Source organism: Callorhinus ursinus, unplaced genomic scaffold (genome assembly GCF_003265705.2).
Source record: "Callorhinus ursinus isolate GAN/ISIS: 27379988/994484 unplaced genomic scaffold, GSC_fseal_2.0 scaffold32, whole genome shotgun sequence".
NCBI classification, from domain to species: domain Eukaryota; kingdom Metazoa; phylum Chordata; class Mammalia; order Carnivora; family Otariidae; genus Callorhinus; species Callorhinus ursinus.
The window spans coordinates 547,592-619,680 of record NW_027397094.1 but is presented as its reverse complement, the minus strand read 5'-3'; the positions used below and the strand labels follow the sequence as shown (position 1 = coordinate 619,680).

Below are 72,089 nucleotides of genomic sequence, written 5' to 3'. Positions count from 1 at the left end.
TACACTCACATCCTTCAGTCTTTCTACTTCACGGCTGCGTTCGAGGCCACTCATATATGAAGATTATCAAAAGTGCCATCTCTTCACGATGTTCCCTCTGCACTCCAGAGCTGAATTAATGATGCTCCTCTGTGCACCATTAGCATATATTTATCATAGCACCAACTATATTGATATTTCTTAATAGAAGTCTGTTTTTATCTTATCAAGATTTTATTCTAAGCAATCAAAGATATGTATGTATTTGATAATTGCTGCATGTTTATTACCTATAATTTAGAAAGAAAACTAGATTTTATGACAGTCCTCAGTGTTATTCTTGCAGTTATTTATTGGAAAGTCAGTGCACCCATTTAAAGTCATCCTTGCCTTCTGCAAGATAATCCACACTATGGAGGTTAAAAACACGGTCTCTGGACCAGGCTGCCTAATTTTGCATCCTGACTCCAGCAATGATTTGCTGCATGAGCTGTAGCAGATCCAACCATTTCTATGTCTTACCTGCTTGGTCTGTAAAATAAGAAAAGGATGGTACTTACTTCTTAGGTTGACTTTGAGAATTAAATGAATTTAGTGGATAGTTAGTACACTAACTAACTAGTGTTAGTTAGTTAGTGCACTAGTAGTACAATGTCTAGTACATTGTAGTAGTGCAATGTCTGGTTTAGTACAATGTCTGGATTATAATAAACAACCAATAATATGTTAGCTGAAATTATGAAAGGGTGTCAGTATCAGAAGAGTATGAATGATAAGCATTTAAATATAACCACTCAAGATACTACAAAAAGTATCAGGAAAAGTCTGGTTAAGTCAAAGCAAAATGAGATGCCATTTTTGAACAACCGTGCAGTAATTTTAAAATGTGAGATAATACCTAGTACTGGTGAAAACCAGAGAAGATAGTTACTTTAATAGTGCTGTTGGGAAGGTGCAATGACTCAGTGTTTTTGGATTATGCAAAGCTGCCTCGAAACCTAGAAGGCACGTTCCCTTCAACACGCCAACCCCACTAAGCAGGTAACACTAACGAAAGTTCTCTTTGCTGAAAGACAGACGCCATCTGCCACCACAAACACAGTCAGGTCACTGCAGTTTTATAAGGGTAAAATGCCCACTAGGAGGGAATGATTTAAATGAGTAGCAGTGCATGACTATGATGCAGGACTACACCGTCATCAAATGAATGACCTAGATCTGCTTGTGCTACTTGGAAAGACATATGAATATATAAAATAATATTTGTGGACATACAGGATTTCTTCACAATAGAATTGCACACTTACAAAAATTTATTAATGGTGTTAACTTCAGGGTAATTAAATGTTGGAATGATTGTTTTTGTTTTATTTTTTCACTATTCTAAAATACTATTCTTTTAAAATGTATAAATGGATTAAATTTGTCAATGGCACTGTTGCTTGAGCTGGCTTTAAATGGCCAAAAGTGGATGTGATATTTTGACTCGTAATGGAAAATTAATTTGGATTATAATGACACATAAACACACACACACAGTATAATCATATTAAAGCTAAATACATACAGTATTGTAGTAACTGGCACGTAGTAAGTGCTCTCTCTATATTATCTATTATGATTGTTATCTTTATTAATTTTGATCTACTTAGTTGAACAGTACCTTATTTCTGAAGAGGAACAGATAGACCTGTTATTAGATATGTTTAGAGAAAATAACCTCTTTAAATAAAAACAAAATAAATAAAAATAACCTCTTTTAAAAAATAAAAGTTTCCAGAATAAAGTATAGTTCAAAAAGTCTTTGAATAAAATTTCCTGATTACGTTGTTCTAGGAGGACCAGCATGTGTGAATCATGTTCCTCTAGTTTTGACTGTGACCATGAGATCATGCTTTGAATTCTGAAAATACTGCAACCTTAGGCCAGTTTGATGGAATTTAGAATATTCTGAAAAGGAATGGTTTTAATTTCTGCATCTTCCTATAAAGTCTACTGGGACATTTCATCATAAAATCTCTCCCACCCTGCAATATTCTATCATAATTACTACAAGAGGTATCAACAGGGACAGGCTAAGGCAAACAGTGGGATGGAGAGTCCCAAGGAGATGAACTGGAGCGGGAACTCTATTCCGGAAGTAAGTGATTTTAGGGAGGAGCGAGTCCTATGGGCAGTAGGTGTGTGTGTGCTAATAAAACACTCTGTTTTCTTTAAGCAGCTTTCCTTTACAGAGCAGTTACATATGTTGCTTACTCAACATTTTTTTTGTTGTTTATTAACACATCTCTGATCATTTTTCTTCCCATCTTACAGGTTAAAAGATTTCTTGTAACTTGCTTTCATTAGGAAACTTGTTCTCATTACAAAGTATATAGGAGGTACTAAGCTTATGGCAAATTTGCATTCCTTACAAAGCAAAACTCCTGCTTGAGTTGCTCGGTGTCGGCTCAGGGACCTCACAGATGCAGCAGCAACATGCGCTACCACACAGGAATCCAAGCACAGGAGGGAGAGTGCCTGTGCATGCAGTTCAGAGGCTGGGAACAGTCTCCTTTTCTGCCTGCCTGTGCCAACTGCATCAACATCTCCTTGAAAAGATATAGCAGTCACGTCTGGGAAGAAGTGCTCAGCAATGACATGCCCTCAGCGTTCTGTTGTCAAAAACAATACTGTGAAATTCCCAGCTAGATTCCTTTATGCTAAAGTTCTCAAAACAGATGCTCCTAAAGCACTGCATCTAAAGGCACATTTTAAAAGATTTATTTATTTATTTATTTGAGAGAGAGAGCACGAGTGGGAGGGGCATAGCGGACGAATCTGAAGCTGACTCTGCGCTGAGCATGGAGCCTGATGTGGGGCTTGATCTCACGACCTTGAGATCATGACCTGCGCTGAAACCAAGTGTCTGTTGCTCACCCAACTGAGCCACCCAGGCGCCCCCTATATGCACGTTAATCCAAATGTAGTGAATGTGCTGATGATGGCAATACACAAGGTACATGCTTTCACGTCTGCTCAAGGAATGAATTAAAATCCCACTTTGAAGGATAGTCTATTGGCAACATGGACAAGCCACGATGGATGTAGGTTTTATAAAAAAAATGATGTGTTTGAGGTTTTCCTCATGTAACTTCCTTGCATTGTATAGGCACATGAACTTTCTCTAAAATGAAATACAAAATTTTTCTCTACAATTTAAGTTATTTTCACTTATTGTAACAAAACCATAAAACAAAACTTTGTAAGGCATTTGACAAATGTCACCTTACTGTTGCATGAAATACATGACAGAATTAGATTTAAAAAAAAAAACTAGATTAATTTAGACTCTCATTTACCTGTCTAAGGTCTTCCTAATTTTCAAGGACATTGCACTACTATTCTTTTCTTAATCTAAAACTGATTTCTTTAATGGAACCTTAAAAATATTCAAAAATAAAGCCAAAGTTTAAGCAAAACAGTCTTTAAGGCTCCTCCCAAGGCTTGCTTTATAATTCTTTTCCTTCTAACAACCAATTTATCAGTCAACACACTTGGTCTTTTTTTGGTTTCTGATTGATCTCAGGATCGTAATGTTAAAGAGTTTAAGCTACATTAATGGTGTTTATTTAACTGTTGTGAACTTTGTGCTCAAAGTAAACAGACTGGCACAAAGTGCTGTGGTTTTGTCAGCCATCCCTATAGTATCTTTCTTCAAGGAACATGAGCAGAGCATTTGACTACCATGTAGTCATCTTTAGCGATATGATGACAGGTTTGAGGGCTAGACTCGTATGAGGACCGTAAATGTATCACTTCATCTCTTCTGCACAAGACATAGTTGGTGCTCCACAAAGGTTTAGGGGATTAATATGAAAACCTCAATTGAATCTTGAGCATCAGTAATTAAGTGAAGTATTACTAATAATGCAGGTTAAAATTTTGAAAGACATTCTCACTTACATTCCGATACTATGGAATGAAAAAAATATATACATATAAAAACACACATGGTTTTAAATCTTGTAGTGATGGCATTCGGGAATAAAGAAATAGCACTGGACTGCATTCTCACATGAAGAATTAATTGAGGATGGAATAATTATGTAGTAAGTCCTGGGGTAGTTAGTTCATCATGATAATTAAGGCAGACTTTATGCATAATGATTACCTTGATCTCGTATTTCCTCTTCCTATTTCTAGACTAGACACATTACAATATATCCCAAAACTGTACTTTGGCTTATCAATAATGAAATGTCAGACTTCAGTGTTTCCTGGCTTATAATGGACTTTTAATAATTGTAACAAACAACTAAAATAATAGCATTAAAATTATTTTCCTTTATTTTATTTTAAAGATTCATTTATTTATTTGAGAGAGAGAGAGAGAGAGAGAGAGAGCACATGAGCGAGGAGGGGGCACACTGTCCCCTGAGCACAGAGCTCAGTGTGGGCTCGATCCTAAGACCCTGACTGAGATCATGACCTGAGCCAAAATCAAGAGTCAGATGTTTAATCAACTGAGCCACCAAGGCGCCCTTAACTCATTTTAGATAACATTTTCAGTAATATTTTATTCATTTAATGCTTATATAATTTTCTAGGTTTCATTTTCATTTAATATAACAATGTATCTGCTGTACCATATTCTTATTAAATATCAGTACAACAGACACCCCAAGAAAGCCTCTCATCAGCTGGAAGGAAGTTGACTTTAACTGTGTTATGTTTTGCTCATATAATCTGCATGTACTTGACAATGACCATAATTTATATGCAGAGCACTCTCACACTGACTTGATAAATGCTCCCAGAGGAAAACCTTGCTGCCTTCTACATTATTTTCTGCTTCCAGGACCATCTCTATCATATAATAGACTAATAAAATAATTAAAGAGTTTGAATATTATTTTCTAAATAAATTGAGAAGCACAATGCAATATTATTCTGCTTAGGGTTGAAAAAGTTTAAATTAGCCAAGTATATCAGAAGTGAAAGTGGAAGGTGCAATGTATAATTGGTCACTTTATCTGGGCAAAACCAATATAACAAAGGTGAACTGAGATACAGTTTTACTTTAAATTTTTTAGCTACAGAAAAAGACTTTAGCACTTATGGATAGTAAGTATTTATAACAGAAATAATTATTAATGTATTTTCAGACAACACAAGTAATTTGAGACTAAGAAGTATAGAAATGTGTACAGCAATCCTTAATAAGTCTGAAAAGAATACAATAGGAAAGAGGTAAGCATTGAAGACCTGGTTAGCTTCCTGGTTAAGCCATGTAGGGTGTTGGGGCGCCTGGGTGGCTCAGTCGGTTAAGCCATGTAGGGTGTTGATAAATAGTCATATTAAGAAAAAAACTACCCATGTATATATATAAATATATATATATATATATATATATATATATATATATATATATATATAAATAACACTTTGTTCTGTTAGACCCTAACAGACATTGGGATATCTCCAGCCATTTTGCAGAGGAGTTAATACGTGATAGAGTGATTTGGAGCTAGTGATGATTATGACTCAGCCAATGACAGAGAAGAGCAGGACCCAGAAGAGCTGGTTGCTAAGAAAACAAGCAGTAAACATAGTAAAGTTGATGTTTGACCTGCACTCATCAACTGAAAGGTGGTGTAGGAAACATTCACTTCCCCTGTGTCTCTCCTTCACCCTCACATTATTACCACACTCATAATGCTTCTGAAACCAGGTATGTTTTTATTTATTTGTTTTCCCACACAAAGAAATTCTGAACACCAGCAGGTGCCCTTCAACTTAATACAATAACAACGCTAACTGGAGTTAACACAGACCCCACAGGGTAGGGGCTCAGTCCCAGAGCAGCAGGGGCTTATCACCAGCAGTGGGTCCCCAGGTTACTCACAACTTCTGTCCAATTTGGCTACTAATTAAAGTTTCCCATGACCCCTCCCTTGGATTCAATTATTTACTAGAACAGTTATCAGAACTCAAGAAAACACTTACTTACATTTGCCAGGTTATTACGTAGAAAAAGATACGATACAGGGTACAAATGAACAGTCAGATGAAGCAATAACATAGGGAAAGGCCTGTAAGGTCTAGCGCTTCTGTACCCATGGAGCTGGGGTAGGCCACCTTCCAGTGTGTGGACATGTTCACCAGCCCAAAAGTTCTCCAAATCCTGTATGTGTGAGGGTTTTATGGAGGCTTGATCACACAGGCATGATTGAAAATTGCCTCTATTTCCAGCCCCCCTCCCCTCTCAGACAATGGGCAGTGGGGCTAAAAATCCTAAGCTTCTAGTCATAGATGACCAGGCCCACCCAGGAGCCTGTCAAGAGCAACCTCATTAAAACAAAAAACATTGTTATCTCCTAAGAAATACCAAGAGATTTAAGAGCTCTGTGTCAGGAACCCCAGGGCTAAGGACAAATATGAGAACAAAAGATGCTCCCAGTACTCTTACGATTTCTTAGGAAATGATAAGAGTTTTGGGAGCTTTGCATCAGGAACTGATGGCTGAGTTCTAGAAGAAAAGATTCTCCTATCATCTCTGTTTATAAGAGTTTTAGGAGTTCTGTGCAGGAACAAGGAGACAGAGACCAGTATACGTGTTTCTTATTATTTCACAGGTGGCAACGGCTTAAGGACAAATCATCTGCAGCAGTGAAAGAGGAAATTCAGTATCTAAAATAAACCTGGAAAGCTAAAACATTCCATTTTCTCTGTCTAATCTTTCTCTAGCATATGGAATTGTAACTTGATACATCTATTACTGATAATATGTTTCACAAAAGGATGAATATGGAGATTATTAGCCAGAGCTGCAAAAGCATGTTGAGGTGAGTTTGGAGACAGGACTTGACACTGAAGGTCCATGTCAGGAAAGAATCTGGGAAAAGGCAATTGGATTAGATGAGGAAGCAAGAACATTAAAATAAATGTCTTTTACTGGAGCGTCTACTGTACTAGAGATCCAGCTATAAGTGTATCACCTGCATCAAATATAAAAATGGTAGTAGAGAAAGAATTTTAGTATGTCTTTATCAAGGCCCTCATTTTGATTGGGAGTTCATTGTATGTAGAGTTTATTGGAAAGTTCGGTGGGATCTTTCCTAAATCCCACTGCCCCTGATAGAAGGCTTAATAGCTCTGTAGAAGCTATGAAGTAGCTTCTGTCGTGCAGATTGTGAATATGTCAACCCCAATCAATGCACCTTGAAAATATTATTTGTAAAAATACTCTATGAGTAAAAGCTAATGATACTTTTTGGGGGAGATTTTCATATCTAGAATAAACTCAAGTGAATATGAAATCCACTTCCTTATATACTAATCCTTAGTGTTGGCCCAAATCAAGGTGCAAACACTTTTTAATCCATCAGTGTAAGTGTCCTAGTTTCAGAGTGCAATAATTCTTTAAAATTGGGCTTCTGAATTCATATTTATATATGCATTAAATACAGAAATATGTAGAAGTCATTCTTCATGGGTAGCAGGTGGCATAGCAGAGGAGGGAAGCGTGGGAAAACTGAAGCTGGATTGCCTGGATCCCCATCCCATCCTTGAGAAGTTGGGTGACTCTGGGTAGTATATACGTAAATTCTCTCAATGCTTGCTCATATATAAATTTTTAAAAAGATAAATAACCATATTGTGGGGATTAAATGTGGTGATGCATAAAAAAAAATCTTCCACGCATCTGGCACAAAGTAATCCCTCAACAAAGTGTTTAATAGTAAGAGAGATCCGTGTGGAGAAATGGCATTGTGGGAAATAAGAAATATGCAATGCTCCAGGCACTAAATAGATGTTTAACCTTGAGCATGTGTCAGCCTCTCTGGGCCTCTGCCTTATGATTCCTTCCACCTCATTGATTCAATAATCAGTTGAACATGAAAACATGTAGAACAATTAATTCAGGGAGAATGAAAGTAAAGGAAAGCCCTAGGAAATGTCAACAGACGAACATACAACTCTATAAATGATCTCACATAATGTCAAAAGGAAATAATTTGAGGATGGGCTACTTATTCAACAGATATGTTACTGCAAGCGAAACTGTCTTTGTGTTCTCCGATTGTTGGCAGGAAGCATCGTCATATTATCATAATTAGCATACAGTAGCTTCTTAAGAAACATAAAACTTTGTTTTGATTAGATACTATCCTCAATTCTAAGGGATTTTGAAATAGTGGGTCAGATAAAGATACTAAACGTTAAGATAAAGTACTTCCCTGGGAATTCATGGAATGTCATTCTTTCATCCATAGGGTTTTTTCTGGTAGCTGTTCTCTCACAGCAGTGCTTCTGTGCTTTCTTTCCTGGACAAACAGCATCTTCCTACAAAGTCAATTTTGTTTCAACTTCTACAGCTAGTTTGGGAGAGTTCTATTACGAAGAGGTCTTAGCAACAAAAAACCACTGGAGTATCATAAATATTAGTGAAACATTTTAAAATCAGGAACCAGGTTGTAGAGGCCACTACCTTTTTATTCAGTATTATATGAGTTACTAGCTGGCCTAATTAACGTGACCAAAACAGACAATCAAAACTACACAAATGACACTGTAGAGATGAAAAGAAATAAATCAAACTGTGATTATCAGTAGATTATATACAGTCTACACAGATTTATTTTAATTAAGAGGTTTTAGTATTGCTCTTTAGAAACAGGACAAATGTACAAAATTTAATTACACCGCTTTAGACCAAAAATAGATTTTGAAAGAGAAGAGGCAAATATAAAAAATTTATATAAAATAGAGAGCAGTCATTTTTTGAAAAAGCTATTTAAGTACTTGGGGGAGGTGGGGGGGGAGCAAACATATTTATAGAAAGACTAAAAAGAAGACCTACATAGGGATGCCTAGGTGGCTAAGTTGGTTGAGCATCTGCCTTTGGCTCAGATCATGATCTCTCCCAGGGTCCTGGGATCAAGTCCGGAATCAGGACCCCCGCTCAGTGGCGAGTCGGCTTCTCCCTCTCCCTCGGCCTCTCCTCCCTCTCCCCTGCTCATGCTTTCTCTGTCTCTCAAATAAATAAATAAATAAAATATTTAAAAAAAATAAAATCAAACCATTTATCACAGGGCATCATACAAACTGAATATACATGTAAAACATTAGAGAAGTTATTTGCATCACATGTAAAAATAGCTATAAATTACAGCTTAAAAGACATCACATGCAAAAGAAAAGTAATTCAGAAGGGAAAATATGAACAGATTCATGAATGGAGGATACTGATGTCTAATAAACAAAACTAGAGATACAAAATGATTAGCAAGATGCAAAATAAAACCACAATGAAATACCCTTTCTACCTGGAAGAACAGCAAAATTTTAAAGTAGGTAATACCAAGTATCAGTAAGGAATGAAGGAATAAGACCTCTTACCCACCCTGAGGAAGGTCAGTCGTTAAAACTACTGTTTATTATTCTTACTATCTTTTATTATTGAAATATAAATGATATACTGTGAAATCCACATTTTAGAAGCTCATAATTTGGCTGCTCTTAGTATATTCACAAAGATGTGCAACCATCACCACTACATAATTCAAACATTTTCATTACCCAAGAACTAAACCCCGAGCCCACAGGCGGTCAGCTGTCATCCCGTCTCTTTCTCCACCTCAGCCCCTGGTAACCACTGATCCACTCCCAAGGTCTACATGCAACATTGTATATAAATGGGATCGCCCAACGTGTGGCCTTTTGTGTCTGGCTTATGTCGCATACCATTGCATTTTCATGGTTCATTAGGCTGTAGCATTTAGCAGCGCTTAATTACTTTTTATAACCTGTATTCTGCAAACTTGCTAAACTGTTCCTTAGGTGTAATAGTTTTCTTAATTATTATTGGTATTAATGTTTCTTTAAACATTTGAGAGAATTCACCAGTGAAGCCACTCTTTTGTGTGGGGGAAATGTTATTATTATTATTATTTTAATCTCTTTACTTCTTCTAGGTCTATTCAAATTATTTCTTCTGGAGTCCACTTTGGTCATCTGTGTCCTTCTAGGAATTTGTCTATTTCACCTAGGTTACCTAATTTGTTGGCATAAAATTGGCTTTCATCTTACACTATAATGCTTTTAAGATTTGTCTATGTTATGTCATGTATCATAACCGGTTGCTTTTTAAAAACTTTGAGTAGTATTTTCATATATATCACCATTTGTTTATCTACCAACTTTCCTTTTATTTCCAGTTTTTGGCTTTTGTGAATAAAGCTGCTAAAATATTCTCATACAAGTCCCTGTATAGACAAACACTTTTATTACTCTTGGATTGATACCTAAAAGTTGGATTGCTGGGATGGATGTTTCACGCAGTAAGAAATTGACAAAATTTTTCTCTGAAGTTGCTGTACCATCTTGCATTTCCACCAGGAAAGCATGAGAATTCTGGTTGTTCCATGTGTTCATGAGCACTCAATATTGTCAGTTATTTTATTATGGCTGTTGTTGTTCTTAGATATACTAATAAGTGTAAAGTATTATCTCACTATGATTTAAAATTACATTTCCAGGGCGCCTGGGTGGCTCAGTCGTTAAGCGTCTGCCTTCTGCTCAGGTCATGATTCCAGGGTGCTGGGATCGAGCCCCACATCGGGCTCCCTCCCCGGGGGGAAGCCTGCTTCTCCCTCTGCCACTCCCCCTGCTTGTGTTCCTGCTCTCGCTGTCTCTGTCTCTGTCAAATAAATAAATAAAACCTTAAATAAATAAATAAATAAAATTGCATTTCCATAATGACTAATGATGGTGTCTTCTTATAGCTTATCTGTCATTCATAATAGTGAGGCTTACATTTATTCTTAAATTAAAATGAAAACCAAATAATTTATACAAGAATATGGAAAAATTATTTCTGGAGACTTTGTTAAAATTGGAATTACCAAAAATTATAAAACAGAATGAGGAGCGCCTGGGTGTCTCCAGTCGGTTAAGCATCCGACTCTTGGTTTTGTTTGACTCAGGTCATGATCTCAGGGTTGTCCCTCTTCCTCTGCCCCTTCTCTCTCTCTCCCATTCTCTCTCTCTCCCAAATAAATAAATAAATCTTAAAAAAAAAACACAGAATGAAATTATTTTTGGGCAGTAAAATATATGACAAACTCATCAGAGAAGGCATGTGGGCTCTGCATACGTTGTTCAGGAAAATGCTAGAATTCTGAAAGGGAGTTCCCAAACCTGTGAACTGGGTTCTGTTTGAAACAACATCCTAATGTCCTTAAAGTAGGTCAGCAAAGTAGGTTGAATTTTTGGAATGAGTTAAAGAGCTCTGCATTATATCAGGAATTTACTTAGACCCTCAAATCCAACAAGACCTCAATGGAGTGGTTAAGCTTTATACTGGTTGTAAATTAAGTAATTTGGAAGCTACACTTAATCCTCCAAGGTATTACGTAGAGAATTTCAATCACAGTTACTGACCAAATAGTACTCTAGATACCTGAAATATTCAATGCAGTATTCAAAAGTGACTTAAAGGAAAAGATTATACACTTGATTTTGGCTTAGAAATTATTACTTCATTGCAACTTTCATTAACTTTACTAAAGTTATTATAAATAGTTCGTATTTTATTTCATTTATTTATTATTTTTAAAGATTTATTATTTATTTGAGAGACAGAGAAGGTGCATGAGCAGGGAAAGGGGCAAGGGAGAGGGAGACAAGCAAACTCCCTACTGAGCACAGTGCCCACCTCGGGGCTCAATCCCAGGACTGTGAAAACATGACCTGAGCCAAAATCAAGAGTCGGACACTTAACCGACTGAGCCACCCAGGCGCCCCAATAGTTTATACTTTAGAATAAATTAAGGAAAAGCTAACATTTCAGAAACTTTTATCAAAAGTAATTATTTTTATTCAGTAGTGTCATGTTAATCAAAATAACGAACATAACTATTTTTATATTAATTGAAAAAATATGCTAATCTGAGATATTTCTTAAAAACCACAAAACAGCCCAACAAGTTTTGGAAAAGGCCAAAATGAGGCCAAAATTTATTATACTAAAATAATAAAAGTATCATTTGACACTAATGAATATTATGATCATGAATATTAGGTCCATTTTAAAAATCCACTTGTTATCACTTCGAATTGCCTGGACTTGGAATGGCTGCCTTATAAGAAATTCTATTCCACAGACTTAAAAATATCCGAAGAAAATAATATAATTGTTCATTATGATGCATTGTGGAGAAGACCATTATCACCTGGATGGGTCTTGGTGAAGTTTCCCACCAGTACTAATATTTCATTATTCAAGAATAGGTACACAGGGATAACCCTTCTTTTCTTTTCTTTTTCTTTTTTCTTTTCCCTTCCTTCCTTCCTTCCTGCCTTCCTGCCTTCCTTTCTTTCTTTCTGTAGGGAAATATTATCTTGGATCACACAAAAGTATAAAATATATTAAGTTATTCAGTCCTTTTTGGTTTTTAAATGAATATGACAACATCAGATTGTTTTCTACTCAGAAATCTTAGGTTAATATTGAAAAAGGAAAGGTGTAACGTGTTTTGAAAGTCTGAAGGAGTATGGTAATGATCTGTAAGTATCCATTCTTCTCTCTTCTCTAATCCATTAACTTCAAGATTAAAGAAGCACAAGTGGCTGCCCAAATGAAAAGCACATTTTGCTGCTTCTCTCACTGCCACCTGTGGACTTGCAGCCCAAGTCTGTATCAGGGCTGGGGGTGGAAAGGACAGGTGCATCTTCTGAATAACATTCCCTCCAGATACTCCTCAACCCTCATGTGCTCTTTCCCCTCTTTGCAATCTGGAGAGCAGACATCAGCCAGTTTCTACCACATGGGGAGCAGCACACCATGGAATGGTAGACAAAACCGGGTAGAATGGCGATAGTTCTAACAGATGATAATGTCACGTGGGTGAGAATATGGAACAACTACAACCTCTATGCACGGTTTGTGGAAGAGCATAATGGAAGAAACATTTTGGAAAATTCTTTAGCAATTTCTTTTTTTTTAATTTCAGATATATTTTATTTCTTCAAATTTATTTATCAAGAGTGACTGAAATAAAAAATGTAATTGGGGGCACCTGGGTGGCTTCACTGATTGAGCGTCAGACTCCTGATTATGGCTTAGGTTGTGATCTCAGGGTCATGAGATGGAGCCCCAGGGTTCTGTGCTCACTACCGAATCTGCTTGAGAGTCTCTCTCTCCCTCTGCCCCTTCCCCATTCTCTAAATACATACATACATACATACATAAAATCTTTAAGTGTATATACATATATATATATAATTGAGTCCCATCATCATGGAAATGGCTTTAGGGGAGAAAACTGGTCAGCTGAATATTACTGTTTCCCATTTTCAACCAGTAAAGAGTTGCCATTGATAGACAGCCAACAGGCTGTCAAGAATGCCCACGAGATATTATATAATACAACATGTTTGTTCACAGAGGGAAAAATTAGGCCGTAACTTCTGTGAACTTGGTGATTTCCTCACACAAGGACAAAAGCACCACGCATGCTTAGGAGAATGGTGGAACGTGCACCCTTGGACACAGCTGTGGCTCCTTCCTGGTGGGCAGTCTTCCTCCAGCAGTCAAGCGTGCCCCTGCACCGGGTGTCAGTTCCTCGGCGCCCTGACTGCATCACCTCACAGTAACTAAAAGTGTCAAAGGTATAGGAAGTCAAGGCAGTAAGTGCTGAGACGGATTGTGTGATCATTCAGCGGATGGAGAGGTGCGTACTCTTGGGATCTGGAAGCCTTCCCTTGCAGAGTCATAGGTGCCCAAGTAGGCATCTGGGTAGATAAGAATACCCTGCACAGACACATGAATGCCTTGGTACAGGCCCTCAGTCCCATCAGATTTGTGGATCTTAACCAGGCAGCCCTTGGGGCCTCTGAATTCCCTTTCAGCTCCTGTGTCCACATCAGCTGCTCGACGGGTACGGGCAAATTCAAAAGGATACACAAAACAAGGGTGTGGCCCCAGCAGCACCACCTGAAGCCAGATTCCTTCTTGTCCACAGCACCCAGGAAGATCTGCTTGTGTTATTCTGTGAAGGTGAGGTTGAGAAGCTGGGTGGGGAAGTATCTGATGACATGGGCCAGGTTACGACGCCAGAAGAACAGGACTCCCTGCTCCCTGGGGACTGGAACCACGCAGTTGATAATGATGCCCTTGTGTTGCTTGTCTGCGGTGATTTGCTTGCTGGTATGCTGCACCTGCAGTAGCAGCTTCACCCCTCAGAGGGCACTACATGGTCTTGGAGGTGGCCGCAGCCACTCCACCCCCCAGAGAGAGGACACAGTGGCACCTGTCATGTTGAAAGGAAGGGGAGGCAGCAACTGCAGGACTGCCCTAGGAACCGGCTGGAACTCTGGGACTCTCTTTAGCAATTTCTTATGAAAATAAACATATACCTGCCCTAACACCTAGATAATTCTACACTTAAGTGTCTATACAAGGGAAATAAAAGCATTCAGAGGGAGGGGAAGGGGTACATACTGTTTAATGGGTACGGTTTCTTGAGGAACAGGTTCTGGAAAAGGATAGTGGTGGTGGTTGCACAACTCTGGGAACGGGCTTGATGCTACTGAATTAAACACTTGAAAATGGTTGGAATGGTAAGTTTCATGTCATGCATATTTCATCACAATAAGAAGATACACCCCTAGAAAGACATCTACAGAGATGTCCATGGTAATTTTACTCATAATAGCTCAAAATGAGAAATAATAAAAACATCCATCAAAAAGTAAATGACAAAACATATTTTCATAAATTCATTATAGTAAGGGTTAAGCAAATTACAGCCACTGGGCAAATCTGACCTGAGGCTTTTGTTTAACCGGCCTGAGTGCTACAAATGATCTTCATATTTTTTAAGGTATAAAAAAATTAGAAAGACACTTATGTGATAGAGACCAGTGTGTGGCCATCAAAACCTTAGATAGTTACTCTGTGACTTTTTACAGAAAAAGAAGTTACTGACTTTTGATTTAGAGGGTAATAACTAATCAATAAAAAGAACAAATTATTGAGACATGAAACACTGTGACTGTGCCTAATACACACTATGTTGAGTTAAAGAATCCAAGCACAAAAGATACATACTGAGCAATTCAATTTATGTGAAGTTCTAGAATGGGCAAAAAGAAGTGAACATCTTCAACATCAAAAGAATTTGATTAAACTGACAACGTCTGCCTCCCTATGTTATCTGTTGAAAAGGATATGATGTTACTTATGTGATAATAAGGAAAAAATGCATAATCAAAATTTAATCACGAGGAAACATCAGAAAACAAAATCCAAGGGTTATTCTATGGAAAAACTGGCTTGGACTCTTAAAAAATAGCGATGTCATGAAAGACAAATGAAGCCTGAGGAATTATCCAAGTTTAGAAAAAACTAAAGTATCAAGACAACTAGATGAAGTGCATGACTAGGGGGGAAATGCTATGAAGGACATTAATGAGATAATTGGAAATCTTTGACTATGGATGGTAGTTTATACAACAAATCAGCTCTAGTTCTTAGGCAAATTGAATATATTGTAAAGTATTCAAAATATATTTAAAATAAAATACATACATAAAAATTTTCAAATATATAAGATGAAATGTTTCTAAATATTTTAAAATATTTGGGGCACCTGGGTGGCTCAGTCGTTAAGCGTCTGCCTTCAGCTCAGGTCATGATCTCAGGGTCCTGGGATCGAGCCCCGCATCGGGCTCCCTGCTCAGCAGGGAGTCTGCTTCTCCCTCTCCCGCTCCCCCTTCTCATGTGCTCTCTTTCTCTCTCTCTCATTCTCTCTCTCTCTCTCAAATAAATAAATAAATAAATAAATAAATAAATATTTTAAAATATTTGAAATTACTGGAAAAGTAGCTGCATAAAATTCTTTACTTGAAGGGAACAAAATTCAATCCGGATTATGTGAGATTATGTTTTGATTTTGTAACTCACACGGATTAAGTTGGTATGGTTCCTGCCGCTCTAGATAGTGGCAGAGGGCCAGATTTATGATTTGCTGTTTTTCTCTTCCTTTTACAAGCTTTCTCAGAGAAATGAGGCTTTACAATTTGAGGGCCTTATATGTGCTCTGAAAGATAACACTAAACTGTGTGCCTCTGACCTCATCCATGTAATCTCCCTGGTTGTCATCTAATCCTTTCCTCTACATGCTCAGCAGGAAACCACAAGATAAAAACAGACAGAAGATACTACTTGTAATTGGTAAGTGACCAAAGTCAGTCAGTCCAGGCCTGTCTTGTCCAGTGGCTTTCTCAGTTTCATAATTCACTTTTCTAATCTAAATCATGAATAGAATTAAAACAAACCAAACCAAAAGATGCATCAATTACTGGAAGAAATGCTCCAATGCGATTGATTACCTCCCTTTGTCAATGGCGTTTGTTACCTCAATAATTATTTTTTACCGTTTGGGTCTCATAAATAAACAAGGAAGCTTGTCACAGTTCACTCATACTTATGACCCCAACAGCTATTTATTTACATGTATATACACATACATGTATATACATCTCATCACCACTAACAAAGATTTATTAAGTACTTGTTACATACCAAATTCTAGGAATAGCAAATTAAGGATATATAATCTATTTGATATTATTTAATTGGTGGGGATACTAGATATTAGAGTATCAAACTAGATTTTTAGATATTATCAAAATTACTGGATATTAGAGTAAAATTAAAGTTCCTATTTAATTTACTGTCCTGTCTAATCTGATAATGATGTCTAGATCCCAAGAAATCCCCAAAGCATTGAGAACATAATCTTATCTATAGTAGACAGCTCCTTGACTGGTCCAGTGAATGCCCACTGGCGTTAGGAGACTGGTCCAGACAGTAGCCCATGAGCCCCTTCGGCTTGTGGACACACTCCCATCTCCCAGCTATTCCTATTTATCTGTGTTCTGTCGCTGGACGAGGAAGAGATCATTCACTCGCCTTCCAGATAAATACAGGTGAACTGACATGTCTAGCATGGACTCTTTAAATTGTTCCAGATAACAAAAGATAACATTTTGGCATAGGAGCATAGGGACAAAGGTATTAAAAGTACCTTTAGCTATGAGGAAATGTTACCTAAAAGTGAAGTACTTTGCAGAGCTTTGTGCTCTGAAAATGTATTAAATAACTCAAGAAGTGAAAATGGCAAATAAATATCTTGAGAATCATTTTTATTAACCTTTGGTATTCCCAAATAAGAAGGTAAATTAATGAGAGAAATAAGAAATTATGTTAATAAATTAATATGTGAGCAGGCTGAGAATAAGAAATAATGTCCCTTTTTCCATTAATTAATCATAGATCAGGATGTGAAACTTTACCTCAACAATCTGTTGGTTACATTATTTTGGAAATTTAATGCATAAAGTCATAGAATTTTTTCTGACTTTTCTATTTATAATAATTCATTCTTTATTTAAATTAATAAGCATTTGAGTCTCCCATGGCTTGACACTGTACATTACATCATATCCCTATAAGTATGTAAACTATAATTTGAGAAGCAAAGATAAAGTAAGACAATGAGATATCAATCGATTTACCCAAAGCGAATAGCATCTACTTGAAACAGAGCTCAAAACCCTACCAGTGATTTTCCTAAAAATGAGTGAAGAGTCTTAGGAACACGGGCTATTGTTGGAAGGTAAGCAATGGAGAATATCTGGAAGAAGCCTAGAAATTTTAAGAGCAAATCTATTATTAGTTGGCAGATATATTATTCATGGGGACATAGCTAATAGTGCATACTGTCATTTTCTCAAGATGTGACAGAATGACTTATGTCCAAGGAATAGCTGCTTGGGGTATTTCTTGATTTTTATTATTTATTAGTGCTTCCTTCCAAAGTTTTACACATTTTAATTAATTGATTTATATTTGATGGTGATTTCACTAATCTTAAAAAGGATAAGCTAATAAACATTTTGGAAGTGGGCTTTTTTTTTTCTGGATACTCGATTTAATAAAAAAGCATTCCCAGACCCATTATTCATACATGTCAAAATCCCTGGAAGTGATAGGTAAAACCTAAGATCTTAAGTGCTTCATTAAGAACTTTGTTCTGTGATAAATTCTCCTTAATTTCTGAAACAGTTTTTTGGACTCCTGGGTGGCTCAGTCATTAAGCGTCTGCCTTCGGCTCAGGTCATGATCCTGGAGTCCCGGGATCGAGTCCCGCATCCGGCTCCCTGTTCGGCGAGGAACCTACTTCTCCCTCGGGCCCTCCCCCCTCTCGTGTGCTCTCTCTGTCTCTGTCTCTCTCTCTCATTCTCACTCTCTCAAAATAAATAAATAAATCTTTAAAAAAAATTTCTGAAACAGTTTTTAAAGAATGTAGGTAGGGGCGCCTGGGTGGCTCAGTCAGTTAAGCATCCGACTCTGATTTCTGCTCAGGTCATGATCTCAGGGTCTTGAGGTCAAGCCCCACATTGGGGCTCACTTAACACTTTACAGAAGCTAGGAGGCAGACAGTGCAGACACAGCAGAGGATCCAGGAGCAGAAAATAAAAAAGAATGATAGCAGTGTTGGCTTCCTTAAAAAAATGGATGATACCCTCAACCCAATGTTGGTTCCCTGTTGTATTTCTTTGGCCAGCATTATACTACGTGGCCTCTTTGTGATGAAAGCCTGTTTGGGACACTGGAAGTTTCTAGTAGAAATTATCATCAAGTCAGAACTCTCTGCTATTTGAAGATTGAACTCCCTTGAACAACGACAAGCTGATATAGACCCATTCTAACAAAATGTTTTTTGTGGATAATTTCTTGTGCCCCTTTCCAGATTTTATCTAGATAAGGTGGTTGGTCCTGACAGTTGCTTTCAAGTAAAGGTTGCTGCGTTCTACACAGGATGCTATCCCTAAAGGGTCACTGCCTTGAGGAAATCCAGAGACCGTGTCCTAATGGCACCCGGGTTCTCAACTTCGTTAGTGCCCTGCTTTGTATCAGATAATTCTTAATAGAAAATTTTATGGTAACGTTTTCCAGGCACAACTGAATCACTTGCTGTGCCTTCTTATGGATATTGTTCGGTGTTTAGAAACAATCCTTTTGAGCCATGTAGGCTAAAAATTATGTAAACTTACATCCATGATGGTATATAAGTTAGTCTTCTTCTCTTAGAAATGCAATTTTCCTCTCTCTGTGTGTAAAGTGGATAGGTCCAATCTGATATCACCATTTTTCTTTTAAAATCAGTAAAAATTTACAAAAGCAAGTCAGTATTCTGAATTGTTCTTATTTTCCCAACAGTTGGCCAACATGTGGCCTATAGGGCCACCAGCACTGCAGATGACAGCCTGTGTGTCCTCCCCACCCACCCTCTCCTGCTGTGGTAGTCGTATACTGGAACCTCTGTTATTTGCAGAACCTTACTTGCAGGTCCTAATTCTGTATCGGTTGGGACTATGTTAACATATAAGGAACATGAAATCCACCAAACAGTAACCTTAAAAAACAGTGGGCTTTTTTTTTTTTCTTTTTTTCACTTAAGATGAGAAGATATAGGCAGGTACGGTGATTCCATGACACTATTATGAACCCAGGTTCCTTTGTCTCTGCTCCGTTACGGTACCAGTTGGCTTTTCTGCATCTTACCTCTTGTATATCTGCTATATCTCTAGGTATCATAATGAGTTCCAGGCAGAGAGAAGGTAAAGCAATACAGTGCAAAGAGAAAATCAGCATGTGAACAGAGACTATCCCTTGTTAAAAAGCTTTTTGAGAAATCTTATCCAGCAATTCTTTTTTTTTTTAAGATTTATTTATTGGGTGCCTGGGTGGCTCAGTTGGTTAAGCGATGGCCTTCGGCTCAGGTCATGATCCTGGAGTCCCGAGATTGAGTCCCACATCGGGCTCCCTGCTCAGCGGGGAGTCTGCTTCTCCCTCTGACCCTCTTCCCTCTCATGTTCTCTATCTCTCATTCTCTCTCTCTAATAAATAAATATTAAAAAAAAAGATTTATTTATTTATTTACACAGAGAGAGACATAATGTGGAGGCTCGGGGCAGAGGGAGAACCTCAAGCAGACTTCTCACTGAGTGTGGAGCCGATGCCAGGACCCTGAGATCATGACCTGAGCGAAACCAAGAGTCGGCTGCTTAACGGACTGAGCCACCCAGGCGCCCCATATCCAGCAATTCTTGTTTAAAATTTAATGGCTAGAATTGTAACATGGCTCCTATAAATGAAAGTAAGTTGGGAAAGATGAGAATTTTAAAATAGGAACACAGCAACCCTATGGAGAAAGGAAGAATTGATCAATTCTGTCTTCCATATTTCATATAGTCTAAGACTGTCTGTGGTTCCCCACTCTGCCATGTCAAATGGTGCCTCTCCCTCAGCAAATACATATGTAAAACTGCCCCTTTATTAACTTATATTGAAATTAAGAAGAGTGAAATATCTATATTAATATTTTTAAAAATTACTGCAATGACTTCTTTGAACTTGACTTTCTTCATACAGGCAAAACGGATGACAGTAATTATAACACATGGTTGTCTGTTCTGACTTTAAATATATGATATACTTTGAGGTGCTTAACACTGTACTTGGTGCACAGTATGTTTCCAATAAATGCCTCCTCTAGTTATTATCATTACAATTAGTACCAAACACATGCTACTGTATATCTCTTAAATTTTTGTTTTATTTTACAAAGCTTTCTTCCATTTTAGCTATAAAACCCTTGAAGATCTTCTATAAAACACAGAAATGAAAGCTCAAGTCTATTCCATCCTGCTTATGCTGAAGATAGACCTTTTTCTAGAGAGAAGACATAATCTGTCAACCCAAGAAAATAGAACCTAACGATTTTAATGCTCAACAGGTACAGACTGAAAACCAACTCTTCAGAGCTACACTAATCATGTGCTTTCAATAAAAGGACCTCAAGACAAAAACACCTTCTCTATTTTGTCCCTCACACTAGAATATACCTTTTTTTTGTTTTAAAGATTTTATTTATGTATTTGACAGGAGAGAAGAGAGACACAGCGAGAGAGGGAGCACAAGCAGGGGGAGTGGGAGAGGGAGAAGCAGGCTTCCTGCAGAGCAGGGCGCCTGATGGTGGGGCTCAATCCCAGAACCCTGGGATCATGACCTGAGCCGAAGGCAGACGCTCAACGGCTGAGCCACCAAGGCGCCCCTAGAATATACAGTCTTCTACGATCAATCAAAAATGTGCCAATCTGATTTTTTTCCTTGTTCTACTGAAAGACATAGGTCATTGAAAATGGGCCTCTTCCTGGTACTAAATGGCCAGCCAAGATGTCCAGTAAAAGATCTGCTCTGCTTTTGAGCCATGAGGCAGTTATGCCTGTGGGTGCAGGAGGATGCTGCTCTCTAACCATATGCGATGGACTGGGCTTGGTGAAGCCTTCAGGCCTTTGTCGCATGTGAGCACGTACTTACCCTTGGAAGGATGCCTGTGTCTATCTCATCATTTTCTACTACCTCCTCAAATATAGAGGTGGTTGGCTCCAACCACCTGATTGTTGGTGCTGAACATTTATCCTTAAGAGAATCTCCTCTGGTTTTCACAATGAATAAGAAATCTGCTTTCTAATCATTCTTAGAAACCTTCATTTGATATTTAACGCTGAATCTTGTGATTAAAAAAAAACAATAACCACCACAGATGAAGCTACTTTAAGCAGAATCCTTTCTGTAGATTTCTCTCTTTAGTCTCCTAAAGCTCATACAAATAGTAAATAGTTTGAAATTAAAATAAACATTACTTTAAATTAATACTTTTGTTTTATATTTTTAAAATGTCCTGTTGCTCTAAAAATGATTGAAAATCACTGGTGTAAATCATATATTTGATTCAGAAACTCAAAGTTTTCCTTTGAACATTAAAGTCAATTGAAAGTACAGATATTTCTGGAGGAAAAAATAACCCTTTATTTTAGCAAATATGTCTATTATTTAAAAATATGTATTTTGGGCACGTTATTAAAAAATATGTATTTGCTCAGTTGGTTAAGCGATGCCTTCGGCTCAGGTCATGATCCTGGAGTCCTGGGATCGAGTCCCGCATCGGGCTCCCTGCTTGGCGGGGAGTCTGCTTCTCCCTCTGACCTTCCCCCCTCTCATGCTCTCTATCTCTCATTCTCGCTCTCTCAAATAAATAAATAAATCTTTAAAAAAAATAGATAAAAATAAAAAATATGTATTTGTTTTGTTGTGGAAAGAACACTTAGAACGAGATCTACGTCTTAACAGATTTTCGAGGTTACAGCACAGTATTACCACCTACAGGACCGGGACATCAGACCCCCAGAACTTCTTCATCCTGCATAACTGGAATTTCATACACACTGATCAGCACTTCTCCATTCCCCTTCCCCCAGTGTCTGGCAACCACCATTCTATTCTTTGCTTTGATGAGTTCTATTATTTTAGATATATCATAAGTGGGGTCAGAGGATTTGTCTTTCTGTGACTGTCTAAACAATATACATTTTTGACTATTAAATAATGCCTCAGTGTACATGTCTGTCGTTTGTTTTTCTAGCTGATATATTATCTTATATATAAAACATTTACATTTGATACATTACTTTCTCCTTTTTTCTGATAACTAAGTGCACTTTAAAAAGTGCATCTGTTTCCTGAACCAGAGTCGGTCACTGTAAATATCAGTGTACAACCACTCAAATGGTGAAATGGCAGGTGTAAAAAGCAAATGAACCCTATTTGTTTCACTGAAATGTTTATAAGAAAGAACACTGCAGGCTTGGTGTGCCAATGCCTTGTTCCCTTTACAGAGATTTTCAACCAAATAATCATTAAGTGTTCTGTTAAACTGTTCCAGTTCCCAACACATGTTCCTAGTTTGTTGGAGCTCTGCATCCTAAACTATGTACTGAGATCCAGCCTACCCACATTGCCACTGTGTGATCATGTCAGATAAATTGGTCTCTAACCATTAAGAGACCTAAGGGAATTTAAGTCTTAAAACTTTACTCAGTCACGTGCAGAATAAAGATCATAAAAAGGCCCAAAAGCTTTAATATGTAGCTTTGAAAATAATTCTTTTAGGTGTGTTAGTATTTCTCCACCAACAATTTAATTTTTTAATGTTGCACACTTTCATTCTAAAATAAATAAACAAAAGTGGGATCATCCAGAGAACTCTGCAGGCATTAAATTTAAACTTCTTTACCAAATTTAATACTACATTCTGCTTAAAAAATGGGACATACACAACACTATGATCCCCTTTATCATTTTAAACAGAAATATTTGCATAGATAAGAGCCTGTACCTACTATAAGATGACATGGTATGTCATACTTGTCTATAAAGATGTCATTAGGTGGTTACCATTATCTCTTGGGTACAAGGTTGATCTTGGGGGGGTAGGAATTCTCTAGAGTAAAAGTATATTTAGGCCAAAGATGACATGGGGGCTTCTGAGGTATACAATACCAGTATCCATGTTTGGATTGAAAAACAAGAAATTCCTTGGAAATTCCAGCAGGGAAGGATGGAATACAAGGAAATAGCTACTTACAAACTGTCAGAAGAACTGAAGGAAAGGTCTGGGAAAGTCACCTCTTGCTCTTACTCTTGTCATATGCAGACTTCCAAATTAGAGCAAAGCACCACACATGGCAGAGCTGAGGTCAATAGTTTGCTTAGGAGCACTGTGGGTGCCTTGAGTACCTCATGCCTGTCCAACTCCTCTCTCCATGCTTTGCTGTGACTGGAGAAACATGGCGTCTGTCTTCAGCCATCCAAACCTCATGCAAGGAACCCCCACTGGGGGAATCTAAACCAAAAAGGTGTCTGGCAAAGTGTCTAGAAACATGATTCCCAGGCTTCCCATGGAGAGTGGGGGAGTGTGCGGGCTCATGTAGTGTTGCCAACAGACAGTGGGGGCATCTCAACACACATATGTCAAGTCCTGACCACACTGCTCGACACATAGCAGAATGTGATACACAGTGGTGCAGTGGTTAATGGTACTTGTGCTAAGTATCTCCCCCACCTTCTACCTGTGTGATGTTGGGCAAGTTATGCAATTTGTCTGAGATTTATTTCCTCTTCCATAAGAAGATATTGTTATCTGCCACACTGTGTGGCTGGAATATTTACACACTTAGCACGGTGTTTGAACACACAGGAAGATCTACAATTGTCCCTCCTCTAAAGTCATATCTTTCAACTGCAGTTTAAGCTACACCTCTTTCAATATTTGCAGCAATTTTACTGCTGTGGGTAAGCCCTCCTCCACTTCATGTTCTTTGCCACCATTTTGCAGCTCAGCTCTGCCACCTTTTCTAGCTACTCTGGCCAGATCAACACAGTGCAAACACAGAAGGGTAAGAGCGGGCGCCTGGGTGGCTCCGTCGGTTAAGTGTCCGACTCTTGATTTGGCTTCAGGTCGTGATCTCAGAGTCCCGGGATCTGAGCCCCACACACTGACATGGAGTCTGCTTGAGATTCTCTCCCTCTCCCTCTGCCCTTTCCCCTCGCCCCCAGCTCAGCTCTCTCTCTCTTGCTCTAAAAAAATAAAAAGAAAAATAGAATATTTTACAAAAGGGCAACAGAGTGGATGTTGTCAAAGCAGTGGACTGAGAAATCTTGTCTAAGAAAGACACAAGAGAATAAAAGGGCTAATGGATAGAGAAATTATTAATTATGGTGAGTTTTGATAGTGGCTTGAAGAATAATTCCATGAAAATATGTGTATGGACAACAAAGAAGAGAGGAGGTTTTATCCGAGAGGCTCTCCAGAGCACACTTGCTTAAAATCATTATGAATAACTCCTGAAAGGTCATTTGAAAACACCATTCTCTGCCCTCCACAGAATAAACTAAACGAATATTAAAACTTTCAGTCATCTGTAGCCTATTAGAATCTCAGATCTAATCCTAGGTGTGGACACTTTTTTGAGGAGTCAGCTACCAGTGCTTAAAATAATTATTTGCTATTTATGGTTTTAGAGAATTTAGGAACCATTATCTTTTTGAAACACATCCTCCTAGAATGATATCTAATATCTTTAATATTTCGGTATTGAATGTGCTTAATATGTATTCCCTCCCCTAAAAAGAGAAAAATTCTGTCTGTTCTGAAATAGTGATCTTTTATCCAATGTAACCTAAAAGGCCAGTTGAAAAGATTAATTATGTAAGATATGTGGTCAAGTATCTATATTAACATTAATAATAAGACTCATAAAAGCTTAAAAAAGAATGAGTCAATGATATTTATAGTCAGCATTATGATTTGTACATCATACTGATTAGCATATGAATTCTAATGGAGTATATTGAAACTAAGTCACGTAAAAGATATTTTGATGTTTGAATATCCAAGTGAGTGTGTTTTTTTCATTGTCTCATTCCCATTTTTCAGTGCTCCTCCATGTACCTGGAACTGTTATGGAGAGTATTAATTTAATATTGTGTGTTCATTAGAATACCGTTTAGTTACCTCAAATCACAAGACAGATCAGTTGTTCTCTAGACTATAGGTAGAAATGAAAGGACAAGATTATTCTTATTGTGTGGATGTATGAAATAAATCAAATATGCAATAAGAGGAAGACCCATAAAGGTTATTATTCACATTGAAGAAAACCACTGATGATTGATTTCAAAGTCTAGATAGGTATTTGGTGCCCTGTGTTGGAAAAAACTGTAAGACAAAAATACTGGAGATAGTACAAATACACTGAAATTGAATATGGAATTACATATGCCTGCAACATCCTTTTCTGGTGTCAAGCTCCATGAAATTTATTCTCTTCAGAAAAATTTCCCGGAACCCTCAAGTGTTAACATTTTTCAGCATTTCCAGTGAGTTCACACTTGCTGGATCCTTTTTAAATACTAATTTCAGAAGGAAAACTTTTGTTCGTTTGCTACAGCAGAATAACCCCAATACTTAATTTTTAATAAACTGTAGATTTAAGTGTATTTATTTTATTGTCATTAAACCCCGTTACCAACAAGCTAGCCAAAGAAGATGGGCTGGTTCACTGTTCATTTATGTCCAGCTTCTGTGTCTTCGACCTAGTTCTCCAAGTCACTTTATACATCTAAGCTAATGGGGCAAGACTGCTGCTTCCATAGATAATTCAGAATTAGTAGAGATGTGTTCTAAAAATACACTCTCCAACATCACACACACACACACACAACATACAAGCACACATATGCCCACTTTTTCTTCATTCTGCATATAATTCCGCAATTATATAGAAACTTCTACAGTAACCTGGTAAATTGATGTTTTCAGTTAACTAAGGTCAAATCTTGGCTAATGGTGGATCCACACTGACCAATCAGTGCAAATGTCTAATTTATTAGAAAAATTTTGGTCATTGCTCTGTTCTAGAGTTTCTGAGTATAGTATCAGTCCCCACAGGGTAATACCTAAGAGACTTAAGTTGGCAGATTTCACACCGAGCATAAGTCACTACAGAAAAGGAATTGCATTTAGTGTCTGTGAAAGCTAACATGCCAAGCAGATGAGTGAAATTTCGGTTCTTTTCTCTTCATGCATTATTAACTATCTTTCTGTTGTTGTTTTTGTAGATGTTCTTGCCATCCTCTTTCAAATTATAGTACTCGGCTAATTCACAAGTTACAGCTCTATTTATGTTGAGATACCAGTGTTTTATGTGACTCTTGGCATGGTTATCATGGTGATGTTTACAAGTCCAGGCAGAAGAATGAGGAAAGATACACACAAAATAAGCCATCAAGTATACTTGGAGAAGCAGAGAAACTTGGAAGGTGCTGTATGTGAAGCTGGGAAACTCAGATCATAAGTGCTCACTGCTGGAGTCAAGTAATTAATTAAGAAAGAATGAAGAACTCTTAGAAACAGAGGTATGATTAGACGATAACTATTACAAATTGTATTACTCTTTGTATTTTTTTAAAGTACCTCATGAAGATAGATTTTGGAACTGAAAGTTAAATTTGTATATTTAAATCTAAGTGCATTATATTTGTAGCAAGTTCATGTTCATATGAAAAATGGTATTTACATAAAAAATCATAGCAACCAGAGATTAAGTATGTAATACGTATATGTTAAATATATTAATGATACTTCATTCCTTTGTATTTTATTTACTTTACTTTGATTCTTTCAACGCTCATTCTGGTTAGTTAAGCATATTTTGCTACTCAGGTGACTTAGTGATCTCAAGGGAGAAAAACCACATTTTAATCATAGTTCTGCATACAAAGAAATTGCACTATTTATTTTGGAATCTACAGATTTTCTCTGTACAGAATTCACTATTTCTTTGCCATAATGGGCTTTTTTTCCTACCTTACTTTTCCTAGTATCAATGTTTTAGCAAGCTATAAATCATATATCATAAAATCCATCCTTCTGAAGTTCACAGTTTTTAGTACATTCACAAAGTTGTGCAACCATAACCACTAATTCCAAAACAACTTCATCCCCCCAAAAAACTCCCAATGACAGTTCCCTCCCCCAGCCCTTGGCAATCACTAATCTATTTTCTGCCTCTCTAGATTTCCCTATTCTGGATATTGCATAAAAATGAATCATAAAGTATGTGGCCCTCAAGTCTGTCTTCTGTTACTTGGCACAGCGCTTTCCCAGTTCATCCATGTGGGAGCACGGGTCAGCACCTCAGTCCCTTTCATGGCCGAATGACATTCCATTACCCACCTGACCATGTACCACGTTTTGTTCATGCATTCATCACCTGGTGGCTTTTATGAATAATGCCTCTATGAACACTTACATACAAGTTTGTCTCTGAACATGTCTTTAATCCTGTTGGGTATATACCTAGCTGTGAAAATGTTGGGCCATCTGGTATCTCCGTATTTAACATAGTGAGGAACTGCCAAATTATTTTCCAAAGTGTTTGCACCTATTCTCATCAGCAATGCATGAATCCTCACCAATACTTGTTATCTGTTCAGTATTAATATTTTACACACTAAATTTTCACCCACCTTTGCCCTCTTTATTTTAACTTTATGTCTTTCCATATTTTTCCTCAGTGAATACAAGTCTCCTCCATCTTCAATAGCTGTGTATACACTTCAAAATAGGTAAGCACTTTAGTTAGTACCTTAAATTGCCCCACTGAATATTCACAACAACCTAATATGATAACTGTTATCAGCTCCGGTTTGTAGTTAAAAAACATTACACAAAGGCCTCAAAAACTTTCCCAAGAACACACAGGTATTCTGTGGAAAAGCCTCTATTTAAACCCATGAGCTTTTGGAGCCCATGTTTTAATGTCCACCTCATATTCTCACATTTTCATTATTTCCCTGCAATTTTCTTTCTGTAATGATTCTTTTCCTGTTGATAAGTAACCTCGTTAACACTCCTTACCACTTCCCTGACATCCCTGTGGGACTGAGAGTCACCCTCAGAGCTATGAACCTGGCTCTTTTGGACCCACAGAGCTTGAGCGCAGGAGGAGGTTCTCTCAGCCCTGATGGGGATTGGCTATTAATCCAGAGGCAGAATGGGAAATGGACTCTGGTCCGTGTGACAAAATGTTCTATGCAAATTCTGTGTACCTTAGGCAAATGAACTGTGATTGTCATAAAAATGAGTATTTGCCTTCAAAATACATTTTCACATTGTGGATGTCAATTAAAATATTTAAAAATGAATTCTCTTTTGGGGAAGATGATAATTATATTTATTTTTGTTGAGAACTTATCATCTGTGATATTTAAATATTTTGCATAAATTCTTTCCTCTTCTCAGGTCAGTTTGTTATAACATTTTACATGCTCAAAAACCAAAGTGTAAAGAGATTACATGATTTGCCCAAATCTCATAGCCCAAAGTGGCCAAGATGGGACTCAATATCAGATCTCTGTGACTATGAAATCCATGCAAAATTATGAATAAGAGAGACATGATTAGACGTAGCACTGTAATTACCTGGGGATGGAATTGGACACATTTTTGTCATTTTGGGGGAATTTTTCTTTCTTTTTACTATTCAGTTGGAATCATTTTGGGGACTAAACAGTATACAAAATAGTGAACTTTGTAAGTATGAATGTTTTCAGATGTTATTTTGTGAAGAATAGTAACTATGCTGCACAGGGTCATCTTAGCCGTTATTAATCAGGAAAGTAAAATAGCACAATACAATCCTGATTGTTGTTCTGGGGCAGTGATAATGTAATTTTGATTGTGTCTCTTTCAATAGAAATCAAAAAGTACCAATGAATGGCAGAAAAAAAAATCTATCCTTGAAAAATTAATGGATCTGAAAATGAATCCATCTTGCATTCATCTAAATTCATTGTTTTGATATTTTTTATTAATCACAAATAGAAGAAAACAAGGAACATACGTAAGCTATCTATATAAGTTTCTTTCTGAGCTGAATAGTTCAGCAAACTTCAAAAGAAAAGTTGGATAAACCAACCATGAAAATAGGCCTGATGCTTTGAAAAACTAAGCTTTTATATGTCAATTCCTGAACTTACTTAACCTCTAAATGGTCATTATTTTTCAAATACCTGACAGAGTGATTTCGACTGTGAAATTTCTCAACCAGTGCACCCACCTCTACCCAACTCTCCGAAATATGGAGACAAACATGTTAGCTAACTAGACATTTTGCCAACTAAAGATGCTAATACAGTGACATGTTTTCTAAAAGAAAGTACTACAAATGACATAAAAATATTTTATACAATAAGGAGAATTGATCCCAATTTGAATAGTTAGCCTAAGTCAGATACTTTTGTTTCTGAGCGGTAGGAACTTTATCGTAACCTGCCTTCTCTGTGCAGACTGGCAACTAGGATTGTTTCAGCATTTCTTTTGTCTTTTTTTTTTTAAGATTTTATTTATTTATTTGACAGAGAGAGACGCAGCCAGAGAGGGAACACAAGCAGGGGGAGTGGGAGAGGGAGCAGCGGACTCCCCACGGAGCAGGGAGCCGGATGCAGGGCTCAATCCCAGGACCCTGGGATCATGACCTGAGCTGAAGGCAGACGCTTAACGACTGAGCCACCCAGGTGCCCCTCTTTTGTCTTTTAAAGATAAGAGATTTTCTTACTTTGCAGAATCATTCCACACTGAATTGCTTGTCATTTGTTCATTGATAAAAGTGAGATTCTAAGTGTTAAGAACTAACTCTGGAATAGTGGAAGTTCTCCATGTTAGCAGTGTTCTGAAGAGCAACACTAAAATCATATGATACTATACATGAGTTGAATGCTCATATATAAGCTTTTGGTTTACTTTTTGTTTTAATTTACATGGGGCATGATAATAATTTTGTATTTTGGTATTCACATTTTGATGTTGATATATCACCAGTGTAAAACAGTCAATATAGTTATACATAAATGAACATTTACTATCTCAGTCACAGAGGAAACATATTTTTAAGCATATTTTCTATATGCCACACTAAAGGAGAAGGGCAATGAATGATATGGATCATGTAGGAGAAATGGTGAAACACCACGTTAGTTCTGTGGTAAATATATTAATCTGCCCTGATGTAAAGCTTTACAATAGTAAAGCATATTCACCTCTTAGTCACTTTTTTTTGTTTTTAAAGATTTTATTCATTTATTTGAGAGAGAGAGAGCATGAGAGATAGAGAGCACGAGAGGGAAGAGGGTCAGAGGGAGAAGCAGACTCCCCGCTGAGCAGGGAGCCCGACGTGGGACTCGATCCCGGGACTCCAGGATCATGACCTGAGCCAAAGGCAGTCACTTAACCAACTGAACCACCCAGGCGCCCACAGTCACGTTTATATAAAGCAGACGGAATTATAGAAATTCAAGCATCTACATTCCCTGATGAATTTTAATTTCTATAATATAAGCCTGAAATAAATAGGACAGACGCTTGAACGAAACCCCATACCATCATATAATATTTATTTATAATATCTCTTAGTGTATATAAAATTTTATATTTGTAATGGTCAGTTATTATATGTATCTTCTGAATTTATGTTTTATGTCATGCACTTTGGATATGGAATGTACTCTCTGTATCAAACATCACTATTTAAACATAGCACTCATTTCAAACCAAGCAATACAATGTTTAAAGCAGTTGTCATGTAATCAGAAAGATATTTAAAATCACAAATGAGAAGGAAATATTAATAAACTCAAACTGAAAACCATTAAGAGTAAAATTTCATATACTAATTTTCATATGTTTATTAATTTTGCTAAAATAAATCCCAGTTATCAAAATGTTCCAGGCAATTGAAAGGAGTGGCGATGTAAAGTGGTAGATGCACACATTTCAGTTTAGAACTGGAATTGACATTTGAGTGTATATTAGTTTTCATTAATATTAAGGGTAGAGTGAAGTCTGAAGAGGAGCAGAATTTGCCACCCCAAATACTCCTCTTTAGCCTAAGAACAACTTTAGGCTCATTATTTTTAAGAAATAGCAGACACAGCAGAAGCTTTGAAACACCAAGTAGAAGGTACCCTTTTGTAAGAGCCATTTACATTTACAGGCATACCTCATTTTGTGTTGATTTCCTCAACTGCACTATGCAGACACTTAGTTTTTTACAGATGGAAGATCCTGCATCAACAAGTTTTTGGCACCATTTTTCCAACAACATTTGCTCATTGTGTCTCTGTATCACATTTTGGCAATTATTGAGCATTTTCAAACTTTGTCATTATTACATTTGTTCTGCTGATCTGTGATCAGTGATCTCTGATGTTGCTATTGTAATTGTTTGGAGGTTCCATGAAATGCACCCAAACAAAATGGCAAAATTGATCAATAACTGTGTGTGTGTTCTGACTGCTCCACTTATCAGCTGTTCCTCTCTCTTTCTCCTGGGACCTCTGTATTCCCTGAGACATACCAATATTGAAATTAGGCCAATTAATAACACTGCAATAATGGGCTCTCAGTGTTTAAATGAAAGGAAGAGTCACATGTCTCTCACTTTAATCACAAGCTCGAAATGAGTAAGTTGAATGAGGAAGGCATCTCTCCAAAGCTGCGACAGGCTGAGGGCTAGGCCTCTTGCAGCAAATGTTAGCCAAGTTGTGAACGCAAAGGAAAAGTTCTTGACGGACATTACAAGTGCCACTCCAGTAAACACACGGATGAAAAGCAAGCAAAAGAGCCTTATTGCTGATGTGGAGAAAGTGTCAGTGGTCTGCATAGAAGGTCAAACCAGCCACACCATTCCCTCAGGTCAAAGCCTAACCCAGAGCAAGGCCATGACTCTCTTCAGTTCTGTGAAGACTGAGAAGTGAGGACGTGGCAGGAGGAAAGTCTGAAGCCAGCAGAGGTTGGTTCATGACATAGAAGTAAGAAGTCGTCTCCATAACATAAAGGTGCCAGGTGAGGCAGCAGGTGCTGATGGAGAAGCTGCAGCAAGTTCTCCAGAAGATCCAGCTGAGATAATTCGGGAAGGCGGCTACACTGAACAACACACTTTCTATGTAGATGAAACAGCCTTCTACTAGAAGAAGACACCATCTGAAACTGCCATAGCTAGAGAGGAGAAGTCAGTACCTGGCTTCAAAGCCTCAAAGGACAGGCTGACCCTCTCGTTAGGGCCAATACGGCTGAAGACTTTAGGTTGAAGCTAATGCTCATTTACTGTTCCAGACACCCTAGGGCCCGTTAGAATCATGCTAAATTTCCTCTGCCTGTGCTCTAGAAAAGGAACAACAAAGCCTGGATGACAGCACATCTGTTCACAACATAGTTTACTGAATATAAGAGACCTATTGCTCAGAAACAATGATTCCTTTCAAAATACGACTGCTCATTGAAGATGTACCTGGTCACCCAAGAGCTCCCAGTGAAGATGTTCAACGAGATCGATGTTTTCATGCTCGCTAACACAGCATCCATTCTGCATCCATGGATCAAGGAGTCATTTCAATTTTCAAGGCTTATTATCTAAGAAATACATTTCATAAGGCTACAGCTGCCATAGATGGTGATTCCTGTGAGGAATCTGAGCAAAGTAAATGGAAAACCTCTGGAAAGGATTCACCATTCCAGATGTCATTAAGAACACTTGTGACGTGGGGCACCTGGGTGGATCAGTCATTAAGTGTCTGCCTTCGGCTCAGGTCATGATTCCTCGGGTCCTGGGATTGAGCCCCGCATCGGGCTCCCTGCTCAGTGGGAAGCCTGCTTCTCCCTCTCGCCCTCCCCCTGTTTGTGTTCCTGCTCTCACTATCTCTCTCTCTCTGCCAAATAAATAAATAAAATCTTAAAAAAAAAAAAAAGAACACTTGTGACTCATGGGAAGAGATCAAAATATCAACATTCACAGGAGTTTGGAAGAAGGTGATCCCAGCCCTCATGGAGGACTGTGAGGGGTTCAAGACTTCAGGGGAGGAAGTCACTACAGATGTGGTGGGAACAGCATGAGAATCAGAATCAGAAATGGGGTCTGAAGATGGGATCGAACTGCTGCCATCTCATGATAAAACTTGAATGGACAAGTTGCTTCCCAGGGATGAGCAAGGAAGTGGTTTCTCGAGAGGAGTCTATTCCTGGTGAGGATGCTGTGGAGATTGTTGAAGCAACAATAAAGGATTGAGAATATCACGTAAATTTAGTTGGTAATACAGCAGCAGGGTTTGAGAGGATGGACACCAATTTTGAGAGAGGTTCTACTCTGGGTAAAATGCTATCAAACAGCATCATATGCTACAGAGAAATTGTTCATGAAAGAAGAGTCAATCGATGCAGCAAACTTCACTGTTGTCTTTTTCTAAGAACTTGCCACAGCTGCCCCAACCTTCAGCAGTCAGCACCCTGGTTGGTCAGCACCCACCAATATCGAGGCAAGACCCTCTACCAGCAAAAAGGTTACGACTCACTGAAAGCTCAGATGATGATTAGCATTTTTTAGCAATAAGGTATTTTTAAATTCAGGTACTTTTTTTTAGACGTATGCTATTGCACACTTAATAGACTGCAGTATAGCAGAAATATAACATTTTATGCACTGGGAAACCAAAAAATTCATTTGACTCACTTTATTGTAATGTTTTATTTTGGTGGTCTAGAACTGAACCCACAATATCTCCCAGGTGTGCCTCTACTGGGGAAATCTCCATTTATAAGTGTCTCTTTCGCTGTACCAGGAAGAGAAGGATGATTAAATCTTTAGAATCTCTTACCAATGGAGGAGGCACCAGGTTCCAACCTAGCTCTGCTTAAAACCCATACACCCTTGTTACTTGTTACTGTGCTTCTCCTGGCAACCTTCCATTAACAGGCTTATCTCCCCCCTCCCATGCCCCTCCACCTGCTTATCTTTCTTTTGTCATTAGCTGAGGGTAATATTGAAGGGAGTGGTTTGGGCCATTCTCAGAAGTTACTAAGTGTTCCTGGGTATCTCCATGTATACAGAAGGTATATATGTCATTATAATTCTCTTTGTTTTCCTCCTGTTAATCTATTATTACGGGGGGCGGGGGGAGGGGTCACAGCCAAAAACCTAGAGGGATAAAGGGAAAACTATTTTTCCTCCCCTATGAGTATCATTAGAAAGGATGAAATGATAGTCATTGTAAATTATGAATGAAAAATGGCAAACCAAGATGAATGTCCAAGGCCAGGAGTGCCTCAGTCTGCTGCTTTGTGTTTCAATATGCTCTTATCTCATAGCCTGTCACGAATTTCTCAGCAAGTCACTACTTAGGTGTGGCAAAATAGTCTCTATATCTTTTCTTCTATCATCCCTAGTATTAGTGCATTATTTCTATGGGCACATGTACTCATTCTGCTATTTTTATAGCACTGTATGTGTATATGAAAACACAGAATTTTTTAAAAGATGAAATTTGAGAATAAAGAAACATCTCTATTAAAATAAAAACTTACCAAAGGTTGCATTGATTCAGGTCCCTCGAGAAGCAGATATGCAGAGACAGAATTTCTTCAAGCAAGAGTTTTGTTGGGGAGCAGTGCCTGTGAAGGACTGAAGAGGAGAGAGAGAGAAGTTAGGAGCAGCACCTATCCCACAGTGCAGATCTGAAAGCTCAGAAAGGAGAGAAGAATGAAAGAAGGGTTGAGCAGATAAAAGTCTGAGACCCTGGTGCAGTTCCAAGAGTGTCCCCCAAATTGGTGGGGGCAGTACCTGGACTGGTGGGAAAGTGGGAATCCATGCCTGCAGCACCCATCCATAGTTTCTATCTTTGCTGTCATGATCACTTCCTTCATGGGCCACCATGCCAGTTCTGGGGTAATATTGACAAAGGTGGCTAATGCATTCTTGGGAGTTCAGTGTTTCTTCCATTGTGGAAGTTTAATATATAACAGAAAAATCTTGACTCCTTACACCTATTTATATGTGTTCATAGACATGCTTCTGCCCCTGGCTTTGTCTCTGCTCTTTATTATATATGACTAACTGTTCAAGCCACAGGACACTTGCCAGGGCTGTGTGTGTGTGTGTGTGTGTGTGTGTGTGTGTGTGTGTGTGTGTGTCCAGGGCTGTGTGTGTGTGTGTGTGTGTGTCTGTGTGCGTGTGTTAGGAGAAATTAGCATCCTTTCCAATCCTTAGTCAACCAGAAAATCCCAATTTCCAGAATGAATTTTCTTGCATTTTGAAATGCAGAACAGGATTATTTTAGTTTTGTGAGGTGTCAGTTTTCTCCTAAAGTTGATAACAGAAACAGAAAAGTAATAGAAAAGAGAAATTGTTTATTTACATATTACCATTTTCTTGAAGGGACATATTTATTGAAGATTTATGTAGGTTTTTTTTTCATTTTACCTCAAGATAAAGAGATTTTAACTGATAAATTTTAATATTAAAGTTTTATTACCAAATGGGATTGTTAAACTTTATTTATCAGTTTCTATACTTAGACTTTCCAGTTGATTTTACCCATCTATGTATTTTATTATGATGTCTAAATTGCCTCTTCTCAGATAGGCAATGTTTGTTCTTGACAGAACATGGATAAATGTTGCTTGGTTCATTCATCTTTATGCTGTTTTATACTTGGACAAAGGGAAAAGGTAAAGGAATATTTTCTGTTTCAGTTTTTGTTACAAAATCCTATGTGCCAACATTCTTGTTTCCGCTACTGCAACAGAAATGGAGTACTTGACAGGCAGGTGTTATTGGCTCACTTTATTTCTTAGTGGATGCCACAAGAAGGCTGTCCCTATGAATATTCTATCTTTGCAATGCATTCATTGTGATCTTAGAAATAAACCAACATGAAAGAAATATGTAAGTCACAAGTTGTACCCTATCCAGGGGAGGGGCTCTCTGGAACTGATCCCTGGAGGCTCCCTGACAGGTGTGCTCCCCAGGTATTCACAAGCTTTTCCTAGAAGAGGAAGCTGGGCAGTATATCTCCTTGTCTACCACCGACAGTTTCATAAGGAGGATTTGCTAGCTAAAAGCATAGCAGAGACTGCTAGCTGGCTCTCCAGGAGTCATAAGATTAATTCAACCTTTCTTTTTTAAAACTATATTTTCCAGCCTCTCATTTACAACCCTGCAGTGAAGTTCCAGCCAGTATGTACAGATACAGATGGAGATTGTAGTGTGTGACTTCAAGTAAAGCAAAAGCAGGGCTAGAGGTCGGTCAGTATCTGCCAGGAATGGTTGAGCCAGAAAACAGAAGGGAAGCGAGGTCCCTGGTGACATCATGGTTTACATGTATCAACACTGACTGCCTCTAGACTTCTTCCCAGAGAAAACTAAATTCCTCGTTTGCTTAAGCACTGTTGGGAGAACTTTGAAGTTAAATTCCATTACCAATGGATGCAAAGGATTGTACATTTCACATTTTAATGATTATTACTAAAATTTTCTCAAAAAGGGACATGTCAGTGTGCAGCCCACCACTGGTGCTAAAAGGTATTTTTACCTCTTACTTTCGCAAATACTTAATATCGTCAATACTTTAATTTAATCTGACAGTAGGATGGGGAAAAGAGTTTTATTTTCTTTTCCCAGTGTTGTTTGGAATTGTCTTTCTGATCAGCAGTGAAGCTAGAGATTTTTATTTTATTAGTCACATTTACTTCTCTTTTATGAATTGCCTGCTGTAATAATTTTTCTTGCATGATTTGTCTTTTTCATTCTATTTTTAAGAAGTTCTGAAATGCTTTGTTATGATTTTGAGCAAATTCATTACACAACTAGACAGATTGTGTTCCTAGGCTTACTTTGAGACTCTTAAGATGTTGTTATTCAAATTTCTGATTAGTCGAATTACAAGAATGTGTTACTAACACCTTCAGTTATCTCAGAATAAGAGTGAAAGTTAGGAATATCACGATTTAACACTACATGTATTTCCTCCAGTAAATAGAGGGGAAAAGTGTGTGATATGCTCTGCAAAATCTTTCCTCCAACCGTTAAAGGTATTTTGGAAGACAAGTTTAGTTCATACCTCCTGGAATAATAAGAGATTGTAGAAAAACAATAACCAGAGGGACAGGTTTTCTTAGAAGAAGATTTTTTTCATTTGGGTTTACATTGTTCTGTCTTGTTCACCCCCTTGGGGAACTTACAGATGTTTTATTTGTCTCCAAAAATACTTAATAGAATCTTACAACCCTCTTTTTTCCAGTGATAAAATAGAAATAAAATAAAAATAAAACCAGCTAAACAAAAAGAAATATTTATTTCAAAGGAGCAGAAATAAGAACAGTAACTTGGACCTTTTACTCAAGAATAGAAAAGGATGAAACACTTCACTTTTTGGATCCAGCATGACCTAGAAATCAAAGCCTAACCAGGATATTAAAAAAAAAAAATTACAGATGAAATTCTTACGTACATAAATGCAAAAATCCTAAAAACATGTTGACAAACTGGAGCTGGTGGTTTTAAAATAGAAATAAAACATCGTAATTGAGATTTAGTTTCTGAAATGAAAGATTGGTTCAACATGGGAAAATGTATCAATATTTTTACCACATAATCAGATAAAAAGACGGATAAAAGGGATGCTCATAATAAGAGATGCAGAAAACATGAATATGAGCTCATGCTTAGTTTAATGTAGATGTAGCTTGCTGCATACATAGTATTAGAGATTTACCTATATGGGCTAGCTGATAAATACAGACAGCTACAGATATCTATCTTAGCTTACAGAACGAGGCTATATACATATATATATGTAACTATCATCACATCTATCATGTATGTATCACCCAGACCTTGTTTTCAAAATGCAACTATCCAATTAAAAGGAACAGGAACTAGGACTCCTTGGAGAAAGGGGTAATTCTAAGACTAGGTCAGAAGAAACATACAAGATAAGCCTGAAGCATCTTATGGAGTTAAAAAGTCAGAATAGGTATAAAAAACACACAGGATATGTCAAAAAAACACAAACAAAAGAGCTCCCAATGACCAAAGCTGGGACAATTGGAGAAACGAAATAAAGTATGTAATATTAGAATAACCCAAAATATAAAACAAATGTCCAGGATTCTACAGTAATATAAATAAATGATTGAATCAATGAATGAATGGGAGAGAATAGCCAGCTTTCCCACGTAGAAGAATCCGAAGTAATTTGTGTAGATACTGCCCCTTACGTCAGTGAAGTATAACTCTCCACTCTAAGTGTGGGCTGAATATAGTGACTTTCTTCCAAGAGTACAAAATGGAAATGGGGAACAAAAAGAAAAAAGCTTTACAGTTGAAAAGCCTGATGAGCACTACCTTAGTCAGATGGTCAAAGTGAACATCAACAGTGATTAAGTCCTGCTGCTAGTAGTTACCTTTGATATGATGTGATGAAAATGGTACTTTACCTCTGTGGTCTTCCTCCCCAAACCCAGAGCCCCAGTTTAATGATGAAATCATCTGACAAATCCCAACCAAGGTACAACCTATAAAAAATACATGATCAATATTCCTCAAAACTCTCAAGGTAATCCAAAACAAGGGAAGTTTGATAAACTATCACAGGCAAGAGCCAAAGGGGACATGATGACTAAATGTGATGCATTATCTTAGACAGAATCCTAGGACAGAAAAGAGGTATTAGGTAAAAAACTAAGGATGTGTAAGAAAACTGTGGGCATTAGTTCTTTATTGAAGTTGTTTCATATAAAGTGTACCTACAAAAATCAATTCTATTACTTCATTGAACAGAAAATTTTATTTAAAATTGATACTATTATACAGTATCATAGAATACCTAGGAATAGGGGCGCCTGGGTGACTCAGTTTGGTGGCCGACTCTTGATTTTGGCTTAGGTCATGATCCTAGGCTTGTGGGACTGAAGCCCGAGTTGGGCTCTGCGCTCAGTGTAGAGTCTGCTTGCCCCCCTCTCTCGGCTTCTCCCCCAACTTGTGCTCTCTCTCTCTCACACTCTCAAATAAGTAAATAAATAAAATCTAAAAAAAAAACCCTAGGAATAAATATAATAAAAAATGTGCAAGACCAGTACAATATAACATGGTTAAAAAATATATGCTTGAAAAATACCGTAATTATAGATTAGAAGACTCAGTATTTAGAGAATGTCGGTTCTCCCCAAATTAAACTATAGATTTAAGACAATCTTAACATAAATTTGGCAAATTTAAATACAATAAAAACATCCATTCATCAAAACCAAAATAAAACAAATTACTACTAAGGAATCAGAGACACCATACACAAAAGTAGGAGGAAATAGAGACAAAACCCTTATCCAACAAATGAATTAATTTAAAAAGTAAAGATAACTAAAAGTATCAGGAAGTCAGGCTCAGCCTGCCTGAGTTATCTATAAAGCTTCCTTCATGGTATCAGCACATCTCAAAGCCAGACTATGGAAAGATTTGCTTCCACGATCACATGGTTTGGGCAGAGTTTGGTTATTTTAGTGGTATTAGACTGAGGGCAATGTTCCTAGCTGGTTATTGCTAGAGATGCCCTCAGGTCCTTTGGCTTCCCCAACATTTTGTTCTTCGAAGACCACAAGGGAGAAATTCTGCTAGCAAGATGAAAATAACAGTGTTACATATCCCAATAGAGAACTGACATTCCATCACCTTTGCTATATTCCATACTTTCGAGAGAAGTCACAGTCAATGGGAGGGGATTACACCAGGAGATGGGATACACTGGAGGCCATATTAGAGACTGTCTATCACAGAACAAACTTAGAATCAATAAGAATGGAAGGCATCCTTATGAAAAAAAATACATTTGGGTGAAAGTGAGCTAAGGCATAAAATATTGCTGCTAATTCCCATATGCAAAGCCAAATTTCTCTGGCAGATCTTATCTACCACTGTGAAGACATGACCTAAATATATTTGCATCTAACAAGGTATCTCTCTGTTTAGGCTCTGAACATTCAGATTAGTTACCTTTGTGGCACCAAGTTACCAGATCTTCCTTTACCTAATGTTATATCCAGAGCCAGGGGTGAATGCAAGAGCAGTTCAGTCTAAAGAGTTGTGAGAACAGCTAAGCTGCAGTCCAGTTGTGAGACAGCCGCGCTATCTGTATAAGTAGATATGTATATTGACAACACTACCATTCATATATTTTGAGCTGATCACTCAGTTTTCAAGTGTCAATGTCAAAATACATCACCAAATAGTAATCTCTTTGTTCTACATCCTCTAGTTCCATAAGGATGAATCACTCAAGGCAGAAATGTACACTTCAGCACCAAATATCAAGGACTAATTGTTAACTTGAGGTCAGAAATATGTTAAAATAAAAGGAAAACAACATTTTTGCTATCAATAATTTTACCTACTTCATTATTTGAGATATTTGGAACAGTCTCTCTCAATCTTGATTTGTAGACATGTTGTTAGGTGTTTTAAAAAAGTACTGAACTATCCTGTCACTAGACTGAATGCTTCTTGGGGATTGTTTTCCTTCCCCAGGAATGTCTTCCTTCCTGCATTATAACAGTGAATTGAGCTTGAATACTCTATGTTCCAAATCTGTCATAATTTCATATTGGTATGCAAATAAAAAAGAATAATAAATACTCGATGCATAACTTATCACCCTTTGTTTGAATAGTTTAATTCTTGATCGAGGTCATCTTTATAGAACAGTTAAAACATGTGGATGGATATTAGGCTTTTGTTTAAGTATCACTGTCCCCTATTCAAACTTTCTCTTTTTAATGTCTTTTTAAGACACTTCTTCTGCCAAATCCCTTTGTTTTCATAAGAAAATGTCAAATCCACCTCCAGGTTAGGAAATTGTTGAAAGACATGGTTCTACTCTAAATTGGAAAACTGAAATAGATAATAATCCCAGCTATTTGATACAGACTCTGACTTCAAACTCTGCACTGCTTAAGGAGTTTAGGTCAGGAAACACATTATACTGAAAGGATTATCTGATATGGGAGCTCTCCCTATTTCTCTATAGATAGTTTTAAATCTACCCTTGCCTCATGCCACACCAAAACTGGGTGCTCAGAAAATATTTAGCCAATGTGTTGGTTCGGCTTTAAGGAACCATCTTTGTGCTATTAATGAAGGCACGTATGGAAGGGTGTTACGGCAAAGAACCTTCAACTCTGACTTCCATATTTGTGGCATGCATTACAGTCCAATCCATAGTGTCCTATAGGACATACATTACAAAGTGTCCTAGAGAACATGAGAGAGCGTTCTTTTAGACAGTAGTGAGAAAAATAGTTTTGCTTCTCCTGAGCAATAACCTTTACTTTATGGACACCATGGATCCCATAATTAACCATGTTTTCCTATTCACTTGCTGGGAAATATGGAATGCAAAAGTAATTCACATTAATAAGTGATATGATTTCCTGAAGTGGGCCCTGTATGTTAGATTTAATTCTGGTTTCATGTGATTTTTCTCATTCAACCACTGGCTGCATCTGATTTTCCTACTCTTTGTCCCCCTTTCCTTACTTCCTTTTTAAAATGAAGACAGGAAGGGCACCTGGGTGGCTCAGATGGTTAAGCGTCTACCTTCGACTCAGGTCGTGATCCCAGGGTCCTGGGATCGAGTCCCACATCGGGCTCCCTGCTCCTTGGGAGCCTGCTTCTCCCTCTGATTCTCTCTCTCTCTCTCTCCGTCTCTCATGAATAAATAAATAAAATCTTAAAAAAAAAATAAAATGAAGACAGGAAGTGAATATTGTAATGGCATATACACTATATGAAGTCAATATATTTCTAGTGAATATGCATGCATAATGAATATATAATTATAGATATAAATTTACATTGCAATTATAAATATATATCAAGTCTTCTCATATTCTCGTTCTGAAGTTTGGTTAACAATGTATTTGCTTGTTGACACTTGAATTAGATGAATATAGAATGTGAGGAGCAATGATAATTAAAATGATTTAGCCTTACTATTGCCTTCACTAAAACACATTTAAAGTTTTCTACATTACCTGAGGATGTTCTGGCCTCTGTGTGAGTGTGAACAGACACAGAGGGTAAGGCAGTCAGCATCAAGTAAGAGACTCACCAGCAGAGACCACACGGTTTAGCTACTGTTTAATTACTTGTGCAATATCATTTCACCTCTTCCTAACACACACTTTCCTCTGTCTACAAACCTTTAACGTTCTTTTCTGTCTGAAAATTTATTTTCTTTCTGTCAAGATCCCCTGCAGTAATATCCCCAAGGGATCCTTCCCTGTAAGGTGTGCTCCTTTGCTGACATCTAATATATTACATGACGATAAGTTGTTTATATTATATAGTCTGTAGCCTTGCTCATCCATTTTTGAGATCAGAAAACATATCATTACCATATTTTTAATGAAGTTTCTAATATGATGCTTGTTCTAGTAAAATTAAGGAATATATGAATGAAGTATCACTCATATTTCATAAACCTGGTGGAATCAATAGCAGTTAATTTTTCTAGTGGGTAAGTTGCAATGCATTACAAAAACTAATTCCATGTGCTATTGCTGTTCATGTAACGTCCCTTGCACAAACAAAAATAAACAGAATATTTATAAAAATGAAAATATAAACTGGTTAATATACTAAAAATGTCCAGAAATAGCAGGTACAGCATAAAATTATTAAATAAATCTGATTGAAACTAAACTGAAGTGAAGAGTATTTGATTTTTGGTAAATGTTTACTAATTTAATATCAAGACTATGCTGCAAATATACTTAAATGTTGACACATTTGGGGGTATCTGCGTGGCTCAGCTGGTTAAGCCTCTGCCTTCCGCTCAGGTCATGATCTTGGGGTCCTGGGCTCAGCAGGGAGTCTGTCCCTCTTCCCCTGCTCCCACGTGCTCTCTCTCTCTCATAATAAATAAATAAAATATTTAAAAAAATAAAAGTTAACACATTTTATTTTAATATGGCTAATATCTGTGTATGCTGTTTATGTGAGAATAGCAGCAACCTGTATTATATATTGGGTCTTTTTTTTAACAATAGTAAGCTTTTTTTGCTGCTGTTTGTCATCAGAGAAGTTAGGTTCATTTCACATTTTACATAGAATATAGCATTACTGAGAAATAGGCTAGAGTCCCAATAGTATATATTAGTAAAAAGTGTTAAATTAGTAAGAAGAGCAAGGTCAGAGTATAGGCTGATCCATGAAAACAGCTGGATTTTCTTTTCTCATGTAAAGACTGAAATCCTATTGAAGATAAAAATTATTTGCTGGTGACCTAGGACGTCTCAAAGAGAGAATGCTGTAGCTGGCTGACTCATGATTAAATTATCCTGGATATGTGCCATAACAAACTTCACAAATTCCAGATGATTTTCTTCTTTTCAAACCAAAATCTTTCTCTCTAAATAAAGGAGATTTCCATGGCAGAGTACTGGGATTAAAATTAAAAAGAGAAAATCAGTGTGTTATGTTGTTGGAGCAGAGAAAAGTATTATTTGATATATCTACATAGAAACCCTGCTACCTAAAGTCATTAAACTTCCTTAGTTTTAGAGGCATCAAGTTGTACACTAAAGACAAATGAAAAATTCTAGAATTCTGGTTGTATTTCTGTGAGAAAAATTCTAAAATGTAAGTGCTAAGTTGACTTATTTTATTGTATTTACCTTATTACATAGAAAATATTACATTGCACAAATATACTCTTATGGTATAAAAACCCTTCTTATATTAAGTATTATAATGTATTAAAATTTTAAAAGGGCCAAGAGAGAATGACACAGTTACCACAGACAACCAGATGATTCTGCATTTCCATATTCATGGTCAGAAAGGAAAGTTTATTAGAAACTGTTACCCTATACCCAGGGTTTTAAATGTTGTTATCAGAAGGTATGTGGAATTTAAGAAACAAAGCAAATGAGCAAAGGGGGAAAAAAAAGAGAGAGAGAGAGAGGCAAACCAAGAAACAGACTTTTAACTCTAGAGAACACACTGATGGTCACCAGAGGGGAGGAGGGTGGGGGGATGGGGTAAATTGGTGATGGCGATGGAGGAGGGCACTGGTGATGAGCACGGAGTGATGTATGGAAGTTTTGGATCACTATATTGTACACCTGAAACTAGCATTACACTGCATGTTAACTAACTGGAATTTAAATAAAAACTTTTAGAAAAGAAGGTATCTAAACATCCCCACGGATGTTTTAATATGACTGCAAAAATGGCTTCTCTGTTTTTCTGGATGATTGGATTCATTATTAGACGTTCTATCCCATATCTCCTATACTAAACTCAGTTTTAATGGACCTGTATTCAGAAATGTTTGCAGGTTTTATACCAGCTTTGAGCTGGAACATTAAAACATCAGTAATGAAACCAGAGCACATTTTCTTTTTTAATATAATAAAAACACCTGTTATCCCAAAATTAACCAAAATCTTAAATTTTCAGGATTTTCCGTTGCATTCTGCACTACTAAGAATGAGGCATACAATAAGAAAAATTATTTAACGTCAAGGATTTACCTTAAAACTAGATGATTTTTCATTTCTAAAAATACTGAAAACAGACAGATCACAAGTGAGCCCTGTAGAGATGTCTACCTTTTGTTCCTTCACCTTCCAATCTTGCTAGGGAAGTTCCACAAGAGAGAAGAGGAAAAATAACTGGCTGGAGATATGCAAACAAGGAATTCATAGAGCTGCTTTGCTATCTGACATTACTATATACAACTGCACTCCTTAAACAAAAAGAAACAAACTTTAGGATAAAGAGCCTCATAATAGTCTTATTTAGGTTTTGTCATTAAAAAATGTATAGAGACAGGGGTGCCTGGGTGGAACAGTCGGTTAAGCATCTGACTCGGCTTCGACTCAGGTCAAGATCTCAGGGTCGTGAGATTGAGCCCCACATTAGGCTCCATGCTCAGTGGGGAACCTGCTGGAGAGTCTCTCTCCCTCTCACTCTGCCCCTCCCACTCACACTCTCTCTCTCAAATAAATAAATAAATCTTTAAAAAATGTACAGAGATCATGATTTAGATAAAGCAAAAATCAGGAATTCTAAGAGAGAAGCTTAGTATCATCTTGTTCATTCCACTGAATAGTACAGATATTTTTTTCAACCACAAACATTCATGATCATCACTTTATCTACTTGCAGACCGTAGTTATATAGGCTGAGAAATGATTAATAAGCCTTTTCTCAGCAATTCATATCCAAATAATAGCTTCTGGCTTATACTATCCAAAGTTTGGAATTATTTTGTCTTTGACACACGTGTTAACGAAGTATGATAAATTAGGCCAGTTCAACATCTGATCTCCATTCTGACACTTGGTCACTTAGGATAAGCACCTGTAGTCTTGACCATGCTCAGTCCGGTTGAGTAGTATATTACAACCAGATACGACTGGGATAGATAAGCAGGTAAACTTTGGAGAAACTGGTCTGGATTAGTCAGAGAACATCCTATTCAGGATCTTAATTAGAACTAAAAGACAACTTGGTCCTGGGGGGCAAGTCGCAGTGTTTCTCAGGGAGTAATATATTTGACACGGACAACAGTAATTGCAGTCTGTTTGTGACAGCAAAGAAAAAACCCTGCGTAACTAAAAATGGTAAGTGCAGCCATGGTAATTGCAGGTACTATACATTTGACCTATGTCTTTAATATTCTTGACAAGTTTAAGGAGAAATTTAATTAGTAAAACTTCCAAAGTTATTTTCTAGCAAAAAAAAATAAGAAAGAAAGAACACTCTAACTTAATTACTTATTGTCAGAAAAATAAAGTGAGTTGGCAGTTAATTTTGTCAACAATGAATTTGTTCACAACAATTTTTAAAGCATCTTCCAGGTATATGTTTTTGCAAAGATTACTGATACACATGGGTTATAATTAGAATCTCAAAAGTTCTTCTTGGTTATTATATTTAATTTGTTGAAATAATTCTAAGAGAGGACATTGACAAATCTAAGCAACAGGGGTGAAATGAGTTGGACTTGGATTCATTTCAAATGCCTGGGGCCTTCCTTTTGGAACACATTTTAGAACGGGACAGAGGAGTAATAATGACTGAGTATCCACGATGATATAAGATGAATTATGTTCAGGACATAGTGTGAAATAGTAAATACATTTTCTCCTTTCCTTTCATGTTCTATAAGCTTCTTAAACTTTATGTGTATTGAGGTTACCTGCAGTATTACTTAAAATGCAGATTCCCATATTCTAAACACTAGAAGCTTATTTAGTGGGTCTGGAAACCCTCCTTTTTTTTAGAAACCCTCCTTTTTTAATAAGCACCCCAGATATTTCTTCTATAGAAGTTAAAATATAAACCAATTAGCAAAACACTGATCTAGAAAATGTGAATGAACTACAATTGCTGGTTTTGTTTACAATGGTGTCCGCTGTACAATGCTGAGTGGTCTGAGAAGGTGTGAAAGAGTTGCCTTATAAAGAACACAAGAGCAGTAGAGGAGGAAGTAGATAATTTCTCCAATGAGGACAATAAAGGTAAATGCACTACAGCTGTCACAGGAAGGGCGATTTTAGGATTGGATCTATACGCTTAGAAATACATTCTGGTTTAAGCTTTTAGCTTTAGGAAGAAAAAGAATTACCTTTATGTTTCTCTCTAAGCTGTCTGGTCCCACTTCAACAGGGGCAGAATTGAGAGAGAATCGGGGATGACTCCCTCTCCAGTGATAAAGACTGTGTAGTCCATCCTCCGGAAAGGATTTATTTATTATGACAGATTCTGGATGGGGACTACGGATGAAGCATATCAACTATAAAAATGCAGTAAGAAGTAACTGAAAATGATGTTTCTTATTCCTTTTTTGACTTGACATAAATTGTATATAAATATACAATTTTTCTGTATCTTACAATGAATTTATATTCTTGGAATAGCTTATAGAATCAAAAGCAAAAAAAATTCTCTAAATGTCCCATTTACCTATGATGAGTATTATTTACATTGGGTGGCAGCATATGGTACTAAAATGTTCTTAAAGTGAGAAATCTGTGATTCCTTAATAAATCCCTTCCCAGTAAAGTTCCAAAATCTCTACAATTCAGGTCTTTAGAAGAAAAATTACCCTAGCTATCTTACATAAAAATTGTAATAGAAAGAAAAAGAACAAAGCTAGGAAGGGTGAATTCTGCCAATAACAATGATCTCAGGAGAAAGAAAAAACTTATGAGTAAGAGACAAAAGCAAATATTTTAGAATAACTATAAATCTGTTTCATGGAGATCTTCCAAGTGGAATTCTGTGTGTGATGTGTTTAGTTCCCTCCTGATGATATCATAAATCTTCAACAATATTACAAGTGACAATATGTTTTGTGTAATAAATAGCATAAGGTGTCACAAAAATCAACCCAAGCACTTATTTCCAGCCTTAGAAAGCATAGATTCAACCCCTCAACCTTAGCTTTCTAAAGGCACCCTGACCATTCATCTTAAATGGAAACTCTAGGGAAACATCATTCACATCTATCTTAAAGTGTATAGTGCTCCTTTAGAACAGGCTGCTGGCCAGTACAGGCAAGTTCTGTGTCCAGACCTCAAGCAGACAGAGAGGACTATCCTGTCTACAATCTTGAGCAGCATTGTGAGAGTCTGATCCAAATTTTTCATCTTTTATCTTCCCAGACAGCAGGAAGAACACAAGTAGATAGGAGCTGTATGGGGACGGTTGTGAATGAGAGGTATGACTCCCTTTAGAGTGGAATACATAATGAGTTAGGAGAAGATACTCCCAGGAGTGAAAGATCGTCATGAATCAAGAAAAGTGAAAGGAACTTCTTGGAATAGATGGATGAACCCTTATCTATAAGGGACAGACCTGCGTTGGTGACGTGACTACAAATCAAACAGTTTCCCTGTTTATAAATTGTATTCCGACCCAAGGTTTAAAAGTTGGGTACGTGTGCTGAGGTAAGTGATCCTAGAACATGTGCATCTTTCATGATGGATTACACATCACATTCATATCTATCCCAAAACAATGAGAACGTGGATTTTAGGGGAATAACAATTTTAGAAATGTAATCGAAACACCTGACCAACTATTTTGCAGTAACTTCTGTAATTTTTTTCTTTTCCTCTATAGGACTTGCAGGTTTCATTTGAAGAGATAAAATGATTTATCTTTTAAAACTGTCCTGTTATCAAATGATATACAGAGAATTGCATTTGTCACTGCCTCTTTCAAGTGGATTTCTTTTAATAGTAGTAACCAGTGACCCAGTGCTTTTCAAAATCATGTTTTGAATTAAAAATTAATCTTCCTAATATTTCTGTCATTTATTTAACTCATGAGGCTTTCTGATTTCTATATATGGAATACTTTACAGAAGGAAGGAATGTATGCTATTTGAAATCAGAAAACCTGTGTAAAACTGTTCTTCATAATTTATCTGCTCTATGACACAGGATAACACCAACATGTCAACAGAAGCCCTTCATTTGTAGTATTATAATTATATAACAACAGGGAAATATTAGCATCTAGACTCCGTTTGTTGCCATTTTGCAGAGAATATCAATTGTGATAATTTATATAAAGCCATATTGTAAAATGTTAAGTCCTGTATAATATTAACTAAGAAGATAGTTATGGTGGTGGGAAGCCACATGAAGAGATCTCTTTGAATTTTATTTTTTTAAGCTTTTATTTAAATTCCAGTTAGTTAACATACAGTGTTATTAGTTTCAGGTGTACAATATAGTGATTCAAAAATTCTGTACATTACTCAGTGCTCATCACAACAAATGTACTCCTGAATCCGTATTACCTATTTCCCCCAACCCCCTACCCACATCCCCTCTGGTGACCATCAGTGTGTTATCTAGAGTGAAGAGTCTGCTTCCTGGTTAGCCTCTCTCTCTCTCTTTTTTTCTTCCCGTTTGAGCATTTGTTTTGTTTCTTAAATTCCCCATATGAGTGAAATCATATGGTATTTGTCTTTCTCTGACTGACTTACTTCACTTAGCATGATACTCTCTAGCTCCATCTGTGCATTGTTAGAACTTTGCTTTTATGTAAATCAATGAAATAGTTATATTCAAATGGCTCATTTTGAAACAAGAAAATTAGTTTAAGAAATAAACAGTCCTCTTATGTAGCTTATGTTCAAATCATAGGCAATGATGGAGTCAAAAACCCATAAATATTTTTAACTTGAGAATATTTTACCAGTTATTATCACTGAAGTAAAAAATGGCTAGCGATCATTTCAACCTTTGTAATATGAAATCTGGGTACCTAAAACTTTTGATACAATGTATCTTTATGCCAAAAAGATAATACCACGGAAGTATATAATCAAAACACATGAGTTGAACTTAAAATTCAAAGAGATGAGAGTCAAGTCAGTGTGTTCTAACTTTTTCTGCATTACTAAAAGCATTCTGCCATTTATCTGTCCTGGATTATCTGTGGACGTGTGTGTGTGCGTGTGTGTGTGTGTGTATAGTGGTGGTGGTGGTGGATGGGGGGCAAGTTCATTCCACATTCTGGGAAGGATGTGAGGAAATAAAGGAAAATCTTTCCTGTCACAGTATGGTGCAAACGCTACCATGAACAAACAATCATTTTGACTTTTACTAATTTAGCATGTCAAAAAAGACATTCTTTGCTTACACCTCTCATCAGTCGCCTTTAAAATAACTATATGAGTTAATAAGAAATTATTTGACTTTGTCAGGAAAAGATGATTTATTAATTTAAGCATCTGAAGACTAAGATACAGTTCTGTGAGGTGCTCAGTTTATTAATGGCCTACGCTTTTCTTAATGTGTGAAAGAATGTTACTATTCAATAGCATTCTTTATAATAGTATTCTTCATCACAAGGTCCAGAGCTTAGGTCTTAGGCTGAAAAGAGAATTCGGGTTTAACTGATAAGCTTGTAAGTCTGTTCAATAAAATTGTAAAAAATGAATATATCTATACTCAATTCTGCATGTGGATTTTTTTTTTTAAAGATTTTATTTATTTATTTGAGAGACAGTGAGAGAGAGAGAGCAAGCACATGAGAGAGGGGAGGGTCAGAGGGAGAAGCAGACTCCCTGCTGAGCAGGGAGCCCGATGCGGGACTCGATCCCGGGACTCCAGGATCATGACCTGAGCCGAAGGCAGTCGATTAACCAACTGAGCCACCCAGGCGCCCCTGCATGTGGATTTTTAAACTGTTAGGGAAAGGGATCACTGAGGATGCAGAAAGTTAATCTGATTCAATATGTCTGTGATGAAAAGAAACTGGCTAAGTACAAATTGGCAATTGGCATGCCTAATATAAAGATGTTATGCCTTTATTTTTGTTCATTTAAAAGGGATGTAAATCCTTGTTTTAAGTCACTATGTTTGTAAAAATTCATACAGCAGCAATAGGAACCTAATACAAGTGTAACTAATTTCACCATGTAGAGGTCAAACCTGCAGTGGATGGCCAGGCTATAAAATGAACACAGGTATTTATTGCTCTATATTATCCCATATACTGTCTCTTTACTTTGTGAAAATTAAAATCTTATCTTTCTTCTTGACCCACTCACTCATGCTCCCTTGACTGTAGCTAGTCATATTTACTTTCACAAGCTCAATTTTCTAGCCATTCTATTTTACCTATCAATTTAAATAATGTGTATGAAACTGATTTTCTCTGAAATAAAAAGTATGAAAGACTGTATTTCAAATAAAAACAACTGACAATGATTACCTCATTTTTGTCACAATGTGTGTGAAGACTGCATGGACAAAATGGTCTTGGGTTGATGAATTTCAAGCACAGGTATTGAACTCAGATATATTGAAATATATTTCTCTGTTAGAGTTCTCCAAAATTCACTCCCAAAAACATGTTTAAAGTAACAATTTATTTTGAATAACTGGTTAGCAAATGATGTTTCATATTCTTGAGTCATTCTTATCAAATGAGAGCTACCCTCTAAATTCATTTTTTTTTTCATTTTCAACTTCTTGGTTCTGCTTATATTGTCCATTCATTTATTCATTTACTCCACAAATAGCTACTGAGTTGCTACACCCTCTCAGCCAATGACTGAATCACTAGAGAGGCTTCTGAAGGTAAGGTAACATAAATATTGGAAAACCTCTCTTCATACCCTTTCTGAAATCCTTCCTGTTGGTGTAAGCCCCAACCTTTTCCTTGAGGCCTAGGATGTGGTATCATGAAAGGCAATACACTGTGATAGTAGTAACATGGGCGTTGGGGTCAGACTGGATTGAAATAGTAACCCTAACATATTATAACTAATTTGACATGGAAAAATATGACACCTTGTAACCTTAAGTTTCATCATTTGTGAATCTGGGGAATAACACTTAGGTAGCATAGTCTGTTTGAAGATTAAATGCAAATATAACGCACTCATTTTCTCCACTACTTCTGTAATCATTGCTTACAGAACTCTTCATGTCAGGCTGGCAAAAATCTATACCTTATTTCTAGGCATCATATCCATGTTCAAAACAGTAAGTAGAGGAAATGGTGGTAAAATTACATCTTCTTTTTTTTTTTTTTAAGTAAGAAAATCAGGGGCGCCTGGGGGGATTCAGTCGTTAAGAGGCTGCTTTGGACTCAGGTCATGATCCCGGAGTCCTGGGATTGAGCCCTTCCCTCCTGAGCGGGAAGCCTGCTTCCCCCTCTCCCACTCCCCCTGCTTGTGTTTCTTGCTCTCGCTACTTCTCTGTCAAATAAATAAAATCTTTAAAAAATAAAAAAGTAAGAAAATCAGTATGAAAAGAAAGGTTACTTAAGGCTCAAATTCTGTTAAACATAGCTCATTAGCCAGAACTGCTATCTAGATAGTCAAGCCTTACTTCCAGGGAAGGTAGACAAACAGAATCTCAAGTAGAATCAGGTGGATTGTAAGTGTAGTTAGTCAGAAAATGGCGGCTATCATGCTCAATTTTTTGGAGAACCAAACTTGACTTGTTTTAGTGGGTCAATTTCTCTATAATACGCTGTCATAGCACCTGGTCCCTGTCCTTCTTAGTATTTAACACAATCATAAACTTATATTCATTAGTGTAACTTTTTATTCATTAAGTTTTTAATTTTAATTCCAGTACAGTTAACATACAGTGTTATATTAGTTTTAGGTGTGCAGTGTCATGATTCGACAATTCTAAACATTACTCAGTGCTCAACACAACAAGTGAACTCTTTAATCCCCATCACCTACCCACCTCCCAGCAGTGACCATCAGGATGTTCTCTAGAGTGAAGAGTCTATTTCTTGGCTTGTCTCTCTCTCTTTCTCCTTTTTTTCCTCTTTGTTTGTTTCTTAAATTCCACAGATGAGTGAAATCATATGGTATTTGTCTCTCTCTGACTTATTTCGCTTAGCATTATAGTCTCTAGCTCCATTCATGTATTGCAAACAGCAAGATTTCATTTGTTTTGGTGGCTGAGTAATATACCACTTCTTCTTTATTCATTCATTTGTTGATGGACACTTGGGCTGCTTCCATAATTTGGCTATTGTAAATAATGTTTCTATAAACATAGGGATTAATGTATGGCTTTGAAGAGTCTTTTTGTACTTTTTTGATAAATACCCAGGAGTGCAAATACTGGATCACAGGGTAGTTCTATTTTAACTTTCTTGAGGAACCTCCATACTGTTTTCCACAGTCGCTGCAACAGTTTGCATTCCCACCAACAGTACAAGAGGGTTCCCCTTTCTCCGCATCCTCACCAATACCTGTTGTTCCCTGTGTTATTAATTTTAGCCATTCTGACCCGTGTGAGGTGATAACTCATTGTTTTGTATTTCTTTGATGCCCAGTGATGTGGAGCATCTTTCCATGTGTCTCTTGGCCATCTGGATGTCTTCTTTGGAGAAATGTCTGTTCATGTCCTCTGCCCATTTTTTAATTGGAGTATTTGTTTTTTGGGTGTTGAGTTGTATAAGTTCTTTATATATTTTGGATACTAACCCTTTATCAGATATGTCGTGTACAAATATCTTCCCCCATTCCATAGGTTGTCTTATAGTTTTACTGATTGTTTCCTTCATTGTGTAGAAATTTTTATTTTGATGTAGTCCCAATAGCTTATTTTTACTTTTGTTTCCCTTGCCTCAGGAGACATGACTAGAAAGATGTTGCTTTGGCCAATGTCAAAGAAATTACTGCCTCTGTTCTCTTCTAGGATTTTTATGATTTTAAATCTCATATTTAGGTCTGTAACACATTTTGAGTCTATTTATGTGTATGGTGTAAGAAAGTGGCCCAGTTTTATTCTTTTGCATGTAGCTGTCCAGTTTAACCAAAAACATTTGTTGAAGAGACTTTTTCCCATTGCATGTTTTTGCCTCCCTTCTCGAACACTAATCTACCATGTAAATGTGGGTTTATTTCTGGGTTTTCTATTCTGTTCTATTGATCTATGTCTTTTTGCGCCAGTATCATACTGTTTTGATTACTACAGCTTTGTAATATAACTTGAAGTCTGGAATTGTGATACCTCCAGCTTTGCTTTTGCTTTTCAAGATTGCCTTGACTATTTGGGTTCTTTTGAAGTCCTATAGAAATTTTCAGATTTTTTTTCTAATTCTGTGAAAAATACTGTTGGTATTTTGAAAGGGGTTGCATTAAATGTATAGATTGCTTTGGGTAGTATAGACATTTTTTTTTATTTCTTTATTGTTATGTTAATCACCATATATTACATCATTAGGTTTTGATGTAGTGTTCCATGATTCATTGTTTGTTCATAACACCCAGTGCTCCATGAAGAACGTGCCCTCTTTAATACCCATCACCAGGCTAACCCATCCCCCTACCCTCCTCCCCTCTAGAACCCTCAGTTTGTTTTTCAGAGCCCGTCATTTCTCATGGTTCCTCTCCCCCTCTGACTTACTCCCCTTCATTCTTCCTCTCCTGTTATCTTCTTCTTTTTCTTTTTTCTTAAAATATGTTGCGTTATTTGTTTCAGAAGTACAGATCTGTGATTCAACAGTCTTGCACAATTCACAGCGCTCACCGTAGCACATACCCTCCCCAATGTCTATCACCCAGCCATCCCATCCCTCCCACCCCCAACCACTCCAGTAACACTCAGTTTGTTTCCTGAGATTAAGAATTCCTCATATCAGTGAGGTCATATGATACATGTCTTTCTTTGATTGACTTATTTCACTAAGCATAACACCCTCTAGTTCCCTCCACGTCGTTGCAAATGGCAAGATCTCATTCCTTTTGATGGCTGCATAATATTCCATTGTGTATATATACCACTGCTTCTTTATCCATTCATCTGTCGATGGGCATCTTGGCTCTTTCCACAGTTTGGTTATTGTGGACATTGCTGCTATAAACATTGGGGTGCACGTACCCCTTCGGGTCCCTACATTTGTATCTTTGGGGTAAATACCCAGAAGTGCAATTGCTGGATCGAATGGTAGCTCTAATTTCAACTGTTTGAGGAACCTCCATACTATTTTCCAGAGTGGCTGCACCAGCTTGCATTCCCACGAACAGTGTAGGAGGGTTCCCCTTTCTCCACATCCCCGCCAACATCTGTCGTTCCCTGACTTGTTAATTTTAGCCATTCTGATGGGTGTGAGGTGGTATCTCATTGAGGTTTTGATTTGGATTTCCCTGATGCCGAGTGATGTTGAGCACTTTTTCATGTGCCTGTTGGCCATTTGGATGTCTTCTTTGGAAAAATGTCTGCTCATGTCTTCTGCCCATTTCTTGATTCAATTATTTGTTCCTTGGGTGTTGAGTTGGATAAGTTCTTTATAGATTTTGGATACTAGCCCTTTATCTGATAGGTCATTTGCAAATATTTTCTCCCATTCTGTCGGTTGTCTTTTGGTTTTGTGGACTATTTCTTTTGCTGTGCAAAAGCTTTTTATCTTGATGAAATCCCAATAGTTCATTTTTGCCCTGGCTTCCGGTGCCTTTGGCAATGTTTCTAGGAAGAAGTTGCTGCGGCTGAGGTCGAAGAGGTTGCTACTTGTGTTCTCCTTTAGGATTTTGATGGACTCCTGTCTCACGTTTAGGTCTTTCAACAATTTGGAGTCTATTTTTGTGTGTGCTGTAAGGAAATGGTCCAGTTTCATTCTTCTGCATGTGGCTGTCCAATTTTCCCAACAACATTTGTTGAAGAGACTGTCTTTTTGCCATTGGACATTCTTTCCTGCTTTGTCGAAGATAAGTTGACCATAGAGTTGAGGGTCCATTTCTGGGCTCTCGATTCTGTTCCATTGATCTATGTGTCTGTTTTTGTGCCAGTACCATACTGTCTTGATGATGACAGCCTTGTAATAGAGCTGAAAGTCCGGAATTGTGATGCCGCCAGCTTTGCTTTTCTTTTTCAATATCCTTCTGGCTATTCGGGGTCTCTTCTGGTTCCATACAAATTTGAGGATTATTTGTTCCATTTCTTTGAAAAAAGTGGATGGTACTTTGATGGGGATTGCATTGAATGTGTAGATTGCTCTAGGTAGCATTGACATCTTCACAATGTTGGTTCTCCCAGTCCATGAGCATGGAACGTTTTTCCATTTCTTTGTGTCTTCTTCAATTTCTTTCATGAATATTTTACAGTTTTCTGAGTACAGATCCTTTGCCTCTTTGGTTAAATTTATTCCTAGGTATCTAATGGTTTTGGGAGCAATTGTAAATGGGATCAACTCCTTGATTTGTCTCTCTTCTGTCTTGTTGTTGGTGTATAGGAATGCCACTGATTTCTGTGAATTGATTTTATAGCCTGCTACTTTACTGAATTCCTGTATGAGTTCTAACAGTTTTGGGGTGGAGTCTTTTGGGGTTTCCACATACAGTATCATATCATCTGCAAAGAGTGAGAGTTTGACTTCCTCTTTGCCGATTTGGATGCCTTTGATTTCTTTTTGTTGTCTGATTGCTGTGGCTAGGACTTCTAATACTATGTTGAATAGCAGTGGTGAGAGTGGACATCCCTGCCGCGTTCCTGACCTTAGGGGAAAAGCTCTCAGCATTTCCCCATTGAGAATGATATTCGTTGTAGGTTTTTCATAGATGGCTTTTATGATATTGAGGTAGGCACCCTTTATCCCTATACTCTGAAGAGTTTTGATCAAGAAATGATGCTGTACTTTGTCAAATGCTTTTTCTGCATCTATTGAGAGGATCATATGATTCTTGTTCTTTCTTTTGATAATGTATTTTATCACGTTGATTAATTTGCGGATGTTGAACCAGTCTTGCAGCCCAGGGATAAATCCCACTTGGTTGTGGTGAATAATCCTTTTAATGTACTGTTGGATCCTATTGGCTAGTATTTTGGTGAGAATTTTTGCATCCATGTTCATCAAGGATATTGGTCTTAATTCTCCTTTTTGATGGGGTCTTTGTCTGGTTTTGGGATCATGGTAATGCTGGCCTCATAAAATGAGTTTGGAAGTTTTCCTTCCATTTCTATTTTTTGGAACAGTTTCAGGAGAATAGGTATTAATTCTTCTTGAAATGTCTGATAGAATTCCCCTGGAAGCCATCTGGCCCTGGGCTTTTGTTTCTTGGGAGATTTTTGATGACTGCTTCAATTTCCTTTGTGGTTATAGGTCTATTCAGGTTTTCTATTTCTTCCTGGTTCAATTTTGGTAGTTGATACATCTCTAGGAATGCACCCATTTCTTCCAGGTTATCTAATTTGCTGGCATAGAGTTGCTCATAATATGTTCTTATAATTGTTTGTATTTCTTTGGTGTTGGTTGTGATCTCTCCTCTTTCATTCATGATTTTGTTGATTTGGGTCATTTCTCTTTTCTTTTTGATCAGTCTGGCCAGGGGTTTATCAATCTTGTTAATTCTTTCAAAGAACCAGCTCCTAGTTTCGTTGATCTGTTCTACTGTTCTTTTGGTTTCTAGTTCATTGATTTCTGCTCTGATCTTTATTATTTCTCTTCTGCTGGGGTTAGGCTTTATTTGCTGTTCTTTCTCCAGCTCCTTTAGGTGTAGGGTTAGGTTGTGTATTTGAGACCTTTCTTGTTTCTTGAGAAAGGCTTGTATTGCTATATACTTTCCACTCAGGACTGCCTTTGCTGTATCCCAAAGATATTGAACAGTTGTGTTTTCATTTCCATTGTTTTCCATGAATTTTTTTAATTCTTCTTTAATTTCCTGGTTGACCCATTCATTCTTTAGTAGGATGCTCTTTAGCCTCCATGTATTTGAGTTCTCTCCAATTTTCCTCTTGTGATTGAGTTCTAGTTTCAAAGCATTGTCATCTGAAAATATGCAGGGAATGATCCCAGTCTTTTGGTACCGGTTGAGACCTGATTTGTGACCTAGGATGTGATCAATTCTGGAGAATGTTCCATGGGCACTAGAGAAGAATGTGTATTCCGTTGCTTTGGGATGGAATGTTCTGAGTATGTCTGTGAAGTCCATTTGGTCCAGTGTGTCATTTAAAGTCTTTATTTCCTTGTTGATCTTTGGCTTAGATGATCTGTCCATTTCAGTCAGGGGGGTGTTAAAGTCCCCCACTATTACTGTATTGTTGTCAATGTGTTTCTTTGCTTTTGTTATTAATTGCCTTATATAATTGGCTGCTCCCATGTTCGGGGCAGAGATATTTACAATTGTTAGATCTTCTTGTTGGATAGACCCTTTAAGTAGGATATAGTGTCCTTCCTCATCTCTTATTACAGTCTTTGTTTTAAAATCTAGTTTGTCTGATATAAGGATTGCCACCCCAGCTTTCTTTTGGTGTCCATTAGCATGGTAAATGGTTTTCCAACCCCTCACTTTCAATCTGGGGGTGTCTTTGGGTCTAAAATGAGTCTCTTGCAGACAGCATATCGATGGGTCTTGTTTTTTAATCCAATCTGATAGCCTGTGTCTTTTGATTGGGGCATTGAGCCCATTTACATTCAGGGTAACTATTGAAAAGTATGAATTTAGTGCCATTGTATTGCCTGTAATGTGACGGTTAACTGTTTGTTGTCTGTGTTCCTTTCCGATCTTTGCTGCTTTTAGGCTCTCTCTTTGCTTAGAGGACCCCTTTCAATATTTCTTGGAGGGCTGGTCTCGTGTTTGCAAATTCCTTTAGTTTTTGTTTGTTCTGGAAGCTTTTTATCTCTCCTTCTATTTTCAATGACAGCCTAGCTGGATATAGTATTCTTGGCTGCATATTTTTCTCGTTTAGTGCTCTGAAGATATCTTGCCAGTCCTTTCTGGCCTGCCAGGTCTCTGTGGATAGGTCTGTTGCCAATCTAATGTGTATACCATTGTAGGTTACATATCTCTTCTCCTGAGCTGCTTTCAGGATTTTCTCTTTGTCTCTGAGACTCGTAAGTTTTACTATTGGACGTCGGGGTGTTGACCTATTATTATTGATTTTGAGAGGGGTTCTCTGTGCCTCCTGGATTTTCATGTCTGTTTCCTTCCTCACATTAGGGAAGTTCTCTGCTATAATTTGCTCCAATATACCTTCTGCCCCTCTCTCTCTCTCTTCTTCTTCTGGAATCCCAATTATTCTAATGTTGTTTCGTCTTATCGTATTACTTATCTCTCGAATTCTGCCCTCGTCATCCTGTAGTTGTTTCCCCCTCTTTTTCTCAGCCTCTTTATTTTCCATCATTTGGTCTTCTATTATCACTGATTCTCTCTTCTGCCTCATTAATCCTAGCATTTAGTGCCCCCATTTTTGATTGCACTTCATCAATAGCGTTTTTGATTTCGACTTGGTTAGATTTTAGTTCTTTTATTTCTCCGGAACGGGTTTCTCTAATAACTTCCACGCTTTTTTCAAGCCCAGCTAGTATCTTTAAAGTCATGATTCTGAACTCTAGGTCCGACATCGTACTAATGTCCGTATTGAGTAGGTCCCTGGCTGAAGGTACTACCTCTTGTTCTTTTTGCTGAGGTGATTTCTTTCGTCTTTTCATTTTTTCCAGAGGAGAATAGATGAATGAGAGAACGAAATGCTAACAGGTTTACAACGTCCCCAGCAAATATACTGTATACAAATCAGAAAAGACCTGAAACCAGGGGAAAAGAAAGGGAAAGAAAGAAAAAAGAGAAAAAAAAGAAAAAAAAGATAAAAACAAAAACAGAACAATACAAATAAAGCAGAATATGATCAAATATGTTCAGGCTAGTGCATAGATCAGTGCCACACACTAGATTTTGGGCGTATTTTGGTCTGTTAGGAAAAAAATGCCCCCTCCAATTTTAAAGGAAGAAAGACATATATGTACAAAATAAGGGTTGATGCAATGAAGGGATGGAAGATGACTGTAAAGATGAAAATTATAAAGGATTTTATAAAAGAACTTGATAAGAAGTTGTTTGAAAAAAGAAAGAAGATTTAAGAAAAAAAAAGAAGAAAAAGGGAGAGACTGTGATCAGGCAGGAGACTAGAACAAAGCCATACACTAGTGATTTAGGGTATATTTTGATCTGTTAGAAGAAACTGTATCTCAAAATTTTAAATAGAGAACAACTTATATATATATGCCAAAAATAAGGGTAACTACTATGAAGGGATAAAATATGACTGTAAAAATGAAAAATAAAAATTTTTTTTTAAAAAGGGATTGATAAGATGTTGGTTGAAAAAGGGAAAAAGAAAACTAAAAAAAAACAGTTAACAAAAATTAACTTTGATGAACTAATGAATCATGGTAAAAAAAAAAAGCCATGAATCTATGTGCAGTATTCCCCTAGCGCTGGAGTTCTCCCGTCCTCCTTGATCGGTAAACTTGGTCTTGGCTTGCTGGCTGTTCGTGCTGATCTTCTGGGGGAGGGGCCTGTTGCTGTGGTTTCCAAATGTCTCTGCCGGAGGCTGAATTGCCCCGCCCCTGTTGGTCCGGGCTAAGCAAGCCGCTTGGGTTTGCTCTCAGGAGCTCTTGTTCCCTGCAAGCTCTCGGTACAGCTTTGGAGGAACAGGGCAAAAAGGGTGGCCTCCCAATCTCCACCAGGAGGAGCTGAGAACTCGGGGCCCCGCTCCTCAGTGTGACCCCATAGACAAGCAGTCACTTCCGTGTCCCCGGTCTCCGGCCGCACTCCGTGCTCACCCGGCCTGTGACCGAGCGTTGCTATCTCTGGCACCCGACCCCGTGTGGAGTCTCCAAACCCAGCAGATCCCTGCGGTGCACTCCCGCGCCGCTCCTCCCCGGGGGAGGAAGGGGAGTCTCCGCGGATCTGCCGCTTGTTGGGTCCCTGCTGGAGGAGCCGTGGCCCGACTGGGCCACGGATCACAGTTTATGGCCACCCCGAGCTGAGAGCCCGCGACTCTGCTCCGTCTCTGCAGCCGGCTTCCCCGCTCCGATACCTGGGAGCTCTGCCGCACTCAGGCACCCCCGGTCTTTCTGTGACCCCGAGGGTCCTGAGACGACACTGTCCCGGGAGGATTCCACCCCCTGCTTAGCCACTGCAGCGACGTCCCTCCGCAGAGCCAACTTCTAAAAGGTCCGATTTTGTGCTCCGCGGCTCTAGCACTTGCCAGAAGCAGCCGGCGGAGGCCCCCTCCCCCGCCGTCTATCCTCCCGAATATCGCCTCGGATTCACTTCTCCGCACGTCCTACCTTCCAGTAAGTGGTCGCTTCTCTGTTCAGAGAGTTGTTGCTACTCTCCTCTTCGATCTCCTGTTGAGTTCGTAGGTGTTCAGAATGGTTTGATCCCTATTCAGCTGAATTCCTGAGACCAGACGAAATCTAGGTCTCCTACTCCTCCGCCATCTTGCTCCGGGTAGTATAGACATTTTAACAATATCTTTTTACAATCCATGAGTATGGAATGTTTTTTCATTTCTTTGTGTCTTCTTCATTTTCTTTCATCAATGTTTTATAGTTTTCAGACTTCAGATCTTTCACCTCTTTGGTTAAGTTTATTCCTAGCTATCTTCTTATTTTTGGTGAATTGTAAATGGGACTGCTGTTTTCTTAATTTGTCTTTCTGCTGCTTCATTATTAGTGTATAGGAATGAACAGATTTCTGTACATTGATTTTGTATCCTGAGACTTTACTGAATTCATTTACCAGTTCTAGTAGTTTTTTTGCTGGAGTCATCAGGATTTTCTATATACGGTATTATGCCATTTGCAAATACTGAAAATTTTACTTTTTCCTTACCAATTTGGGTACATGTTATTTATTTTTATTGTCTTATTGCTGTGGCTAGGACTTCTAGTACTATGTTGAATATAAGTGGTGAGAGTGGACACCTGTCTTGTTCCTGACTTAGGGGAAAAGATCTCAGTTTTTCCCCATTGAATATAATGTTCACTCTGGGTTTTTCATATAAGGCCTTTATTATGTTGAGGTATGCTCCCTCTAAACCGCTTTGTTGAGGGTTTTTTTCAGGAATGGATGTTGTACTTTGTCAAAAGCTTTTTCTGCATCTATTGAAATGATATATGGTTTTTATCCTTTTGCTTATTGATGTGATGTATCATGTTGATTGATTTGTGAATCCTGAACCACCTTTGTATCCTGGGAATAAATCCCATGTGATTGTGGTGAAGGATTTTTTTTTTTTTTAACGCATTGTTGGACCCAGTTTACTAGTATTTTGTGGAGGATTTTTGTATCTATGTTCATCAGAGATATTGGTCTGTAGTTCTCTTTTTTTGTAGGTATCTTTAGCTGGTTTTGATATCAGGGTAATGCTGGCTTCACAGAATCAATTTGAAAGTTTTCCTTCCTCTTCTACTTTTTGGAATAGTTTGAGAAGAATAGGTATTAAGTCTCCTTTAAATGTTTGGTAGAATTTACCTTCACAAACCATCTGGTCCTGGACTTTTGTTTGTTGGGAGTTGTTGTTTTTGATTGTTTGTTTATTTAAAAGATTTTATTTATTTATTTCAGACAGAAAGAGAGTGAGGGAGAGAGAGCACAAGTGGGGTGTGAGGAGGGGCAGAGGAAGAAGCAGACTCCCCAACACAGGGCTCAATCCCAGGAGCCTGGGATCATGACCTGAGCCAAAGGCAGATGCTTAAGCAACTTAGCAACCTAGGCATCCCCCTGGGAGTTTTTTTTAACTACTGATTCAATTTGATTGCCGGTAATTGGTCTGTCCAAATTTTCCATTTCTTCATGTTTCAGTTTGGGTACGTTATGTTTCTAGAATTTATCCATTTCTTCTAGGTTGTCCAATTTGTTGGCATATAATTTTTCATAATATTCTTTTACAATTGTTTTTTCTGTAGTGTTGGTTGGTACTTTTCTTTCATTTGTGACTTTGTTTGAGTCCTCTCTCTCTCTTTCGTTTATTTGATGTGTCAGGCTACAGGTTTATCAGTTTTGTGGATCTTTTCAAAGAACCAGCTCCTGGTTTCATTGATTTATTCTATTGTTTATTTAGTTTCTATATCATTTATTTCTGCTCTAATATTTACTATTTCCTTCCTTCTGCTATTTTTGGGTTTTGTTATTGTTCTTTTCCTAGCTCCATTAGGTGTAAAGCTAAGTTGTTTATTTGCAGTTTTACTTGCTTTAGAGGTAGGCCTGTATTATATTTGTTAAATCCATCTAGTCCAGTGTGTCATTCAAAGCCACTGTTTCCTTGTTGATTTTCTGTTTGGATGTTCTATCCAATGATATAAGTGGAGTGTTCAAATCCCCTACTATTACTGTATTACTATGGATTAGCTCCTCTATGTTTATTATTAACTGTTTTTTGTATTTGGGTGCTCCCGTGTTTGGTGCATAAATATTTACAACTGTCATTATCTTCTTGTTGGACTGTCCCCTTCATGATTATATAGTCCCCCCCCTTTTTTTTTCTGTTACAGTCTTTTTGTTTTAAAGTCTATTTTGTCTGATATAAGTATTGCTTCCCTGGCTTTCTTTCAACCAAAACATGATAAATGTTTTTCCATCCCCTCACTTAATCTGCAGGTGTCTTTAGGTCTGAAATTAGTCTCTTAAGGGCAGAATATAGATGGGTCTTTTTTTTTTAAGATTTTATTTATTTATTTATTTACTTATTTATTTATTTATTTATTTATTTGCGAGAGCGAGAGCAAAAGAGCATAAGCAGGGGAAGTGGCAGGCATAGGGAGAGTGAGAAGCAGGCTCCCTGCAGGGGATCATGGAGGACCCTGGGATCATGACCTGAGCCAAAGGCAGGCACTTAACTGACTGAGCCACCCAGGTGCCCCTTGTTCTTTGTTTTTTCCTTTGTTTTTCTTGTTTTTTTAAAATCCATTCTTTTACCCTCTGTCTTTTGATTGGAGTCTTTAACCCATTTACATTCAAAGTAATTATTGGTAGATATGTATTTATTGCCATTTTGTTTTTTGTTTTGTGGTTGTTTTCTAGGTTTTCTCCAATCTTCTCTTGCTCTCTTTCATGCTTTGCTGGCTTTCTTTAGTGATATATTTGGATTTCTTTCTCTTTATTCTTTGCATATCTATTATTGGTTTTAGATTTGTGGTTATCATTTAGTTTATACAACATCTTCTGCACATAGCAGTCTATTTGAAGTTGATGGTCGCTTAAGCTGAACCCATTCTTTACTCGTTTCCCTCACCATGTTTCAGGTATATGGTGTCATATTTTACATCCTTTTATTTTGTGAAGCCCATGTATGACTTTTACACATGCAATTATTTTCACTGCTTTTGTGTTTCCTGCTTTTCATATTATTTATGGTTTGTCCTTTTTTTTTTTTTACATAGAGAGGCTATTTCTTTTTTTTAAGATTTTACTTATTTATTTGAGAGAGAGAATGAGAGAGAGAGAGCACATGAGAGTGGGGAGGGGCAGAGGGAGAAGCAGACTTCCCGCCGAGCAGGGAGCCCGATGCAGGACTCGATCCTGGGACTCCAGGATCATGACCTGAGCCAAAGGCAGTCGCTCAACCAACTGAGCCACCCAGGTGTCCCTGGTTTGTCCTTTCCACTCAAAGAATCCCCTTTAACATTTCTTGTAGAGTTTGTTTAGTAGTTATAAACTCCTTTAGTTTTTGTTTGTTTGGGAAACTCTTTATGTCTTTTTCTATTCTGAATGAAAGCCTTGCTATAGAGTATTCTTGGCTGCGGATTTTTCCCATTCAGCACTTTGAGTATATCATGATACTCCTTTCTGGCTTGCAAAGTTACTGCAAAAAAATTTGCTGATAGCCTTATGGGGTTTCCCTGGTATGTAACTGACTTCTTTTCTCTTGTTACTTTAAAAAATATTTTCTTTATCACTACTTTTTGTCATTTTAACTACTATGTTTCTTGGTGTGGACCTCCTTTGGTTGATTTTGTTGGGGGATCTCTGTGACTCCTGGATCTGGATATCTGTTTCCCTCCTCAGATTAGGGAACTTGTCAGGCATTATTTCTTCAAATAAATTTTCTGCCCCCTTTTTTTCTCTCTTCTTCTTCTGTGATCCCTGTAATGTGAATTTTATTACAGTTAATGGAGTCACTGAATTCCCTAAGTCTCAGATTGCATGATTTTTTTCTCTCACCTGTCCAGATTGATTACTTTCCATTACTTGCTATTCCAGGTTATTAATTTGTTCCTCTGCTTCCTAGCCTGCTATTTATTTCTTCTAGTGTATTTTTAATTTCATTTATTGTGTTCTTCATCTCTGATTGCTTCTTTTTTATCTCTCTGTTAAGAGTTTCATTGATATCCTCCACTCTTTTCTCAAGTCCAGTGAGTATCTTTATAATCATTACTTTAAATTCTCTATCAGGCATATTACTTACATCTGTTCTCTTAGGTCTCTGTTTTTCCGTTCTTTAATCTGAAACATATTCCTCTGTCTCATCATTTTGTCTAACTATCTGTGTCTATTTCTGGGTGTGAGGAAAGCCAGGTAAATCTCCTGCTCTTGAAAATAGTGGGCAGGGTGCAAACTTTTAATGAGGTGCCACTTGTCCTCTTCCTCTGAGGACATGCAGCCACTGCCAAGACTGGGGATGGCTGAGGCCATTCTGCAAAGCTCTTGAGTGGAGAGTGCAATTCTTACAAGGTAGACACGTTTTCCCCAGGAGGTGACCAGCCACTGCTCGGACTGATGCCCTGCACAATGCCCTGGTCAAGAGATGCGGTACTGGTGAAGTTCATGCTGGTCTTCTTGGGGAGGGGACTGGCAGAACAGGAAATGATGTAAGAATGACTGAAAAGGAGAATCCAAATAGTGGGATGGGGCAGGGGTGCTGGTTGAAGCAAATTAGGTAGTGACTGTAGGAGTCACGATGATTCCTGCAGGTGGCCATATATTTACTGATGGGTGGGGGAAGGGAAATGGTGCTGCCAGCTTCTTTGTTCTTGGAGGCGGCTCCCTGCAATCTTTGCCTCTCAGGATACACCCTGAGATGAGTAAATACGTGTCCTTCCTGTGGAGACAGGTGTTTTTCAAAATGCTGCTTCAATGTGGATCCCTGTAGGCTTTTTGTCATGCTGTCTCTTTAAGGGCAGGGACTCAGCTAGCTAACACTCTCACTGGAACCCACTGACTTTTAAAATTTCAGGCTTTAAGACTTGCTGGTTGTAAAAATTGCAAAATTCAGCCCTTCTGGCTTTCAAAACCAAATGTTATGGGGTTTTGTCTTACCCATGCGTGCTCCCTGGTGTGATAGTGTTTTTTGCCCTTCTCCATGCCCCCAGCTCCCTCTGACTGAGAATGGCTGGGGTCCTTTAAGCTCACCACCTCATCTCTGCACTTGTACTTCCTTCTCTCTTTGATGTGGCCTCTTCTCTGCCTTTAGCTGTGGAGTTTGTTCTGCCAGTCTTTGGGTTGTTCTCTGGGTGATTTATGCGGATGTGACTGTTATCTAGTTGTATCCATGGGGTGAAGCATGTTTAGGGTCCTCCTACACTGCCATCTTCCCAGCCTCCTTATTCTTGTGTAATTTCTAATTAAGGACTGCCTTTTTCATTAAACTGTCAACTCTAATGAGGGCCCAAAGCATGGACAAGGACTCTCCTAGTTTCTTATCCATATCAAATGATTAATTATAATTTTTGAATGACTAAGTGCATGAAGTGACTGCATATTTTAAAAATCATCTGTGCCTGACATTAAAGAATTGCACAAATAATAGTCTGAGTTTCATAATTTTCTTTGAAAATTTTGTTTTTAACATTTTCATACAGTACATTTTCTCTAGTAATGTTAGTTTTCCTTACCTATTACTGTTATCTCCTTGATACACTGCAAGCTTCTTTTTTTAAGATTTACTTATTTTAGAGAGAGAGAGAGAGAGAGAGAGCATGAGTGGGAGGGGCAGAGGGAGAGAGAGAATCTCCAGCAGACTCCCTGCTGAGTGAGGAGTCCCAAGCAGCACTTGATCCCAGGACCCTGAGATTATGACGTGAGCTGAAACAAAGAGTTGGATGCCCAACAGACTAAGCAACTCAGGTGCCCCTATACCACGAACTTCTTAAATGTAAAGCTTTTCTAACATTTCTCTGGATTAAACATTGCACCTAGTACAGTGCTTACTGAATAGAAAACAGTCCATAAGTGTGAGGAAACTGATTAATATTTAATACATAAAGGTATCACTGTTATGAGATTTTAGGGAATTAAAAATATAAATTTTTAATAGAACAAAATAGAAAACACTGTTTTTCAAAGATACTAAGATGTATGAAGTGAATATAATATAGAATTCATACATCGGTTTCTATAAATCACTATCTGTTTCCTTGCAAATTACAAATGGAAGCTTAAACATGACAATTAACTCCACCATTCAGAAAAAAGGGCTATGACTATGCTAAATCTAATCACTAGTAAAAATGTGCATGTTTAAGTATTACAGCAATTGATGATTAAATCCAGATATTGAGTTTTAAGTAAAAAACTCCACTAGAAAGGAAAATTAAAACCATGCTACTAAGACAATCTCTCACATTACTCTCTCTTTCACAAAAGATAGGACTTCTGCTTACTTTTCCTCTATTGAATCATTCTCCAACTTTAACAATCATAAAAGCAAAACAAGTAGAAAAGCAAAAAATAAAATCTTGCTTGACTTCAAATCACACGCGGCCACCACATTTCATTCCTCAACTGACAATGATCAGACTATCTTGACAACCACTCCACTGACAATAGGTTGACAGCTAAATCCGATAGCCAATTCTCATGATATTAGACATTTTAGTAGCAACTGACTCAGCTGAAAATATGTCTCCTTATGAAACACTTCACATGGTGCCTAGGACACCATTTTCTTCTTCTGATCAAGCAGTGGAGCTTATTTCCCACCTCCTTGAATCTGTGTTTGCTTTGTGATTAGCTTTTTCCAGTAGAATGCCATGAAAGTGACCTTACATCAGTCACAGGTTAGGTCTCAAATACCTTTGCATAATTCTTATCTCCTTTAAAACTTGCCTGGATACCACATGAACAAGCCCCTAGCTATCTGGGTGAGGAGTGGCTTTGTGGAACAGAAGATGACTTGTCCTACTTGAAGCCATTTTAAACCAATCAGCCCTTCTTTTACCCCAGAGTTAACCACAGGTGTATGAGAGAGCACAATTGAGACAAAAGTGCCCACCGAGCCCAGTCTAAACCCTGTTTCCTCAGAAGAATAAACTAAATAAATGCTTTTTGTTTATATCACTAAAATTTGGGGTCATTTCTATGACCAATGTATAATTAATTAGTCTAGAAGCATCTCAAATCCCAGACCCCTTCCAGTCTTCCCCATCTTAGAAAACGGTACTACCTTCCAACCATTCACATACACACAAAACCCTGGGTTGTCTTATTTCCATTCTTCATCAAGCTGCACGTTCAATTCATGTCTTAGACTAGGTTCCCTAGCAAGTAGAGTCTGAGACAAAACTATTACATGCCGCAACTTTATTAAAGAGTAAAGGACAAAGGGAATAAATCAGGGGAAGTGGGAAAGCCATCAGGGAATAAATCAGGGGAAGTGGGAAAGCCATTGGAGTTATTTTATCAAGTTGGCCACTACTAAATACTACTGCTTCCTCAATTCCACAGTACAGTTATCTGAGAGGTGCAATAATTGTATTTCAGGACTATGTGGGAGAAAGAGGTAATTAATTTCCCATGTGCTTTACCATTCCAGCTCAGCTGTCTTAGATCAGCTAAATGTTTAGTCTTGGGCTGATAACAGTTGCACACTTCAGGACTATCCATGTGATGCACACTGGGGAAATTCTTTCCTAATTTCACATCTGAGGTTTCACAAGGTTGTCCCAGTTGGGAGACCAAAAGTTTAGTTGCACTTCTGAGAAGTTGGCCAGAACCCATGAAGAACTAATGATGCCTGCTCGCAAGACAAAAAAGAAAAAAAAATCCTTTTCCACCACAGATGCCTCTAGCACCACTGAATATTCTTGGTCATAGGGGTAAAGCCAAAGGGCATCTCATTCATCACAGACTTCATCTGCTACAAAGCCTTCTTTGTCTCTAGGCCCCATTAGAAATGGCAGTCTTTTAAGTTACCTGATAACAAACTTTTTTTTTAAGATTTTATTTATTTATTTGAGAGAGAGAAAGATAACAAGAGAGAGAGCATGAGCAGGGAGGAGAGGGAGAAGCAGGCTCCCCACTTAGCAAGGAGCCTGATGTGGGGCTCCATCCCAGGACTCTGGTATCATGACCTGAGCCAAAGGCAGATGTTTCATTAGAAATAATTAAACTATTTTTCTTAATATATTCATAATCTCAGGGTCCTGGGATCGAGCCCTGCTTGGGACTCCTCACTCAGACTGAGTCACCCAGGTGCCCCTTAACCTGATAAATAGACCTGAGCAGCATTCTCAAGTTCTGAACACATTCCTGCAAAATCTGAAGAGGCTCTCCATAAACTGTGTTGTTGTTGTTGTTGTTGTTTAAGATTTTATTTATTTATTTATTTGACAGAAAGATACAGAGCAAGAGAGGCAACACAAGCAGGGGGAGTGGGAGAGGGAGAAGCAGGCTCCCTGCTGAGCAGGGAGCCCGATGTGAGGCTCGATCCCAGGACCCTGGGATCATGACCTGAGCCAAAGGCAGACGCTTAATGACCGAGCTACCCAGGCGCCCCTAAACTGTGGTTTTTATATAGGAAGTATAAAGTACACCAATCTTTCATTATCTTAAAAGGATAAATTATGGATTTCATTCTGGAATTCTGGAACTCTAAAAACTTTACCACCAAAGCAGTCTTCAGAATTATCAAGGAGGTTATTTTCCACCATGTGATATACCATCCTGGGTGGGTCAGGGGTTATTTCTGAGGTTCCCCTAGACCCTTCCTGCTTTGTGGCCATACCTGGCAAGTCAGTGAACTAATATTGCACTACCTTCTGAGTATTCTTTCCACTGAAACAGCAGGTGGGGAAATAATCACCATGGGAATTTACCTGAACCATTGAACAACCTGTAAGATAAACTTTGGCCCCCAAAAACCAAACTGATAGAAACATAAAGCAGATTGGTGGATGCCAGAAATGGTGATGGAGAAGGGTAAAGTTGGTCAAAGGGTACAAACTTCCACTAATAAGATGAAAATGTTCTGGAGATCTAACATTCAGCAAGACGACTATAGTTAACAATACTGTATTATATATTTTAAAGTTGCTAAGAGAGTAGATATTAAAAGTTTTACCACACACAAAAGACTGTAACTACGTGAGGTGACAACTGTGTTAACTAACCTATTGTGGTAATCATTTTGCAATACACACATACATGAAGTCATTACATTATGTATCTTAAACTTATACAATGTTATATGTCAATTATACCTCAATAAAGCTGGATATTTTTTAAATAAATAGGCAATCAAAAACTTTAATATCTATGTTGCTCCTAGGAACACTTACTTAATAGATATTATATCATTGTGAGTCATGGTACCCAAAGTGCCACACTCTGGCTTTCTGCTCATTACACTAATTATGACTATCTTACTTTGGAAGATTACTTGTGGATGCCTCTCCCCCTGCTATTCTAAATTCCACTGATACTAGAAAGCCAAATTCCTCGGGAGATTCTTCCATTGTTAGGCCAACCAAGAGCAGCCATCAAGCTTCCCTAAGATCTTCCAGCCCCTTCAGCAGTGCATTTCTTACCACCCTGATGATGGGAGTATCACAGATTCTAGGTGTGACCTAATCCATTCAAAATGTTCAACTCTCTGAGCTTGATGACCCCCTATCAACACTACTTCAGGACAGTATTAGCATCTCCGCCCTAGATACTCCAGGCTTTTGTGCCCAAATTTCAAAAATCCATCCCCGTCCAGACTATGAGGCCTCGTTCCAGGTAAACTTTTGTAAGAATATTCAAGGTCCAGTTATGAAAAGAGTGTCTCCACATCCATACATTTTCTCTTTTTCAACCTTATAGTTTGGTCCTCTTCTCTCAGACTAACATCTTGAAAGCACACTCACACACATATATTTTCTCTGCTTCACCAATATTAAACAGCCTTGCATATCCTTTGGCTTGTGATCTCTTCCCGAGTCAGGGATTGTACTCCCCTGATCAGGCTATTCTAATGGTAATTTAACATGAAATCAATAAAAAGTAATGGAGGCTGGAACTTGAGAAAAATAGGCATGATTTTGAGAGGCAGCTGTCAGATAAACTCATTGCCAAACTCCAAGCAAGGAGAAATTATTTTTCTTTAGCTAGGAGAATAGGGCTGCTTCTCCTTCTAAAGAATTAGGGAGAGCCAATACAAAATATGTTGAGTTAGATACCACTGAGTATCTTATTGGATATTACAGCAACATCCTGCAAGATGTTTTTTCATTGCATCACAGACAACTCATTCATCAGGAGGCACATTTGTTCACCAGCCCATATCACACATTAGATATGAACTATACAAGTGCAGATTATTTATGCAGAGGACTTGAAATAAATCCTCAAGTAGTTCACATTTCAACAGCAAAAGGAAAACTCCAGGTGGGAGGACAGAGAAAGACATCAGTTTGACACATGCAGTTGGTCCTGGCAGTCAGGGAACGAAAGAGAGACAAGTCAGGTTGGGTGGATCTTCGGGGGCATATAGGCTGTGTCTACTGCAAACCGTTAGCAGGGCTGTATCTGTGTCTTTAAAATATATTCAAAACAGACGCTTCCACCACTTCCTGACAGCCTTCCCTGGCCTGCATCACCTGCAGACCCCTCTCGGTCTCCACTTCTATCGTTACCTCCCATTTGGACTGCTTAATGTGAATACAATCATCAGGTCCTGTCATTTTTCTGCTCACTGCATCCATCTAAATAAATACACGCAAAAAATAGAAAATAAACTGGGATAAAATAAATCAAAACAGTAATGTTGGTTGTTTCTTGGAGATAAATAATGATTTTAATTTTTCTATATGATTTATTATCTCTTATAAATGCTTTAGTATATTCATGCTACTTTTAAATTCAGAAATAAAATAATTTAAAGCAATATAAATATTTCATTGCCAAAACTGAAGATGTAATATGATCAGTAGTCTAATGTAAAGAAACACTTTTTCCTTTAATTAAAAAAGAACCCCAAAGAAATGTCACTTGTCCTATCCCTTCCTACTCTACATCACAAGAAGAGTACTTTCTGTATCTTCTTTCACACACATGTACAGTGAAAAGAGAATCTAACGATGGCGCTAGGAACATGAGCTGGCTTTCAGTTTTGACCCTCCTCCTGCTCTATACCAGGCTTTACAAAACCAAGGGATGGAGGTATGCAGCCATAAACCTGACTGAGTTTTCAGCGTCATTCAAAATGAGGACTAATAATCACTCTAGATGACTGGAAATATACCAGGACAATTATGCATTTTGGAATTTACTGGTT

General features: G+C 37.7%; 1 pseudogene; it reads right to left on the bottom strand.

The window, feature by feature from the left end:
- Positions 1–13,454: 13,454 nt before the first annotated feature.
- On the bottom strand, positions 13,455–65,382 carry LOC112808041 (ADP/ATP translocase 2 pseudogene; annotated as a pseudogene).
- Between the last annotated feature and the right edge of the window lie 6,707 nt (positions 65,383–72,089).